This window comes from Symphodus melops (genome assembly GCF_947650265.1).
Source record: "Symphodus melops genome assembly, chromosome: 12".
Lineage (NCBI taxonomy): Eukaryota > Metazoa > Chordata > Actinopteri > Labriformes > Labridae > Symphodus > Symphodus melops.
In genome coordinates, this window is record NC_136702.1 from 15129853 (window position 1) to 15183938 (window position 54086).

At 39.7% G+C, this 54086-nt stretch overlaps 2 protein-coding genes across 2 annotated transcripts; one reads left to right on the forward strand and one right to left on the reverse strand.

Moving 5' to 3' along the window:
• Positions 1 to 317: 317 nt before the first annotated feature.
• On the reverse strand, positions 318 to 47426 carry LOC306833046 (general transcription factor IIF subunit 2-like). Its single transcript, XM_079358101.1, has 8 exons — positions 47293 to 47426; positions 46765 to 46838; positions 46629 to 46647; positions 46166 to 46310; positions 10141 to 10222; positions 3833 to 3932; positions 2961 to 3104; positions 318 to 752 (listed from the first exon to the last, which is right to left on the reverse strand). The coding sequence occupies exons 1-8, from the start codon at positions 47356 to 47358 to the stop codon at positions 618 to 620; spliced, it is 765 nt and encodes a 254-aa protein (XP_079214227.1). The 5' UTR covers positions 47359 to 47426; the 3' UTR covers positions 318 to 617.
• kctd4 (potassium channel tetramerization domain containing 4) lies at positions 23462 to 25109 on the forward strand. Its single transcript, XM_079358099.1, has one exon. It carries the CDS (start codon positions 23788 to 23790, stop codon positions 24562 to 24564), a length of 777 nt encoding a protein of 258 aa, XP_079214225.1. The 5' UTR covers positions 23462 to 23787; the 3' UTR covers positions 24565 to 25109.
• Positions 47427 to 54086: the final 6660 nt, after the last annotated feature.

The window sequence follows — 54086 nt, forward strand, 5'->3', positions numbered from 1 at the left end:
TGACAGTCGACACACTTTTCATCTTAAAACTTTGTTAATCTTAATTGTCCGTAGAAGATGCTCAATGCTTTATTTCAACTTTCACATCACACAAGAATTTCAAAACTAGATGTGCAAATAAATAAATACAAGCTGTGAAAACAAGTGGCCAATTCAAAGTCTGACCATCATAGATTGATACAAGAGAAGTAGGTGCTTTTAAATGCTTGTTACATTACTATCTTCCATACAAACTATGCATAACAACTGAGTGTACAGTCAACACAGCTGCTCTTCAGATGGTTAAGAGAGATAAACAAAAAAAACCATTTGAACCATTTAGCTCGTCAATCTTTGACTGTTTTTATTTAACCTGGTTATTCCTCCTCTTAATGAAAGAAAAAAAAACAATGAAAAACAAATATCACATACTACCAGGGATTAGTAATAAACACTTTTTCTTTTTGTCAACAACATTTACAAAATCACTGAAGAAAACAAGACATAGGCCTTTTTTTAAATATATATTTTTTAACCTAATTTGAATCTGCGGGAATCTCATATTTCATCATGAAAATCACAGGAAAGAACTTCAGTATGATGAGATGAGACCCGGACTTGAAAGGAACTTGTTGGAACTAGGCGGTCTGCATCTCCTCCTCTTCCTCTGCAGACTGGTAGTGTCGGTACTCTGCCTTCAGCTCCCAGGTGCTTTTGTGAGCGCCCTTGCTGTTGTAGGAACCAATTTCCCTCATGATCTCTTTCAGGTAGGTCTGGGAAAAACGGGAGGGGATTATAAAAAAACTCTGACGTAACACTTGACCATATTAAGACATCAACTTCTCTCATGTCGTCATTGTCTTGTCTCAACAGAGGGACAGATGAAGCTTCCTTTTGGAAGTATACATGTCGGCTCTTCTGGATGTTTCAAAGAGAAGATGGATGTTTTTTTCACTTCTGCCTGTAATAACAGGACTGACCTTATAACAGGGCCAGAAAAGCTTTTACCCCATTACTGCCTGTTAACCAGCTTCTCCGCTCTATGCTAAGCCAACCCTCTCCTGGCTTCACCAGTGCTGGCTGTAACATGAAAGTCAGGACATAGGAGCACTATTGTGAATGCTTCTTCCACCACTTCTGTCTAAATACATCTAAAAACATACGTACGTTTTTCACTCTATATATCTTTTTGCAATTTTTGCAATTTCATCTGTGCTGTATGTTTAACATGGAGCATATTTGACAATAAACAACCTTGAATCCTTTTTATAGATTTGGTTTAAAGTGTACATTAAAAAGTTTGAAAACAACTAAGAACGAGGGGGATACGCGAGCTAACACTTGACTTGAACATGAGTGTGCTGGTAAAAAATAGTGTCACGTACAGACGTGAAAAGACAAATTCATTTCTCACAATCATCAGGAGCTGGTGAGGTGGAGTCAGACTTTGTGTGAGACTATACTGTCCAACCACCACTTGGTGTCTCCGTTGAGCTGGTACAGTCATACATGCTGTGCCTGATGAATAACTGATGTGCTGCGAGACTTTTCATAATGGGCATTTCGGTTACTTCAGTTCAGTAGAATTGAGTGTTAGCCAAGTGCTTTAGGAGAGAAATGATGGCGTGGAGTGTATTGCGGCGTTTGACTCCTACTCAGCCAATGGTTATGCAATCAGATGCAATCAGAGGGAGAGGAGGACCTCAAGGTCTAATCAGCACCTACACAATGCTGTTCTCTGCGAACTGGAACGGATCCACAGCACTGTATCGATTTAACCAATGTTTGTGTGTGTGTGTTAGAGTGTATGTGTTCATGTGTGATGTTGGCCCAAATTTCTGGCACAAAAGATAGTGTGAACAGGCATGAACGTCAGTCTGTGGGCGATCTTTTCAAATTTAACAAAGGAAGGTGGATAGTGGGCAGGTGTATTGTTTTTTGGTCTTCCAGCTATATTGTGTGTGTGTGTGTGTGTGTGTGTGTGTGTGTGTGTGTGTGTGTGTGTGTGTGTGTGTGTGTGCTCATGTATGTGTGCTCCTGTGTCTGTGTGTGTGTGTGTGTGTGTGTGCGCGTGCTCATGTATGTGTGCTCCTGTGTGTGTGTGTGTGTGTGTGTGTGTGTGTATACAGGGTATATACAGCAATCCTTAAGTTAAATTGTACCTTTTTATGTCTTTTTTATAACCTTTGGATTTTTTTTTTTTTTAAACCATCACAAAACTGAGTTGTAAATCTTAATCAGTGACCTTTCTGACGTTTACGCAGTTCTATACATAAATAACATGATACACAACAGAACAGATTTATGTTTAGTGTATTGCCGATGTGACCAAAGTGCGTTAGCTCCCATCCAGGGTCCGAATTTCACTTTTTGACTCACCGGTCAAGAATGAAAAAATTCACCTGCCAAACATATTTTTTTACGGCAGAAATAACTAATTAGGTTTTTGTGTCACAAACACATCTGTTACAGTTCATTTGAATAAGAAAGCATTATGTTCTGTTGAATCAATCACAGATTAAAGTCACAGATTGGATCATTTTTTCAGATCAGGAAATTAAAAAATATATTTGCTGGCCCCCCACCCCCCCTCTGACTTGAACTACAATCCATTAGATCCACTGTCTTCTGAAATGAGCACCAAACAGAAAATCTACCTGCATTTGGTGCTTTGTGGGTGTTCATTTTGGACCCTGCTCCCATCCAGTTGACACAGATGGGTTTTTTAAACCGAACAATAAGCCTGCCGGTTATTCCCTACTACAGGCACGAGCCGGTCCTCAAACTGTCAGAAAATGAGCATGTAGTAAATAAAAAAAAAAAATAATAATAATTATTAAGTAGATACCCTTTTTTTTTTTTATTAATACCTCTATAACCACAAACGTGTGTGTGTGTGTGTGTGTGTGTGTGTGTGTGTGTGTGTGTGTGTGTGTGTGTGTGTGTGTGTGTGTGTGTGTGTGTGTGTGTGTAATGCTCACCACAGGCTGTCTGGTTATGTCCACTAAGTCCTTTATGTTGTAGTACTGGTGCTTCTCAAAGGCAGAGAAGAGCATGTCCAACACAACCTGCCGCTCAGCGCGCACCATCTTCCCCTCTGACTTCTTCTTCTTGTCATGCTCCAACTGAGAATTACACAGAATATGACACATTCTGAAAATATTAACAATATATCGAAACTTGAACTATATATATATATATATATGTTCTTTTTTTAAAGCCGCTGACTGATACATTTTTCACAAAGTGCACTTATTGTGCAGAGTATATTGGTATAAGGTGCTACTGCTGTACAGATTAGACTTTGATGTTGCTATCACAGAGAAATGTACAGAGATTTCCTGACTCTTAATCTGAACTAAATGTCGTATTCTTTAAGGTTTTCAACCTCTTTGTGACACAATATTTTAACTTTAAAGGGATACTTCACCCATTTACATGAGGCTGTGTATCATTAGAAACATGGTAGTAGTGCTGAATGGTCATGAGTAATGCAATATGACGCTTTTTGCATCACATGAAGAAAACTTTCAAGCAAAGAAAAACACATTTTTCTCGTCTCAGGGCAAAATGAGGGCTGGATTCATGACCATTCAACACTACTACCATGTTTCTAATGATACACAGCTTCATGCAAATGGGTGAAGTATCCCTTTAAATGAGTAGACATTAAGCCCTGATCCGGAACAATCCTGATGACATGACTGAAGGTCACCAGCCTTACACCAAGCAGTTACATTCATTTTAATTTATTTGATATTTCTTTTCAGAAATGTTGAACCTCTGGCCTGTAAAGACAGAACAGTGACATCACAGATCAGGAAATGACAGGAAACATTGAAGACATGCTCACATTGAAGTCGTGGTTGGCTACGGGCTTAAAGATGGTCGTGACTGCTCTCTCGAGCTGCTGTGAGACACGCTGAGGCTTGGTGGACTCTCTGATCTGCAACCTGAAACACACATTAAAAAGAGACAACGTGTGTTTAAGGTTTTCTTTCAGTCCAACTTTATCTCTCCAAGATATGTGCTCGTCTGCATGGAGGTAAGGAGAAACTTTATTGATCCCCCAACGGGGGAAAATTCATTGATAACCTCGGCCATATTCATCATAACACCGGTTGATTGCCCACACATAGGCTGACATTTTATTTGCACAATGGAATATTTTCGTACCGACACTAACAAGTTAAAAATGTTCAATACCAGGACAGCGAGTGCAGCACACAAGATCTCTATGATTGTTTACTTTCATTTTGCGCTTTACCATGCCCCAGACCTTTTTGTCCTATGATTGAACGATCTTTGCACACGTGGTTTTGTTGATGAATTCTGGGCCTCTTGCGAAAAGTGCAATGTGAAAATGAACTGCAAGGAGCTCGGTCACCAGGGAGGAGCTCGGAGTAGAGCCGCTACTCCCTCACATCGAGAGGAGTCAGTTGAGGTGGTTCAGGCATCTGGTCCGGATGCCTCCTTCCGGGCCATGTCACTCCGGGAGGAGGCCTCAGGGTCGACCCAGGACACGCTGGAGAGACTATGGGTGCATCCCAAGTGTCTTATTTGCACCGAGTGTCCTCCGAGTTGTCTCCTCCACTTGCGTCTTAGTCCCGCCCACCAGAGATGCACGGAGGAAACGAAGCCGAGGAGAGAGGACCGAGGAAATCAGCTTTAAGACACATGAGACGTCGTTGCCTCGACAGTGTCACATGACGCAACATCAGCTGATCACGTTCTATTAAACAGTTTGGACTGAACCTAGCCTGTATTTAGACAGTGAACTCTGTATTTTATAAACAGATATTTATGTGTCAGGATACTGAAAATGATTGATTAGAATCTAAATGATGAAACTTTGAGAAGATAAATAAGTGTGAATGTAAAACGGACTCCCTCTTCATCAAACTGTCATCCTCATCATCATCAGACATTCAAACAGTCTGAGGGATGATGAACAGAACATGAAGGATGTATTGATTTTATAGAAGTTATAGAGCTTCATATTTGGTTGTTAATCTTCATGTCTTTTTAATCGCAGCTCATCACAGAGCGACTCTTTACAAACTCACTGATGTTCATCAGATGTTTAAATGTCAGACGCTCCGTTTAGCGTCTTTTTAATGTCCGTCTCTTCTCCGATATTAAACTCTGCTCATGTTGAGAAGTTTCACTGAAGTCTGATCTTGTGCAGCGTCCAGTCAATGAGTGATATAAGAGAAGGGGGCGTGTCTGTCAGTGAAAAGACTTCCGTGAAGTCGGCTCTCGTGTCTCCTCGGTCATCGCTCCTCGGATCAGCCTCCTCTCTCCTCGATCCTCTCTCCTCCGTTCGCTATGAGAGCTTTGGGACGATCCTCAACATGGCGGCTTTGGAACTACTTCCGGTTCGGCCGAGGACCGAGGACCGAGGAGACTGCAAATAAGACACTTGGGATCCACCCTATGTCTCTCGGCTGGCTTGGGAACGCCTATGGTTTCCCGCTGGAAGAGCTGGAGTGAGGGAAGTCTGGGTATCTCTGCTTCAACTGCTGCCCCCGCGACCCGGCCCCGGATAAGCGGTAGAAAATGGATGGATGGATGTATTTGGTCTGGACCAAAGAAAGCGAACTAAACTGGTACTTTCATGGTTTGAGTGCACCCCAAAAATGCATTAAAAAAGAAAAACGGAAACATCACATGGTCATAAGTATTCAGACCCTTTGCTCAGTATTGAGTAGAAGCACCCTTTGAGCTAGTACAGCCATGAGTCTTCTTGGGAATGATGCAACAAGTTTTTTAAACCTGGGTTTGGGGATCCTCTCCAGTTCTGTCAGGTTGGATGGTGAACGTTGGTGGACAGCCATTTTCAGGTCTCTCCAGACATGCTCAATAGGGTTTAGGTCAGGGCTCTGGCTGGGCCAGCCAAGAATGGTCACAGAGTTGTTCCGAAGCCACTCATTTGTTATTTTAGCTGTGTGCTTAGGGTCATTGTCTTGTTGGAAGGTGAACCTTCGGCCCAGTCTGAGGACCTGAGCACTCTGGAAGAGGTTTTCTTCCAGGATATCTCTGTACATTAATCTTTCCTTCAATTGCAACCAGTCGTCCTGTCCCTGCAGCTGATAAGCCCCCCCATAGCATGATGCTGCCACCACGTTTCACTGTTGGGATTGTATTGGGCAGGTGATGAGCAGTGCCTGGTTTTCTACACGCTCACACGCGCGCGTGAAATTAACACCAAAAGTTCAATCTTGGTCTCATCAGACCAGAAAATCTTCTTTGCCATAGTCTGGGAGTTCTTCATGTGTTTTTGGCAAACTCTATGCAGGCTTTCATACGTCTTGCGTTGAGGGGAAGCAATGACTGGTGGAGGGCTGCAGTGATAGTTGACTTTGTGGAACTGTCTCCCATCTCCCAACTGCATCTCTAGAGCTCAGCCACAAGGTGATCTTTGGGTTCTTCTTTACCTCTCTCACCAAGCCTCTTCTCCCACGATTGCTCAGTTTGGCTGGACAGCCATGTTTAGGAAGAGTTCTGGTCGTCCCTAACTTCTTCCATTTAAGGATTATAGAGGCCACTGTGCTCTTAGGAACCTTGAGTGCTGCAGAAATTCTTTAGTAACCTTGGTGTGATCTGTGCCTTGCCACAATTCTGTCTCTGAGCTCCTTGGGCAGTTCTTTCGACCTCATGATTCTCATTTGCTCTGACATGCACTGTGAGCTGTAAGGTCTTATATAGACAGGTGTGTGCCTTTCCTAATCAAGTCCAATCAGTTTAATTAAACACAGCTGGACTCTAATGAAGGAGCAGAACCATCTCAAGGAGGATCAGAAGAAATGGATAGCATGTTAGTTAAATATGAGCGTCACAGCAAAGGGTCTGAATACTTATGACCATGTGATATTTCAGTTTTTCTTTTTTAATACATTAGCAAAAAATTCTACATTTCTGTTGTTTTTTCTGTCAAGATGGGGTGCTGAGTGTACATTAATGAGAAAATAAACTTTTTCGATTTTGACAAATGGCTGCAATGAAACAAAGAGGGAAAATTTTAAAGGGGTCTGAATCCTTTTCTGTAGATAACCTCAATTTGTCAAGAAACATTACTGTCCCTTTTGACATGAGTGATGGACAACTGCCGTCTGAATCTTCTAGACAATCTTCCTTTGAGCAACATGCTGTTGCTAGAACAAAAAAGGTTCAACAGCGGTTGTATTTTTTAAGTGAAATGCACTCTTTTAATGTTTCCTCTGAGATGATGATGACCCTGTTTTATTGACTCTGTTTTGCATTATCACTTGGTATGGTAATCTGGTGTGAGTCAATAAAAAACGATAAGGTAGCCTTATTAAAGTGAGAAGCAAGATTGCTGGGAGGAGTCAAGTTCAGCTGAGGGACGTCTACAGCAGGCAGGTGGTGAGAAAGGCGACTTCTCTACTGCAGAGGCCAGATCACCCTCTGTGTGCAGAGTTCAGTCTTCTTCCCTCAGACAGACGGTACAGGCTGTCTGTGGCGAGGACTAAAAGGCATCGGCTCTCATTTGTACCTGCGGCTCTTTGTCTGTTAAATTTTAAATTCGTGTTCATTGCACTTTGCACTTTCCCTTTTATCAGGATGCTGGATTATCTCTGCTGGGCTTTCAGGTTTTATTTAAATTGAATGTACATGGTGTTAGTGTCAGTTGGATTGTTTTTGGTTTCCTGCTGCAAAATAATTTCCCTGCGGAGACAATAAAGATACCTTTGACCCTTTCACCTTTAGAACCGAGTACACACACACACACACACACACACACACACACACACACACACACACACACACACACACACACACACACACACACACACACACACACACACACACACACACACACACACACACACACACACACACACACACACACACACACACACACACACACACACACACACACACACACACACACACACACACACACACAGAGGCACTGCCATGACGACATAATGTCCTCCACATCCTGCCTTGATGGAGGGACATTTGTCAGCTGCCTTCCCGATGGGAGCAGAGAGCCGAGTAAACGATTTCAAGTCAGACATAAAATACAGCAAGACAAATCTGAGTTCAGTATCTAAAACACGTCACTGTGCCACTCTGATAACTCCAAGGACCTCTCCCCCCAGACTATCAGCAACCTCCTGTCAAAGAACTAATCTCACTAAATTGTCTTTATGCAGACAAGCTGGAACATTTTTTCCAGTTATTTCCCTATTACGTGTTGTCCTCATTTGATGGCTGACACTCTCATACACTAGAGAACACTGTGTTGTGCATTTGCCTTGGGTTATATTGTTGCAGTGCATCTGCCATAGTGAGGCTGTTGCTATAGCAATGCCATCCACTAACTATCTGAACTAACGGATTCCAATAAAAAGGAGACAAAGGCAGAGTGGACTCGAGAGGTTTCTGTTTACACATTAACAGATGCAGTTTTTTCCCCCCTCTGTAAACTAACACACTTCTCTGCTCCAGCTGGAGTATATCCACAAAATGTGAATTTATGCAAGTTTATTCCGAATCTGTCCAAAACAGACGAGACGACGTCCTGTCTGTCTTTTACATGACTTTGTATAGTTCAGATATTTTACTCCATTAATTAAAAGAATTATCTTAATCGTTAAAGGTGCTATATGTAACTTTCAAATATGTTTTTTTTATTTGTATTTATTTGTAAAGGGACCATGTACAATATCAAACATAAATGTTGCCATTTGATGTATTGCACCAGAGTTAGCTTAGAGCTAGTTTACATCTGCAGTCCCTCGGTCACAATTAAAACATCACACACTAATACTAAATATAAAATATGTCTGCAACAAACAGAGCAGATTATCTAAACACACACATATGCAAACACACACTTAAATGTATCGATCAAGATCAGTGGTTACAGAATTAAGGGTCTTTGAGCAGATTTTTCAGTTTGTGTTTAAAGCTGCTGATTGAGTGACAGTTCTTTGTATCGTCTGGCAGGGCGTTCCACTGAGTCGATGCTTTCACACAGAAATCTGATCGCCCCAAAAGCAGAGCGACGAAAGGCTACACGACCAGCTCTTGTCGAAGATATTCTTGGAGATTTGATCGACTCCACTGAGCGAAAGTTAATAAATTGACGCGATGGCGGTGACGCCAAATCATTTACAAATTTTATACAAAAATTTGAAAAAAGCTTTAAGATTCTCAAAATTCTAAAGATTATTCTTCTCCAAAATCCTGCAACGATGATGTTGCATGGGACTTTTGAGGTTTGTTTGTACAGGGACTGCAGGGGTTTGGTACTGTGTTTGTCAAACAGCCTCATGATTGATATACAGCTACAAGTTACATGATTTTTTAAAATTATTATTATTAAATTATTCCGCGCTTGCACTCTCCCATTACTAAGTTATCACTCACCAATAAGCGAACATTTAACTGATGTGAAAAAGGAAATGTTCATTTTGCTCCGGTCCGATTTTCTACGAAAGCTCAAGCCTGTCATTTTATTTTTTACTCTGCTCCACTTACAGAAATCAACAGTACAAACTCATCACACTCCCCTGGTCTTCACCTGCACAGACAGAGGCCGCCTTCCACACACTTTTATCAATCCTAGGAGCTCTCACAGGCGGACAAACTTGTCACACAGTCCTGCGAGACTGTTGTTTGTAGGACGGAGAATGAGACGCACAGACTCCTTCACAGAGTATAACAGGTGTATGACAACTAACGTCCTCTGTAAACATTATGACAGTGTTTCAGGGGCAATGTTGATGCCGTATGAGCACGTATGACATATGATGAGCACATGCAGGAGAGCGAGCAACAGGGTTACTGGTGCAGTTCACCTGACTGCCATGCATCGCTACAAACTCAGTGCTTTTGAAAGTTACATTTAACACCTTTGAGGTTTTTTTTTTAACTTTAACGTGCAACAATTGTTGACCTTTTTATCAGTACGGACACTGAAAGTGTGATCACTATTTGATTTACTCTCTTTCAGCCGCCTTAGTGTTCCTTTTTTTCTTCTGTTTACAACATTCATTCCCTGTATTTAAAATACAAACAATCTTATTTTGCTATATCCCTTTTTTTTTTGCCAAAGAGAAATCTCCTATTTGAAGTTATTGCGTTTTTAAACGGAAGTTGGGACAGAACGGAACAAAGTTGACTCACTTCTTCAGCTTCATATAGTTGTCATTGACGACTGGTCTGCATTCAGCTCGGTGCACCACCATCCCCTCCAGACTGATTCCATCTAGAACAAAGACAGTGACTCAGCTGCTTAGTCATGATTCAGAAACATGACATGCATTCAATTTGATACAATTCAATCCTTTATTCAGTTCAACTCCACATTTTGTTTGAAAAACCCTTTTCTCATTGAACTGAAGGCCTCCAACAGAAACAGTAAACATGATTAGAAGCATGCTGTTTGTATTCCCAGTGTGATAAACAGTTCAAAATCCAAAATATGATTATGACTACACTAAGATGTTCCACATGTATAAAACTTACAGTCATAAGTAACTGAAAAACCACACATCATAAAAGTCCATTGTTTAATGTGATGATTAAAAGCCTGGATGTGAGTGTTGCAGTCACCCATATTCATGCACACTGCATTAGTCAGGCGTGCACATGTTCACAAAAGCCCAGAGAAGGTTCTACAAAGCCTGCTGAAGAGTCAAAGTTCAGCATAACTCTCTGGGTTCTGGGTGTGGAGCCAACATTAGTCACATGAAGCCATCAGTCGCTCCAAGTGAGGGTAGCAAGGATTGGACAAAGTGCCAGGATGACAGCCTCTCTGCAGCACTTCATGGCTGTTTACCAAACTGTCAAAGTTAAGTGTCACTCTACATGAAGTCACACTCACTACACCATACTTGTCTGTAAAAAAAAAAAAAAAAATGAAGAAGAAGCTAAGCACTCCTGAGGACCAACATGCAAAAAAAGGTGACACATTGCTGTTAAAATTAACATAAGTTTGATTTGTTTTTTTTATTTGAATCTTTACCATTGATAAAAAAAAGCCCTTTTTCCAGCCTTCAAACTAATAAACCTTTATATGTGACCAAAATATCTTTAAATATAAATTCAAGTTCGTCCAATATCATCTGCCAATTTAACCATTTCATGTGGCTATTGGTGTCTGTTAACTTTATCGCCAACATCATGATAGTATAAGTTGTATTCACCAGTCGGATCGCATTTCATTGTATCATACTGGCAGTTTTCTTGCTGGCTGTCACCAGCAGAGTGTGTTCAATGGATTACCAAAAGCCTGATCACTCTCCAGAGTGTCAAGCGGTCAAGCACATAAATGTATTCACAGTTACTTTTTCCAGTTGAGTAACTATCCAAATCTGTCTTAAATATCTTTTTCACAAGTCTTTGATAACTGTCTGTATTTTGAGGGATCAATAATAGATAATAGAAAGATATTGGGATCAGATTCCACTCCGTACCCCAGCCCTAATATCAGCCGCTAAATTCCAATATCAGTCAGGCCCTTATATGAAGGAATAATCTTGTTTCATGAGTAACACCCAGCTTAAGATCCACTTTTTCTACTCAGAGGACGCTGGATCTCATCAATGCCAGTCTACAACGCCAAGGATTCAGAGAACCTTTGAGTCGCGCCTCACCCTGCGCCCAAAGACACTCCGGGCCTGACACTCAACGTTGTGCAAACTTGATACCACCTTAAAAAAATATGCGGTCTGATCTACAAACAGCGTTCAGTGATGACTGCGCCTTTCATATGAGCAAAACAACACATTGTCCATTTAGTACCTTTGCCTTAATTATGCAATATTAAATATGCAATATGAGGTGTTTCTGTCCCAGCGTGCAAAATACTGGGAGGGGAAAAATGCAAAGAAGTTCAGTTAGTACACGTAATGTGATTTACACCAGATAAAAATTTACACAACAAAAATTGCGGTGATTGTGACGGTGTCTGAATTTAACACCTTCGAAAGGAGCGTGCTGATCCAGGAGCCCAGTGTTACACACAACAGGCTGCAGTTAGCAGAAGACATAGGCAAAATAAAAAAAGGCACTATTATTAAAAGAACTCCCCCAATACGTGTTAACAAGTTTCCAATGATAGAAAATGAATGGCATGCATTTATTTTTTATTTGCTTCATAATAGTAAACAAAGAGAAACACCTTGATTAAATTCATATAATTCAACATTCACAGCCTCTGCATCTAAAGAATTTCAACATCGACATTTTTGTCATCCCATTTCACTTTTTTCACCAACGTTATTTCAAACTGGGGATTTCCTTTTTCTCGTGCTGGACGTCTCTCCCCCAGCTCGTCCCGCCCGGTGCACTCTTCTCCCTATCACACTCGTCTCCTCCCTCTATAGCTGCTTGCTGTTACGCTGTTTGACGCTTCGATTGGGGGACCTCACCGCTGCTCCCCGTCTTGGATACTTCTTGTGAGGGCAACACAGCGCTGGGCCAGCTGTCTGGTGTGAAATAATGGCCTGAGTGCTGCGCCTGAGGACACAGCTTACACCTTATTGCGCAATGTACAGTATGACAATTCATTCAAAAGATGGACTTTTCTTGTAAGCCATGTTTCTTGTTATATTCAGATTTATCTGCTATAACTTAAAAATAACGTGCGTTTATTTGCCTCTTCCACTAACGCTCTGTATTTTGTGCTTGCAGTCATCCTGTTTTCCGTTCATCATCTCCGTGACTTAAACCAGTAGAACACCCAAAAGCCTGACCTTCCACAAAGTTTGCACCTGTTATCATTCACGTACATTTTCTTAGTAGATCACCCGCAAACTGCTCACCAACCAAACACACACTGAGCACACAATTTAGTACTCTGTAAATCAGGCCACACACACACACACAGCTCTTTAGCAATGCATCATCATTCAATTAGACAGAGTAGGCGACTCCCCGTGTGCACAACAAGCCTTATGAGTACTGCTTCCAATGATGCATTTTAAACTGCTGATTTAAAAAGAAGATGCTCAAAATGTTTTCAGCTTGAGCGTCTCATTTTTAACCTATAATCTATAATTAGCTAGGGGGCAATACAATGAAGGTACATATTACATGGAAGTCATTTACTCACGTCATGTCCTTGACATCATGCTTACATGTATGTTGCAGTACATTTAAAAATGTGCTTTATCTAAGTCGACGCTTATTCAACAGATACAGTTTCAGAAAAGGATATCAACTAAAAACATTCAGAGACGGAAACAGATTCTCAACAATAAAGACTACTTTAATAAACCATTACTTCTGACCCAACTATCATATTTGACATTTCAGAGCAGTTGTTGTGTACTACCAGAGACGTTTCTAAATACATGGTCCAAAGTTTAAAAGAAAAAAAAATTGTTAGAAAGAGATCAGAAAGCAACATTTCAGAAAAGAGCAAAATGATGAATATTCTGAGTATGACTAACAGTTTGTGAAGTGTCACTGTCCTTTACCAAAACTGATGAGGGGTAACTCCGTTGTTTGTCATTTAGTTGAATATTTGGTTATTATTTGGAACGCATTAGGCAGCTAATGCTCGGATCCACATAAGTTGATTAATATGAGGGCTTATTAACTTTTCTATCATTTACTTTTTTTTTCTCTCTCGAGTTAGGTTCCTGGTTGAGGATTATCCTCATGCTTCACTAGGTGTTGACAATCTGGAATATTCCTTGTCGGACCTTGGAATGAAAAAAAAAAACCCTCCACATTTTTCCATTTTCTTAATTACCAGCGAAAGAAAGATCGGAGGGGTAGTTGTTGAGAGTGGTCATATGAGGTACTTGAAAATATTCACTGTATTACTCATAGGTGACATCGGTCAGCTGGGCCTCTTTATTGAGAAACTGGTAGGCGTGCAGGCACAGAAGCTTGATATTATCTATGTATATCAAAATTCATAGATCTATTTGGCTAAATTCAAGACACTTGTTAACTATTGGCTCAGTATGCTGCAGGCAGAGGAACATACATTTGACAGTGCTGAAACAAAGTGGCTTGCTGATGGCAAAGTAAAAGCCTGAAAAAGTTCTAAACATAGCATATATTTGTACTATCTGGAGTGATTTCAGTTTTTCTCGAAGCTTAATTACATGGTAAAATTAACTGTCTGCAGCGATGTCTCGCTTCTGTGCTGGCACTCTCCCAGTTTCTTAGTAAAAGGGCCAAGCTGACAGCCATCACCTGTGAGTAACACGGTTACTATTTCATACCCGATCACAGCTGTCCTTTGATGTCAGCTGCTTCTGTGTTCTTTTTTTCAGTAACGACGTGATGCCTCTCCTGCTCCTCTCCAATCAGCATGAAGAGCCACTCTCATCAATTTCTTCTCCTGAATCAACTGAGGGAGAAATGGTGGAGTCCAGTTGGTGAGCGTTGGTGTTAAATTGGCGACAGCTTGGCCCTATTGTGCATTGTTGCATGGTTTGGCATTGGTTCTGTTAGGACACATGAAAGGTCCAAAGAGGTGATATATTTCACACTCATGAGTGAAGAAAAGCAGCAGAAAGAGATGCTCAAAGGGCAAACCGAGTTAAAAACTCTACAAGGAGCTGTGGGGGGCCACTAAAGGTGCCAAGGCTCTGTGAATCATCAGATTGATAGGACTAGGTGACAGGCGGAGGAGGCAGACAGGCTGTTGAATTCATATTAATATTTTCACAATTCTTATCGTCAGATGAGGAACCTCAGGTGCGAAAATGTGTAAAATTAGTGACTCCTCACGGACACTTGCCAGATCCCTCCCACATATCGACACTTCCCTCACTAACGTCTTTCCTTTGTGTCGTAGTCGGTCCCACTCAACACGTAGGGGACAAACGCAAAGGAAATATACGAGAAGTCATCGCTACCTCTCGATCGTCACCCAAAACAGCGTCAGTTTCTAAAACGCCTCTCCATCAGGTTTTTTTTTGATATGCCGAGGTTTTTCTCAATTAAAAAATAGAATGCATCTCTGCGGTGTTTGCCCAACTGAGCAAAAAAAAAAAAAAACACTTTCTATTCATTCATGATTTTTGTCTCCATTTATTTAAGTTGTGCTCGTTCTCTCACAAATTATTAATTCCATTTAGATTTTTCATCAAATCACAGGAAATAGTAGGTTGTGTTCCATTTCGGTCAGTACTAGTACGAAGCTGCAGAGTGGAGCTGATGTGAACTCCCCACAGTAAAGTCAACTACAGCTCCCACTCACTTTTAATAGAGTGTTGTGGGACCGTGCAGTTAGTTCAAGTTGTTCGTTGATCTCAGGGCAGGATGCTGGAGGTAGCCAGTAGCGTAGCGGTTACTGTGCACGGCCCATGTACGGAGGCTTTTGTCCCCCGACAGGCAGTCAGGGTTCGGATCTAAACTGTGCCTCCTTTCCTGCATCTCATCAACTGATCTCTTTCCCCGATTTCCAACTCTATCCAGCGTCCTATCTCGTCAATAAAAGGCTCAAAAATAAAATAAAAAAAGGACAGGGTGCTGCTGGAACATATCACCAAAAAACTTCCCCAAATATAAATTTACAGAAATGTCTACCAATTCAATGAATCCAAAATTGATTTATTAAATATCTTACTGACAATAAAAACCTTACACACCAAAAATGACTCAATGTTGGTACATTGCTGAACTTTTTTTTTTTTTTTTTTTTTTTAGTTTGACAAGTCTCTCTGTGGAATCTAAACAAACCTTAAAATGTTGCTCATGAGTTTAATACGAGAAAAAAAAAAAGTTAATTATGCTTGAATGCTAGGGGGCGCTACTCTGCCAGAGCGACTCCTGACACCTATTCTCCTATTTTCTTTCTTGCTAAACGATAACATGAGTGGTGGGTTTTTTTTAAACTACAGTTTAACAGAGCTACTTGTTGAAGGGCTATAAACGTCAGCATGGTGGATTTTGGCCAAAGCGGCTTTCAGATCTGTGTCGATCTCGGTGCCTTCAAGGTCTTGTACTGTAGATGCATGTACAAAACATCTCATCCTGCTCTCTTTGAACAGTCAAAAGAATCAGCATGGCAGCTTAGAGTCAGATGTAAATTAAATATAGAAATAATCTATTTTGTCTCGGATGGCGTCAAGGCTTTTGTAGATGATGAAGTGCCCCCCCCCACACACACCCCAATGTGTTTGCACCAATAAATCAAGACAAATTCATTGTATGCCGCAATAAAACTCAATTCTGATTGTGATTTGACATCTTTAAAAACCCTCTAAACTAGCTCGCTGGCTTAATTCAGTAAATGAAGAGTAATGGTTTTAATTAGCTCTGTCCATTAGGGAATTAACTGAACAGTTAAGACCTTTATCAAATCCTGCTGTTTACCACATTCTGAAGAACAGGAAAAAGTGGTTTGCAATAAATGGATTCACTTGAATGGCCTTCTGTACTTACAACAGATAATGAAATCTGATTGTGGAATAAGACAATCCAATGTGGACAACAATGGAGCTGGAACAAAAGCTTTCTAGCTTTAAAGCTTTTACTCTGTGCCCATAGGATCTTTTCAGGCTTTGTTCCATTTTTCAACAAGCTAGGACGGAGACATGGATATAATACACATTATCACCTGCATTTTTTTTTTTTTTTTAAAGAAGCCTTGATGTATTCAGTGTTAATCACAGCTGAAAAAAAAATGCAGGTGCAAACTGCCACGGTCACCATAGTAACCATCACATGCCACCTGACATCACGTGTCACGCAACATTCCATCGAGAGTGCATCTATCTTGAGGAAACAAACGCTTTCGCAGTGTACGCGTCACAGATCTCGCTAATGTTCATCTTTGCCACAAATGGATGCAATTATGTGCAATTATTTGCTGGAAAGTGCCGGAGCACTTGCCAACAACATGTCCAAAAAACACCCACACACAAGGAACATGTGCACACATGCACTCTTTGGCTATATAACGGCAACATCCAGACTGTGTTGTCACAGTCGAGTAAAAAGCTATTATTGGTCCGAAAGAAAAGGAGTTTTTTTCCCCTCATGCAACACGAGTCTTTATTTTACTCTGGCCAGCTTCAGCGGGAAGGGATGCTGAAGAAAGGAGAAACAACAAAGACACACATACAGTAAATTTGACAGATAACACCAGCATGGGGATGTGGATTGACCACAGCATGTGTATCTCAAGGCTTTCCATGTGTGGGAGGAACACTTAACAGAAATGGTCTTCTCTTCCATGTTGGCTTCTCTTTAAGACTCCTGAGTGCTAGATGGATGTTTTGGTCCACACCTAAAGCATAATATTCAGCATCCTACTTCTCCTACGCGCCCCATCCTGGACTCTACTACTGAATACAAACAACGCTTCTTACAAACACACTCTTTCTTGAGCAGCACATACAGCTGATCAGGTTCACTGTCTACGGCAGTTATTGCACCCATTATCCATCCAAAACAGTAGTTTCATCAAAAGATCCCTTGATAAATCTGTGAACCTTGTTAACCCTTTTAAAACAAACTTCAAAAGAAATCTTCAATCTGTCTCTGAACTCTAATCTGTGGACTGGAAACATAAATTAACTATTACGTGAAGCGGAGGCTATTTCTCGTTACATTCATCTTATTTCTTGTAGGAGGAGTGAAAGCGGTCGAGTAAAGAAAGGAGAGAAGGCGAGAGACAGATGCGAGGGTGAGGTGGTAACTTGTCCACCCCCTCACACTCATCTTCTCCGAGGCCCTTTTCCACAAAGCTCTGACCTTCCTAATGTTTAACACAACAAACAACCCGCCACCCACCAGTTCTCCATCCACCATCACTGTCTCTGGATAAACTCTCCCCTCCTCAAACTCTGCTTCCTCCGTATAGATGCCACGAGCACGTCGACCCTTCGGGTACAAGAGTTGGAGCAATAAATAGAAATGTCAAGTCGCCTCCTCCATCCGCATGCAACATTGGTGCTGCTCTTCTGTGTATGTTACACAAATGCAGCTCCACAGAGCAGAGATGTACCAACCTCACGCTCCATTCAGTACCCACAGAATAAAAGATCAAAGAATTGTTCACAAACACTAGATCTGATGAGATTCAGAAGCTGCTACTGTTACTGTGCCTCAGGCTACTAATGTGACCCGCTTCTCTTCAGAGATCAGTCACCAATAAGACTGGTTTGGGTGATTCATTGCTTCTCTGAAATAACACTGTCTTTGATTTTTGAGTCATGTGATAGAAGCAGGTTGACCCTTTTTGTTAGAATGCCAATAGTCATTTTGAAGGTTTGCAGCCGTTATACATGTTACAAAATGTTCAAAAAGACAGGTGGCCTTTTTCTTTTTTTTTTTGCTGTCAAGAAAATAAATATGTGTGGGGATGTGTAACGACAAGCACCAACGCTTCTGTCATTTTAAAAGCAACATGAACGACTCTTAAAACAAAAAACAACCAAAAAAAAATTGATGTTTTTTCCCCCCACTTCAACAACATCCTGGCACAGATGATGTGAGGAAAAACAGCCAATTTCTTTCATTGGTTGACGTACAGTATACAATGATGTCTTGTTTCCAAGAATATGATGTGAAACTAGTAACGCTGTCGGACAGGCACACTGGATGACCAAGCACAGGAGGAGAACGGTGATATTATAAAAATCTGTTTTTATTTCATGCCTCTGAAAAAAGGAATCAATCTGTGACAAAATTCTTTGATCCGTCTCCTCATTATTATAACATGGTCCTTATATCAGTCCCTCCGGAAAGGTTACATTCATATCTAATGAGAATGGCTGCCTTAAACTATCGGTCAAAAAGGCAAAAGAACAACTCTTCTATTTCTCCTTCACACACTCACACGTGGAAGATACAGATTTTTGTCAGTATATGATGGCTGCACTGAGGCATTAAGAGAGGGGGAGTAAAGTCCGTGATTAGATCTCAAAATATAATTTTCCATTAGCGCTCATCGGTAGCGAGCCCAGAGGCTTCCTCATTAAGGAAATGTAATGATTCCATTCATTAACTTTGAAGTGATTTCATGTCTGTAACTGCATACAGCCCACTCACTTAGATTTGCCTTCATTCATATGCAACAGATAGGCTTCAACCTGGCGCGCACACACACACACACACACACACACACACACACACACACACACACACACACACACACACACACACACACACACACACACACACACACACACACACACACACACACACACACACACACACACACACACACACACACACACACACACACACACACACACACACACACACACACACACACACACACACACACACACACACACACACTTTAGAAGTGGACTGGAAGCTGAAGGACAATTTTGGCAGCTTTTCAGGGGTTTTCCTGCAAATATTTAGAAAATGTTGCATAAAAAAAAAAATCCTTTTACATTTGTAACAGTTGCGTGTTAACAGGCTGGGGTTTTTGTGAAAAAGTCACAATATTAGAATTTTAAACTTTGATGTCATACAGTTAAAAAAATAAAATTAAAAAATCCTCTTTCGATATCAACAAACAAAAACATTTACTTCTTGGCAGCTACTTTTTTTTTTTTTTTTTTTAAACCTGTACACAATGCTTTTAGAGACCAAGTCGTTAAACACATACACATAGTTGACATCCTGTAACGGAAATGAAGGTATAATAAATTAAATTCCCCATAAACGATCGTTCATGTTTCACAAGAAGGTGGTGGTGGTGTCTTGGCAGAGAAGTTGCTCTCTAAATATTTTCTATTTTTTTTTTTTTAGAGTCTTTTGAACATTTCATGGCTGTTATTGTGCTGCGGTGTGAAGCTTCCTGACAAAGGGACTAGATGACATCTCTGTCTCTCTCCTCAGCTCTGCAAAAGACACAAACAGAATGTGTTCATCCTTATGAAGGACTTTACAAACATGATGTTTTGCGGCTGTATTCGGCCTTCAGATGACACAGAGGGCAGGATGCTGCCCTAGTTCGGATGCATTAGAAGCCTTTTGAGAGCAGTGTTTTTTAGAGCGTAACCACAGTTCATCAAAAGATCACCTTTGTGTCGGTTTAATAGCTTTGTTTTCTCCACTTCCTCTGCAGGTCACTACACTTCCCCTGCTCTCTGACATGGCGGCGCTGGCTTTGAAACTTAACTGTAGATCTGCTGCCCTTCAAAATCTCAAACATAAAAACAACAGATGTTAATTGATCAACCAATCAACATGTCGTTTTCCTGACTTTTTAGGATGCATCTATGATCCATGAATCTATTGAACCAACGAGCATGTTAAACGTTGTTTTCTCCTCATGGAGGATAGACCTGAGAGAGAACTTCCTTACAGCTGATAGTTGCATGTGTGCTACATCATGAGAACAACACTTTCTCAAGTTCATACAATAGAAGGAAGCCAATTTTATTGGAAATTTATCAAAATAAAGTCGCAAGAGAAGAAACTTAAACATGAGAGAGATTAAAATCAGTTTTTTGTCTCCAGTTTTTTTATAACTTTTTTTTTTAATAGATTTAACAAATAAGGAAATAGTTCCTCTTTTGGCACATCAGCATCACGTTGTCATAAGTCTCAGGAGCCTTGAAAGAAACCGAGGCTGAAGGAAGGATGAACCACACTGACTGGGAGGAAAAGGGGTTTTTTGGGGGGGTTTTTCTGCATTTTTGTGCAGGCGTACAGTTGCCTTTCTGATACAACCTTTCAGAATAAAACTCTTTACTATGGCGTAAATTCAATCAATTTAAAAATGTAATATCGTAAATTTACAATATAAATTTTTTTAAGACTTTATCCTTGTAAATCATACCTTAAATATTAGATATTATTTTTCAACGTTGCCCAAATACTCCATCTTAGATTTCTTTACACCTTCTAAATAAGTTGTTATTTTGAGGAAATTCTGAATTGCATTTTTTCGTGCCATAACACACCATGTTGACAAAATGAATAAAAGCATACATTACATATATTGTGAGGTCTGATCAGTTTTTTCAGATTAACTTGAGCCCCATCAAAGTCAAACTCTACAGTAAAAACACCTCTGTGATGAATAAAGCAAGAGACTGACAGCTCTGAGCTCATACAAGACCCTATTTTAAGTAGTTGCCATGCCAGCTTCACAGCAGTCAGTGACTACGTTACACACAAGCTCTCAGAACAGCTCGATGAATAATTCAACTCCGTTAAGGGAGATGGAGACTCCGTCTTCCAAGCAGCATTTTTTGGAAATTTCATTCAAAAGTCAATTTGACAAAGAGAGACAGCAGCTGTGGCGAACAGATTCTCACTGACTTTGACGATAACGATTGTCCTCCATGTGCCAGTTTTAATGAACAGGAGGCAGAAAGCAGGTCAAACCTCCCACAATCCTCTCTGCTGCATCTTGGCCTCGTTTGCAATTCCAATCGAGTGTTGTTGATGATGATATCACTAATCAGTTATGATTAGAAAATTGCCGTGGAGACAGAGAGAGAGAGCTCCTGGATCTTCTCCCAGATAAACACGCAGCAGACACATAAAGACGTTCAGTATTTCACAGCAGTTATCCGACTACTCCGCGCGTTAAAATTCCGTATTTTATCTCAAATTAACCTTCACTTAGTCTCAATGCAGGGCATCCTTCAGCTCAAAGCTCTGAGCAACAACTTGTTGCACAAATGTAACACGAAGATGTCGTTTTTCTTAAAGAGTTTTACAAAAGCGACCCCCACTTCACTTTCATTCAGTTTGTTGGGGAAATAAAGACGGAGATGACGTCCATTGTGTCGCACTATAATGACATCCTGAAAGAAGGATTTTCATCATCTCAGACAAGAAGAGCTCTTGAGAATAGAGCTGATCAAGAGGGGTTTGCTGCGGTCCTGGCTGAGTACGAAACATCCGTACATCTTACTGATCGTGAAAGGATAATAGATTGATGAAGCAATACAGTTAAAAATGAGTAAATGTAATTTAGAAAAGCAGACAAGTAATGAAAAGCAGTAAATGTAGCAGTAAACATTTAACTGTATAAAAACATGTCAAATATTTTAAATCCTCCTCCGCAGGTAAGAACTGGTGGGGAAAAAAATGAGAGGGAAGTAGCGGACACTACAGACTAAGTTATAGGATGCTGTGATGACAGTATTACCTTTTCTACCAATACTACGTGCAGCTGAAACTATAAACTAAAGAGTGGAGAAGAACTTAGTGACGAACAGAAAAGGTAACGCAGCTGTTTAACGTGCACAGACATCGTAAGTGGTCTACACACCGTGCAGCAGTCCCAGTATATAAACGTCACTACCTCCTCCCGTTGGTTCGAGGGGAATTCTTCGGATAATATCCCGCTGCTTTCTCACATACTGTAAGTCTTAGATCACTTGGACTTGCTGCGGAAAAATACTGGGGGGGGGGGGGGGGGGGCTAAAAATGTGTGTGTTTGCGTTTCACACATATACAGCTCCTATGCAAGTGTGAAAGCCTCATTATACAGCCTGACTTTTCCACTGGAAGACTTGGCAAGCAATCAAAGGTGCACATGGACTTTTTATTTCTGCAACCAACCAGTGGACAACATTTTTGTTAATCAAAGCATACTTCATTTTCACTTTAGCTTTTTAAACCGTTGTACCAGGAAAGTCAAGGCCACATGAAATGCACTTAGACTGGTGGTAGTTGGACTTGATCTTATATAGGGCTTTATAAGTCTTCTGACTACTTAAAGTGCTTCTACACCACGTCACACCTACCCATTCACAAACTGATGCCAGTGGTTGTTATGTAAACTGACCATCGGAAGTAACTAACCCCATTCATACACATCCACACGCCCCTGACGCAGCAGAAACCTCAACATTCCGGTCGAGAGATGACGACTCTACCGACGGAGCCACAGCTGCCCCATGCTGTTCAGTTCTCCAAAAGGTAGGGGTGGGGCCTACAGGCTAACTCTGCCATGCCCTTCATGACCAGACCACTGTGACTGTAATTGGTCCATTTCCTCCACAGGACCCTGAAAGCCAGCACGAATAAACACACGAGCAAATCACTGCACAAGGAACATTTGTTAGAACTAAGGGCTGCTTGTTACCTTCAATAAATGCACAACCTGTGGCTTTCATTTACACAATGTATGTATGATCGTCTGCCTACTTTTCCCCGTCATATACAGAAAAGGCATGACAGTAAACCCTTCAATTAAATGGGATTCCTTTTTGAAATGTAGGTCTAAACAGATGGATTCGGCTGCAAAAGGAGTTTCACATTCAGACTCAGGATTAGACAGTTTCACACTTCAGCAATTAGAAAGCAACCCCCCTTCCATCTGGTTACAGCAGGGTGTATATGTGTATGTGTCTGTTTGCCTATTGCTGGTTTCAGCTCTGCATTGTTTTAACAAAGACAATTAGAGAAGAGAGAGAGAGAAAAAAAAAAAGCTCGAGTCCAGATTCTTCTGTTGTTTGCTCACATATTCCCTCTCTCTCCCTGCATGTGACGCTGTCTGCCCACCCACTCCAACAGAGAGAGAGAGAGAAAGATAGAGTGAGACATTGAGAGAGCTAAAGCGTAAAGGGAGGGAGGAGACAGCTCGCAGAACAGAGAGCCAGTCTGTTTTCAGCTCCCAGTTCACTGCTGCTGCTCTGCCAGACAGCATTCAAGCCGTCCACCGTCACGCGCTCTCCAACACGTTCACTCTCACTTTACGACGGCTGACAACACACCTTTTTTTTTTTTTTTTCCATTTCCTCTGCAGCGCCGCCGACCCCGAGCCAAGATCAACTGGTGAAGAAAAAAAAAAAAAAAAAAGACAGACTCGGGTTGAAGCGTTTATCACGCCAGCTCAGGAGAGGCTGGGTCGAGGCTGGAGAGAGTGACTGGAGCATGGAATGGAACCTCAGAAGAATGGAAAGTGAATTGAGGCACATCAACCCCGACCTGCTGCAGCCCAGCAAGAGCTTCAAGAAACCCTCCTCAGGCACCATCACCTTAAACGTTGGGGGGTTCCTTTACACAGCCCACCGGACCACCCTTGCCAAGCACCAAGGTTCTTTTCTAGAAGAACTGGCCAATGGTAAGAAGCCTGTCCAGCACACTGATTCAATGGGCAACCCGTTTATTGACAGAGATGGTCCAGTTTTTCGCCATGTGCTCAACTACCTACGAACGGGAGAGCTCCAGCTGCCTGATGACTTCCGGGAGGCAGGGCTCCTGCGCAGAGAGGCTGATTTCTACCGCCTGAGTGAACTCGTGGAAGCTGTGGTTGATTGGGAAAGCCAGAGGGCGGCCCAGCGTGAGGCTGCCTTTTTAGAGGTGACGGATAGCCACGAAAGGTCGCAAGGTCTCAAGGTGTACTGCAGTGACGCCGCTTTCCTCGATAAGATCAAAGGGCGCCTCGTGCAAATCTCCAAAAGCCGCTTGGATGGCTTTCCCGAAGAATTCGTGGTGTCGTCCAACGTGATCCAGTTTCGACACTTCATCAAGTCGGAGCCGGGCTCGCGTCTCGTACTGAAGGAGGACAGCACATTCTTGTGCACACTTGACTGTCTTAAACTAGAGACAGTGATGTTGGCACTTAGGTCAGGCTTCAAGCTGGTCACCAGCCTCGACAGCAGCAAAGGTTCTGTGGTGGCAGCCGAGGCTCTGCACTTTGTCAAGTAGAATTCGACAAAAACCAAGCGAACAGAGAAGATGAGAGAAAAAAAGTTTACCCTGGTTCTGTATCCAAGAGAGATATTGGCTAGAAGGTGTGCTGGGTGTATTGTGTCATTGGGTGAAAGAAGGAAAACCGATGGGCTGGACTTTCTTAGAGCATAGTATTTAGATCTTTACAGCAACATGTTGGCTTACAAACACAGGACTGGATAAGATGTGGGTATCAGAGTTTCTATAGCCCCTTGCAAAATAAGCAGAATGGCATTTTGGCATCACCCTTTACTGCTACTGCTTTGTAAGCTGGTATAAATGGAATTAATATTCATGCAGATTAAATAACTGTATATGAAAGATTTGTTGGATCTGATCAGATATCACACAAGGCAAGCCAAGATTGAGTCCTTCCATAGAGAAGACAAAAAGGTGAAACTAAGATTCTGAACGTTGAAAGCTTCATTAGTGGATTAGTCTTTGCACAAGATCTGCTTCTGCTGCTTTGTCCACGAAATGAAAAAAAAAAAAAAAAAAAAAAAAAAAAGAAGCCTGCTAAAGCAGCTGTGGTGTGCACTGTTGTGCCATTCAGCTTTCACTACAGTCAGTGCCTGTATGTGTGCGTCAGTGAGAGTGTGTGTGTGCGTGGGTGTGTGTGTGTCAGTGAGAGTGTGTTAAACTATATACTTTGTGTGCCGTTCTTAGCTGATCTAATTGCTTGTGTAGTTTAGAAGCCTCTCTGGAGCCTTAATGGAAACTTGTAACTTGTTATGAATGAACTAACAAACTGACAGAGCGAAGCATCAAAACTGTATCTCTGTTCGTGTCAACCAAGTTTAAATCGAAATGCAAAGACTTGTGATTATTGTAAGGGCTTGACTCTAGCATGATGCATGTGCACTTAAAAAAACAACCCTGTGTGTTGGTTAGTGATGTGAGCCTCTCTGAAGTCAGCGCCACAACAATGCCTATTACTTCATATGTAAATATTTTACTAATAAAAGTGACACGGATTGTACTGGTTTTATGTGTGGTGTGTAATTGCATGGCAAAGTGTATATGTAAAGTGGTACAAGCCAAAGTCGTTGCTTTGACCATTAGCAAAACCGATATGATTTAAGCGTGATCCTTATAAACATAAAACTTATCATGGGTTGTTTCCCTCAAAACTCAAAAGTAAAAAAGTACAGTCTGGATCTGCTCTAATTCCCAACTGTCGGACATGACACTTTGTTATTTATGAAAGAAAGAAAATGGTGAATTCATGTAGTATTTGTAATTATTAACACAATCTTGCTTTACACTGATTACATCATCATTATTATTATTATTTGTTGGGCTGGTACACTGAAATATGAAAAAAAGTAACTCTTTTTCCCTCAGAGGTCGGGTGCAGAGTGGAGATCTTTCTACGGGCTTTAATACAATAAACAGGTTTCAAAACAGGATAGTCATTTATAAAGATGTCTGTATGTATTCCTGTTGAGTGCATTATTAAATATTTTGGAAGATGGACACACTTTCTCTGTATATCGTTTATAAAATGAATAGCTGGATCAACCTTAAACATTAACAATACATGGCAGTTGTAAAATTAAAGAGTAATAATGCCGTAGGGACAATATGTTCTTCTTTAAATGACAGGCTTGATTAGTAGATGACATTTGAGTGAGGATATGACAATAATACATTCCTTTCACTCTTATTTTAGCTTAGCCAGTCCGGAAATTAACATTTGTACTTGTGATCAGAGTTTAAAGATTAAAATGTATGATCAATTTTATTTCCTTTACTGAGATTAGAGTCATTTCATAATATTTTTTATTTACTTTTAAAATGTGTTTTGTCTTCTCCCTGCATTGTGTTGAAAACGGTTTCTGATAGAGCTGCACGTCAGCTCTGAGGCCCTGTAAATCAGGAGACATTTTTTTTTTAATATACTGTATATAAAAAAAAAAAAGAGAAACATAGTCTAATGTTTTCACATACCAATATGGGGGAAGCAACCAACATGATAACAGCCAGTTGATCCACATAAAAACGTTAAAGTGTAAACACACTAACAGTTAATAGCTACTACACAACCAGCAGCCTGCATCACTTTACATACCAGCCCCACTGAATCACATGTCAGTCTGACACCCTGCAGCGTCTTGAACCAAACGTTGCTCTGCCCTGAGCCACTGATAACATGCACAGATGATAGAGATGTTGGGTGCTGGCATTTCACTTGCATGTCAATGTTGAGACAAGATGTACGAGAGATGACTATATCAAACCATCATCAGGGACTGAACTCCTAGAAGAACACCGTTTCTAATGCAGGTTTAAGGTCCGTCTTTAGAAATGGCATCGTGCTGTCTGGCTTACATTAGTGTTAAAAGCCTCTTTTTTTCTGGTAAAAATCATTTGAACCGTCATCCTACAGTAAGCTTAGTACTGCAGTAACTCCACCTGCAGAGGCCTCCGGGGAGTCCCTTCAACCCCTCCCAGTTCCAGCAAAGATATTTGGCATTTTAAAAACTGGGCCAGTCTGTGAGATAAATCCTGCCCTTCTCCCTCAAGTGAGATCTCTTTTCATCTCCGTGTATTCCAATTTTCCGAATGTGTGTCATCCTCATCGCTTATAATAAATTCTTTTCTGTCTAGTAATGAGGAGTTAAAGGATGTTTCATATCAACTTCACTCAAATCATCATTGGAAATAAAAGTTAAAGCTTTAGTCGCTGCAGGTCACAATCAGCCTTCTCATCGAAAGTGATGCAGGAATGCTCTGAGCTCATGTCTCATGCTTCACAATCCAGTTGAGACAATTAAAAACGGTGCTGAGTAAAGTCTGCTGTGGGTTGTATTTAGGGATGTTTCAAGCAACTCATTTCCCTATTGATGAAAGGGAAATTTAAATTCAGACGAAGCTACTAGTCAAAGGGTAACTGGGATAAAAGGGCAGCCTTAGAGCTTGGCCAAGCCTTCCTCTCTGACAGGGATAGTCTCCCGCTGTGAGGAGCATGCATGTGAAGAGCCGGGTCAGGTGAATATCTAGAGCAGTCCTCCTACAATGATCGAGATATTTTCGGGAGTGCATACGCGAAAATGCCTTCACTTACAACAAGTCTCATGGCAACACTATGTTCAGAATGGAAGCACAGTCAAGGTTTTAAAGCTTTTCTAAAAAGATGATATGTAACACCTTATCCAGTTAGAAGCAGTTTATAGAAACAAAAAGAAATCAGAGAGAGAGAGAGAGAGAGAGAGAGAGAGAGAGAGAGAGAGAGAGAGAGAGAGAGAGAGAGAGAGAGAGAGAGAGAGAGAGAGAGAGAGAGAGAGAGAGAGAGAGAGAGAGAGAGAGAGAGAGAGAGAGAGAGAGAGAGAGAGAGAGAGAGAGAGAGAGAGAGAGCGAGAGAGCGAGAGAGAGAGAGAGCGAGGTATGATTTCAGTACTCCTGCTGTGTACACATTTTGTGGGTTTTCAAGCACTAACAGTCCCTCTACTGCTGGGAGATTCTGTGTTTCAATGTCATTTAACTGTTTTGTTGAAACAAAATAATTTTTTCAGAGTGCCACAACAGGATGCCGATTCACAACTGGCCGGGGACTACAGCTGGAAATTAGCCGCAAATGCTAAAGCTGCTCCTTTTAAATGTATTATTTTGTCCACGAAATAATAAACCAATAAACTAAAACTAAGCAGTGTTGTGCTAGTTTTGTTTTTTTCGGTTATTCCTTTACAGTGCTGGTTCCCAACAAGGGAACCAGGCTCCCTACGGGGGGGCGCTAAAGATGTGACGTGAAGCTTTATCAGCCTAGGTTTGTAAAATTAGATTAACACGTATTAACTTAATGAATGTTCATTTTTTAAAGTAATGCATCTCTTCGATGCAAATGGAAAAAGGATTGGGAATCACTTATTTAAAGTACCGCATGTGCTCCGACCCTCCCACCAAACTGGCTTTGAGCCGTGACATATACTCCATTTGACACTGAAAAAAAAACAGCAGAGAGGCAGCCATTGGTTAATAGGTAAAATGACCGAGGTCATACTGAACAGATGTTGTAAAATCAATAAAGAATCATGATCTCATTATCGTGTAGATGCTGAAGCATGTACTCATTCACAAATTGACTTTGAATCCAAGTATCCAGAATCGTTTTGAATCGAAAATAGATTCTCAATCGAATCGAGACCGCATTAATCGAAACCGAATCGTGAGACACCCAAAGATTTACAGCCCTAAAAATGACCACTAGATGCATTTTATGGTTACAATATTCTTGAAGAAGAATACAATGTGAAAGTACAGGGCGCTCTGATGTGCACATCTGTGCCTGAGCTGAATTTACTCAAGTAATAAACTAAACTGTGCTGTAATTTAATCGAGTTCTAAGGAATTTTTCTCCAAGGATGTCGGATGAGGTACTAAATAATTATTACACTTTAAAAACCAAATATAAAATGAAATAAAATACTACGAGTTTCATAGTTCTGTCTTGTTTAGTTATATTTCTGAGTTTAGATTTCTAGTTCTTGTTTTAGTTGTCCTTTCCCTCAGTGTTGTTTCTTTAAATGTTTCCCAGTTCACTCTTTAGTGTTTTGTTCTTTGTTATCCTTGTTTCTCTGTTCCAGCGTGCATTGTGTTCATTCTTCTGTTCTGGTGTCTTCAGTGTTGCCTGATTTATATAACAGTTCTGGTCTTCAGTGTTGTCTTGATTTCTCTCTTGATTGCCCTGATTGTCACGTTAGTCTCACCTGTGTTGATTTCCTCTGTATGTATTTAGTCTCTGGGCCTTTTTCAAACAGGGCTCTGTTAGAAGTCACACTAGGAGCTGAATGAAGTCCGGTTGATCAAGGTGGAGGGTAAAAATACAGCGGACGGCTTTGGTAAAAACTTCACTCTCTCAGGCGGAAACAGGAACTGAGTGTTACCATGGTTCCTCAGTGGCATCTTGCGGGACACCTTTTAATTTTTGTAGCTTATTCATTCGGTAAAAATGTTCCTGTAGCTTGGATTATTCCTATTCTTCTCTAGTAAATGATATAAGTGAAGGGTTATAGCGAAACGATCAGATGGAGCCTAAATTCTTTATTGTAATTTATAATGTAATGTTCAGTTAATTTATTTGAATTTCATAGAACAGGTTGTCTTAAATGAATGCACAGATAAGGATACTATTGATGAACATCAGAGCAGCAATTAAATTTTTATTGAGATTTTACAAAAAAAAAAATCAAAAGTAGAATATAAAACAGATAAATATAAAGCACTTCATAAATAAACACCTCAACTGAAGGAAGAAAGACGAGTCAGCCTATATCTGATTCTCAATACTATACATGTGAAGTTGTTAACATCTGTATGATGGTGTTAAATGTCGATTTTAGTTGGAAGCGTACTCACATTTGTATAAGAAGCTTCTCCCTTGATGACCGGATGCAATAAGCTTTGCACGTGATCTGAAAGTCGGCATCTGGTGCAGACTTGCTGGTGGAGGGTTTTGATAACAAATCACCACTCAACGCTGATTGGTTTGGGACGGACATAATGTCAGAGCCTCAAATGCAAACGGATGGGTGGTGGGTAGGGAGAGGGTTTAGTGGCTTGTTTGAAAAAGACCCTCTGTGTTTCTTCCCTGAGTCAGTTCATTGTTGTTTGTGCTTGTTAAATTTCAGTTGCCAGTAACAGTGTTTCCAGTGTCTTCCACGTTTTCTGTGTTTCCCTGTCTGGATTATTATTTAGTACGTTTTAAATCTTTTAAGTTGTTTTCTGCAATTGGGTCCTCCTCTCCTTTGTTTTCCAACCGGTTATGACAATGGGTGGACAGGGAACTCAAATGTGCATAAAAGGAACAACAACCACAGTATCTTTCCATGATTTGCTCAGTGCATACTGGGCACAGCAAACTACCAAGGCGCTCAAAAGGACAATGTACGCATTATTGAGATCTGTTTGTAACAAAGGGCACAGATCTACTGATGCAAAACCATTTGAATCAGTTCTATCTTGTTTAACGGTACGATCTGTGCGGAGGGCAGGCTGTCACAGCGTCACGTCAGGCTACACCGGATTCTCATTGGCTCTTATATCATCTTATCATCAACACAGCCTGTGAGCAGTTGAGATAGAATGTGAGTGAGTAGACTACTACGTTATTCTTCTTTAGTCCTTGATTAAAACACAAGGCCGCCCCGTCCACGTGAACATGACGTAAAGACGGCTCCTTCTAGACATCTCGCTCATTGTAGTCAGTCATGACTCAGAGAGACATTGAGACAGGATATACTTGATTTTTGCTGATTTTTACGTGTACAATGTTACACAGTCTGCCTTTAAAATGTGACAACAAAATAATCAATCTCAGGATTTTCTGAATCAGTACTTAATTTGGTAAAACAAAAAAAATATAATACTGCAGTGCATTAATGAATAAATATTTAGTAACGCTTTACACTTCCGCAAATTTCACATTTATTTAATTACAATTAAATTTGGGCTTTTGAATAAGTTACTTGCTAATTTTCACCCAGTTGTCATAAAATTCAGGGGTAATTTCAAAGAAATAAAAGACAAGTTTGTCTAATTGTCACCTAATTACGACGAAATTTGCGGGCCAGTAAAGTGTTACCAAATATGTTTTACTAATGGGATTGTCCTGTCATGACTTAATCACCCACAAAGACCAATGATCTTCAGATCCTCACAAAATCCTACACACTACACCTGGTCATGTGAACCCCATGAAGCATATTCTTACTTTGCACAATGTGCTGATATTTTAAGGACAACATCAAGTCTGAGGTCTTTTTTAATTACAGATGAGCTCCATGAATTTTTTATGACTTTGACTTTCTACTGATTAGTTGCGGGGTCAACATGGTCCCTGCCTCATCAAACGGCCGCTTAGGAGGATGAGGGATGCCAAAGGTGAAAGCAGTTAAAGAAGGTCTTGATTTCAGGAGAGAGAGAGAAAAAAAAGCTTAAAACCATCTTCGACTGTCTCATGCCACCCGTTTCACCTGTTGCCAGGCAAAGTCAACTCCTACATCATAGGCTCACAAGCTGCTCTCTGTCTCTCGAGCCAAGACACACATATACACACACACACCTTGTTGTGCGAGGTTGCTCGGCCAGAAAATGACTAACATGCCTGAGATTTTTATCTTTCAAGCAGCAGATTAGGAGGTAAAGCAGAAGAGGAGGGGGAGCGCAAGAAGATGGGTGATGAAGAGAAGGCGGTGCGAAGGTCAGACTCCTTCCACCTCCTCTCTCAGTTCAGACAAAAGAGGCAGACTGCAACCATCCTTCAGTTACAAAAAAAACATGAGGAACGGATAAAGAGGCTCGATGAGTGGATACTGTGAAATCCTGAATAAAAAGGTGCACACGTATCTCTCTATGTCGCAGTCAGTTTTAAAGCAGTCTCTAAGAGAGCAAAATCGTAATCATCTGCGTGACGATCTCCATTGTGTTCAGATAAGTCCTCAATGTTTCATTAACATTCAAACATAAAGCAGCCATTTAATTACGTGCAAACAGATCATAGTGCACCAGTGAGAAGATATAAATGTTACCAAGCTCTCCCATTGGCTGGAGGTGAAGTCTATGGATAATATCCTGCTTTGTTCTCACAGAGAATCAGAAAGGAACATGTGTCTGTTTGCATTTACACAAACAACTGCTCCAGAAAATACCAGGAGTTTTTCCAGGAGTTCTTCATGAGTTTTCTGCAAGTGAAGTAGCCCTACAGGAAGCTAGTTAGCAAACTAACATAACAATACAATGAGTTGTAGTTTGACTTAGAGCAGCAAGGAGATAAATGTGTAAATGGATTTGAGCTTATATACTGTAGCACTTTACTAGTCTTCTGACTCCGTAAAGCCCGTTTACACTACATGTCACACCATTCACATCCATTCATAGCAGAGGTAGCTATGTAGTAAGACCATCAGAAGGAAAAGGCAGACAAAGCAGTGGGAGTAATTCACAGTTAAGTGTCTTGCCCAATGACACATCGGGCATGTTGCTGCAGCAACTGGGGATGGAGCCCCCAACCTTCCAGTTGACTGATGATGACTCTACCGCTGAGCCACAGCCAGCCTTTTTAACTGTGATCATGTTGACAGCAGCTGGTGACGACAAAAGTCTGAGAGAGCGCGTCTTTGTTTTGTTTACATGTTGTACATGTCTGATGACTTTATTTTTATTGATGATGAAAAGCAAGCTGAAGGTCGCCAGCTAACACGCTCACTCTTTAAACTGTAACACTTGTTCAGAGTGTCGACCGAAAAAACTTTGACTGCAACATGAAGAAGTAGAAGTGTGAGACCAGCTTGGAAAGAAAGTGGAGGTTCTAGTGATGAGGACAACATTTCCCTGGTTCAACAAAAGGACTAAACTCTCTGAACTAAATGAGTCATGGAACCAGAAGTTGTCGAGTCCTGAGATGATCTGTGTAGATGGAGTAGATGGAGCAGGTGAGTAAACATGAGCCTATATCGCTTATGTTTATGCTGATTATCGGATGTAATCCAAAGTTCCTATTACTGCCTTATTCCCACTCCAACTGCTGCTGCTTATAATATTACTACTGAAGTGTGGTGAGTCAGACAGGTATTTGTTTCTGGTGCTGGCTTGATAGTGTTCTAATTGCAAATTAACTGCTCCAGGGTTATATCAGAAAAAAAGCCAAGGCCACCTCTTTTGTTTAGCTTCAGACTGCTTTCACGGACGTCCACAATGAACCAGGGCTCTGCTGTTTTCAAAGAACTTCTTCAAAAACACCCTTAATCTGATATTCTTCACCCTTGTGTTCAAAACTTCAACAATACTAATAACAAACCCATTTTCTGAACAAATGTTGATGCAAAATAGTCATGCAGGAAATCTTACACCAGTTAAATCGTAGCACTTATGCTTACAAATATGACTTAAGCAATCGACTCTCTGTACCTAAAATGTTAACTTAACAACCAATTCAATAATAAAAAGGAAATATTCCAGAGTAGGATAATGAAAAAGATAAGACAATAGAATGAACTCCTGGTTGTTCAGGTGGTGTCGGTCTAATCCCAGTGAAATGATCACTAATTTGTAATCCACTTTTTCTACCAAGGATCAGGTAATCTCACTTTTATTCCTGTCGTTCAAAGAAAAAACTGGATAAGAACACCTTAACCCAGGAAAAGACTTTGAAGGATAACCAGAGCTCTAAATAGAAAGACATTATGATGTACTTTGTCCACATGGGAGTGCCAAAATCTACACAAACAGAAACTGAGAGACCCAGTTCAAGACGGGGCCTCTACAGGGCTCATTGTCTTAGCATGTATATAAATGCTTATACATTTACTGCAAGCTACCTGAACATATTGCATTTCTTGTCATGGAAAAAAGAGATTTTAGCACGCTACACAAGCTAACACCCAATGTTGCACCTGCTTGTTGGTGAAAGATTTCCCAAGGTTCACCCTCTTTTCAGACCGAGCTTTATCTGCTTGGTGTTTGGCCTCAATTTATGGAAGTTTAACAGTAAACTAGTGTAAAATACAAGAGAAAAAAAACATTGAACAGATGTCTTGTAAAATATCATTGTCACTGTACAAATACTTTAAAAAACGTATTGTTTGTGCAGAGTATTGATTGGGCACTCTCAGGACAAACCAGATTTCTTTTGGATCAATGTAACCGTAATCCTACTCAACACAAACGTGAGGTTTTATTCAGATTAAATCCTGGATTAGATTATCTAATTTTATCCCATTACCTCCTCCCCCAACCACATTTATATACAAATATATAAATAAATAAATAAACCAATTTCAAGAGATGATGGTATCTGATCGTGTTCATATCTGTTAGCTAATCCTGTTGGATCACTTTTAAACAACCGGGCCCAGCAGAGACAGAGCAGGTAGGAGGTGGAAAAGGACATCAGAATCATTCTGCCTGCACCTTCCTGTTTTGTGAGACTGCTATTTGGTGATTCTGTTCATGAAGATTTGTGTTCATTTGTGAGTTTCTATGTTTTTCAGTGTATGACTTTAAACTGGACATCAGCCTTCTTGCTACATATTAATCCAATGTTTAACTTTGGAGTAGATACAACATGTTTTAAAACTCTAACAACAGTAGAAAAAAAAAACGGATAAATTATTAGTCCTCATATTTGGTTAAATTTACACACATACCTCATTCTTTGTTAAATTCTGTATATTCAGAATGATTTACAGGAGATTTAGAGGAGAAGTTGATTTCTTGAGCCAACTGTAGAAATGAGGTACAATACATCTGTGTAATATTTGTAAGAACATGATTTCACTTGGAGGCTGTTTCTGGCTGTCTCATTGATCAGGAAAATCCCACGCTTAAATGGTACTGCAAAGCTGTGTTACCACGGTTACTAAATAATTTACATATATGTATAAGGTGCCATTAAAGATTGGTTCAAAGATGTCTTTTTTTTTTTTTAACAGTTCAACAGTTCTCTTTGTTCTTTTCATACCATTTACGAACCACTCCAGATATAAGAACCAGCTCGTGCTTCAAACCCTTCACAGATTTGATCATTTTTCACTCTGCCAAAAAAGAATTATTTCAAAGCTTTACGGATCACAGATCAATTGTGATCTGTAGCACCACTATCAGATGACATCATGAATATTAAGCCTACTCTCTCCTTTATAAGGAAAACATTGTCCCCTTGTGAAATTAGCACAAATATGGCTGTCAAACAGAAAACCTGGGGCAATGATGACGTATTTTCCAGAACACACGTAGGAGTAGCGTACTTGGTTAATTTCCGTGTCTCTTGGCAAACACTAAAGCTAAATCCGTTAAAGCCTTCCTTCAAGGCTGCCATGAAGTCTACTCTGTGCACTGGCCACAGTGTACACACACACTGCAAGGTGTAAGGTGGAGTGGGAGGTCAATATATTCAGCACTTACTTTGAAGAACCACAAACATTGATTTTGCATAGACAGAACATACTAAGAATTAAGTGGATGATTAAGAATATGAGGCTGCATTTGGTTTATTTTATAAAGACCCAATTTATTAAGGACCAGGATTTTTCCTGATACACATGACAACACAAAGTTACTCAAAAGACAAAAATACATTTGTGAAAAAAAAGGCTGAACTTTTCCCCTCTTAAACCAGGCATCTGTCAGTCAAATCGGAGTTATGACTTAGTGGAATCTGCAGCTAGTCTCAAACTTAAGCCCTGCGCAGAGGCCAACATACAGTACAGGCCCTGAACTGAACAATGCAAAGAAGCAACGTTCTACTGAAGGCCAGACTGATGGTGGGTGAGCACTGAACAGCTTTTTTAGTTGGGCTGAGAGAGGCAAGTTTTGTAACTGTTGAGTGAAATACTCCCACACGACACGAAAAAGATTGTTTTATTTTTTGCTCAGAAATCTCACACTAAAGTAAAACAAGCATATGGATCATGTGGCCTGTGTGGAGAAACAGCCATCATATCACAACACTGACGAGCTATTATTACAATTTTAATAGAGAGCCAACATCCAGCTGGCTATGGACTTACAAAAATATGAAACTTTTTATTCACGTGTCAGTGAACATGACTCCCTGCAGAGATTAAAGCAGAGAGTAATCTACCCACTGGTGCAGGTCAGCCGAGCTGCTGGATGTTTCATGCAGAAATGGCCTGCTCGACTCAATTTTTCTGATTTTGAAATAGAGCCGTAATGGGAGGGAAATAAAATACAGAACAACCTTTTATACTCTCTCAGATACATAATGATGGATTGCTGAAATGTGAGCTGTAATGCCACAGTTTTATTAAATTACAAGAGAAGGTGTATAGCAGAGTATATTATCACAGTGTCTGACTGTGCTCTGCAGACACTGCATTGACTTTATCCAAGTTAGACCCAAAGGACGCCTAAAAAAAACATTTGAAATCAACCTCCCAAAACCTGAGAATAAAAACTGCACCGAATTTTAATGTTAACTTCAATCTTTGTCTCAGCCTCTGTATGACATAGAGACCTTACAATAAAACAATTGAAGCTTATGCTAATGGATTTGACTGTAAACTGAGATTTCCTTTACATGTTCATGTTGAATGTGTCATCAGGTCTACATGGCCTCACTTTAAGTTGAAAGGACTCTGAGGAGTCAGAACTGGTACCATCTGAAGTATTTCCAGTAAGGAGACATTTTCATTGATATTAGCTTATTGGTCTCCGTCGACTCAGTGGCAAGGGTCATGACAGATGAATACCTCGCCATTTCTCATCTTCAACTCTAAAGAAAACATCACCATCATTTCCTCACACTTACCTACAATGTGGTTCACTGGAACACCTTTCTGTCTTCAACCTGCTGACAGAGAATACCATTAAACCTGATTCTTGCGTCGGTGCAGGCGAGGCGATATTATGCAATCGCGAAGCAATGATTGTTTGCAGGGCCTGGAAGTACTCTGGGCCGTTCACATTTTTCGGCGCTTTAAGAATGGAGAGCATCACGTTGAATCTCTTCCTTATTTCTGGTGTCAAGTGTTTCTGCCGGGGGTGAACAGCAGGCTATGGTTTGGGCAAACCTTGTTTTCAACAAGCAGAACAGAAATGGGAAGGCAGGTAATGTTTCTCTAGCCAAACAACTCCAGGCTCTCTTCACTGTCTTCACCTTGGGCAATAAATAAAAAAAAAACATTCATGTCTGAGAAGAACAGCGGGCCTTGAATTACAAGTCCTCTGCTACTCTGTGACTGCTGGGAACAACAAATGTGAGGTGCAAACATTATTTCTTTATCCACAAATTTAGACTCCTGTGATTTGGAAAAATTGGTAATTTATTGAACTGTATGTTTGTGTATTGTTGCTGCTCTCTGGGTTTATGTCCTTGAGCAACAAATAAGGTGCGATTTCTTTAAGATTCTGTAATTTATCAACGGTAAATGTGTGCTGGACCGTACAGACAATGTTTTGCACAATAGATAACAGAGCCGTTAAAATGGAGAAAAAGTGTATATTCTTACAGCCTAAACGTGTTGTTGCCAGTGTGAATGTGTGGAACAGTGAAAAGAAGAGAACATGGTTTGTTAAAAAGAGCACAAAGCTCAAGTGAATTTCCAAGGATACAGAAACACTTCATATCAAATGTCACTGTGTCTAAAAACTCAATCAAAAAGTACCTTTTATTATTTGGGATTTCAACTCTGGTATTTCATTTTCTGATTGTGCAGGTAAGAGTAGAAGAGCAGAGCAATAGGAGCTGCCAGCTTCAGCCTGATCTGACAGTGAGTTTGCCCAGGAGGGTTAAGCTTTCCAACAGGAAGAACTTTGAAGCAGGAGGGGTGAGAAACTTCTTTCATCTCTCCTGTCAAAACACCAGACAACGTCAGGCAAACAGCCCAAGCACACAATGAGTGCTACACAACCTACACAAAGTCAGAAGACTTAGTGAAAGCAGGAGGGGAATGGCCTTGTGGATGACGTCAGAGAAACTCCTGAAAACGTGTTGAACGCGTCGCCTGACATGAAGCTTTACGAGAGGTAATCAGATTAGACAACACTGTTGCCTAATCAAAGGTTTCCAATATTTTTAAATTTCAATCACACAGAAGCTGAAGTCATCCGAGCGTTGTCAGTCAATAAGATCATACTCCACAGAGATAATGTGAACTGTAGTTTTTTAATGGTTTGTTCCGTTTGATCTATGAAGTTGGAAATTCTGAATTTGCAGTCTGACACGTCAACGCCCTCCTGAAGTCAGAATATTGTCTCGGAAACTCGAAGCAGCTCCATTAGTCCGAGTTTAAGCCAACATGGCTGCTACATGCATCGACAGTAGGGTTTAAGCTGTAACTAATGTGTTTAGTAGCGGCCCTCTTTTTGGGTAATTTAATCACATTAAAAGTATTATTATTTAAGTTTCATCGTAGACGCGTCATCTGTTCTTGTGTGATGCCTGGTGTGATGTTATAGTCAGGTGTTAGCTAACCAAACAAAAGAACTTCTGGAGGCGTCCATGTTGTTTGTTCGACTTGCAGCTGGTTAACTCGGGTGTGACGTCATTACCCGCTCCGAGAGTCGGGGGTCAACAAAACGCAACATAAGCCCTGATAGTAGAGTGTGTGTGTGTGTGTGTGTGTGTGTGTCTGTCCATAGCCTTTTTAATCATGACATCATTAAAAATAATGTAATCATTTTTAAACATAACAGCAAAGAAAAGCATGTTCATGTTTTTTTAAAAATATAAAATGCTCTGTACACAATTGTGTTCATTTGCCATTTGATTAAAACTACCAGACACTTTCTTAATGTATGAGACAGAAGAGTCAATTGTCTTTTCATAGATGAGAATAAATGGAAAAACTTGGAACTGATACAGATTATATTTAGCTTTGAAGAAATTAAAATGTGTCTCTTTACTTAAAAACATACTTTATAGCCACCGAGGCTCAAACTTTGTATTTAGGACTTCTCCACTGAAGAAGCGGAGGCACAAATTGTGGAAAAAGCTCGGCAGACGCAGCTGAAGTAAAATCTTACTGTAACAGAGCAGTACATTGCATCTGGCTTTCTGTTCTCCCCTGCACACTTCTGTGGCAATGGCAACTGGGCCTGTTGCTTAGCAACCTCTTAATCAATACCTGGTCCTCGTCGGAACAAAGCAGAACAACGAGGGGGGAAATAATGGAGGAACATTTAGCTAGCAGCCTTACTGTACAAAAGCCATGTCAGATACCATTCATGTAGGTATCAATCACTGACGGTCACCATTAGCAACCTCCTGCTATTGTTGGCACAATGAGCACTGAAAGCAGTAGAATGTTTTATACAGACGTTGAAATGTCTGGAGCATAAAGATAGACACTGCATAGCTGCCTGAATTACATAATTCTGAAGAAATGGAACTTGACAAAAAAAAATTTAAGCTACTAGGTTTGAGCAAAAAAAACAACACTTACTGTAAACAGTAACACTTGTTTGTGCTTCTGATGCTACTGAACAGTTAAGACAATGTTAACTGTCAGGTGGAATCGTAGCTTTTTTTATTGAATACTAAAGCTGTCAGAGATTTGTTAAAGTCAAACGCTATTAAACACCAAAAAGCATTAAACAAACCCTAACCTCTCAAAGCAGCTTGCTCCACTGTGGGAGTGATTTTAGAGGTAACTTCATACAAACTGAAATCATGTGATTTTTTTTATTTTTTTTAGACCTTTCAATGGTTCATAATGAAACGTTCAATTGTATCTGATAGAAGAAAAGTCTTCAAATCTAACTGGACCAAGAAGCCGACCCTGCCATTCCTTGAGTCAACCTGGTGATACTGAGACCAGAACATCACTGGTATAACTTACTAAGAATATGGTTTAAAGATAAAAAGTGTAACTTGAATAATTCAGACTTTAAGTTCGTCCCTTCAGGTAAGTTTCTGATTTCAATGACCTCCACCTCAGATTTACAAAACCACAAATTTATAACAGCAATACAACAAAAGGAAGTTTTTTTCTTACGTATGTAACTTTGACTAGTTTGTAAAAGGCTCTTTGTAACACAGCAATAAGTAAGGTCTTTAAGCTGCTGTTTGTAAAGCGTTATGAGATTACCGTACATTGTTATGAAATGGCAATATACAAATAGAAGTTGATTGACTTTGAAAATTAAAAACGTTATCCACTCAACTAACCCAACCCGTTTGTTGACTCTGGAATCACGTTTGATCTCGAGAGGTTTTGTGAGATTTCCCGTCTGATCGGGGGAAGTTCGTGAGTGAAATCAGTTTGTGTGTGGTGTGTTGATGTTGCCGTGTGGCTGCACACCACACACTGTGCGACCGAAACTGTAAAACATCCGATTATTTATCGCCATGTGTGTGGTCTCTAAAGTTTTGGAAATCGGCCGACAATTTTAAAATCCTGCCGTGTGAACCAGCCTTAAGTTTGCTAGTTTGAGAACTTTTAAAGTACTTCATCCAGATAACGTTCCATCAGTTTGAACATGAACATGTCGTCATGGTATTTGAGTTCATCCTGATTTAACTGCTTGGGATGTGTTCCTTCTAGTTAAAATAATATTCTAAAACATGCGTTACTTAAAGGTTTGTATAAATTATTGACATAGATGTTACAGATTGACATTTGAGGAAGGGGCAAAGAGAAGGATAAAGCTCATTTCAAGATGTGTAATATTTGCTTAGCTTCAATAGGTGGTATTGTATGTATTAGGTATTTAAAATTATAATTCTATTTTTCAATATGTCTTACATTTTTTCTTACATTCTTTAGAAGACCTGCTGTGTCGGAAGTTTAAGTCTAATCTGAATCGTTGTGAGGCTGAGTGCGAGTCTGAAAGAGCAAGACTGTTGGAAAGTGAGTGGGAAACAAGTCATACAATACAGCTTCCTGTAGGCGAATGGGGGCGGAGCTGAGCACTGGTCAGGTAAATAGACTCCACACCTCCACATCCCTAAGGACATTATCCTCGGTTTTGTTTCCAGTGCACTTTCGCACGCAAGCAAGCCATCTGAAGGTTATCTTAAGCCTCCTAAGTGTCATTTTCCCTGAATCTCACCCCCATACAGATTCTGTTCTCACAAACAATACTTGGTTTCTATACATCGTTTCAGCTGGGGAATTTTAGCACAGAGAATTTAAAGTGTTGCTATTTTTTGATGCTGATAAAAGACTGAGAGCAGTGAATAAAATAAAATAAAAAAATAAGAGAAAGAGAATAATCCATTATCATATGTGGGAGGTATTAATGCACATGTAAGTGTGGGTGAATCTAAGTGCACAAGGGTGGTGATAAAATAAACCTTGTGGCTGTGGGATATAACCTGATGACAAGAGAGCTTTATTTCAATTAACATGAGATTTTTGAGGCCTAGTTTACATGATGTTACATGATGCAGCTATTCATGATGAGCTACAGCAGGCTCAAACTAAAGCTCCTTAACACAGCAGCAATGAAATCCTTTCCAGGTTTTTCTTGGGTGGATTTAGGCGGACGATCTTTTCTGAGGTTGAAGATCTTGGGACTGATGAGTTGTACAGCTTCGACCTGTGTGTGAAGCTGTGCAATGTTCTGTTGACCCATTTTATGTCTGTTTGAGGCTTTACATTAGCTGTCAGGATGATTTTATGAGCGTAGCACAAGCGTTATCATGACCGTACTAGTGCAGGTATGCAGGGCTTTGCTGATCTGTTGTCACAGCTATGTTAAACTGACTAAACATGACTAGCTTTGGCTCGTTTTAATCCGACTTGAAAAATAAAATCCCCCCAAAAAATGGTTTTCAAAGGAAAACATTGTCGACAAAAATCAGTGATTGCATCAGTTTCAGTCTTCCCGCACATAGACGACATACAGGTACAGTATGTAGGTACATTCATTGGCCCTAAAATATCAACAACATAAAATCTGTATATCACACAAAATCCAAGCTACATAATAATGCAGGGTGTTACAACACGCAGCTCGGGATGCAGGTGTGTGTATATAAATATACACACATGCTATGGTGTTCTGTAATGGACTGTGATGCTCAGCAAAGTGCTTTCTCTTCTAATTTACTTTTATGGACTTTTATTATCATGACCGAAATGATATTTGTGCTTGTATGAGGATAATAATAACAGTAAGAAATTAAATATATTGCACTATACATCATGATTTTTTGAACTTAATAAACTACAAACTCTTCTCGCTATTCTGCCGACTGTTTTTGAGGAAGAAAGGGACAAGTTCGATTTTTTACCTTACCCTTATTGGATAAGGTAAGGTACCACTCCTCTACAGCAGGGTCGCTCCAATGCTGCTATGTCCCTGCTGGTGTAAAATCCAATTTGGCCTTGATTGTTTTGTAAGTGTTGTGATGTTATGAAAAACTGTCAAATTTCAAGTTTGAGTGTTACCTGAAGCAAAAAAAAATACAGAACAATAAAAGAAGAGAAAGAAAAGCATCACCATCTAGACTAAGGTTCCTGACCTGTGGTATTAAAACCAAGAGAAGAAGACAGCTTCGCTCGTTGGCACTGAGGTGCAGCAGCCGCTTCATCTAAATTTCGTTGAGAATCTGTACTGCTCATTGAGAATACTGTCAGAGAACTTGAAGAGCGGCACATTTCTGGTTCAGCAAACACCTCCAGAGAAGGTGATCTGTGCAGCATAAGTTACCATAGCAATCAACCAACGCCTGTCAAGGCCAAAACTTAGCATACGCTTGATAACAACAAGGGGACTGTAGATGAGTTTTTTTGTTTTCACTGCCAACAGCAGCGCAGAACAGAAAAGGATAGGAGAGTGGAGAATTCAGCCTGTGCGCCTTCCAGTGCTGAACAGAGATCTGCTGACATGTCAGAAACATCTGAAATGTTTCTCATTTCAGAGAAAAAAAAAAAAAAAAAAAAAAAGGTAAACGGGCTGCTCTGATAGCACTTTGTCTTGCACCTGCTCAATACTGTACACACTACATGTAACGTTCACACCTCCACAGGTGGCAGAGGCTGCCATTAGAAATCTAATCCTTACAAACACATTTACAATTTAGGGCTCTTGTCCAAGGACGCTTCAACCTGTCGAGTGCAAGAGCCAGAGATTTGAACGTAAAATCTTCTGATTGGGAGAGACTGTTCAAGTCATTCTTTGAAAGAATATCTTTCGCTCGTCTATCTTCTGGAAGCTGCAGTCGTCCCATCAAACCTATTTCAACACTGAATTCTATTTTAGGATTTCATTTGGGGTTTTCTGCCTTTATTATGACAGGACAGTGGATAGAGCAGAAGATTGAGGAGAGGAAGGGGAGGGGGGGTGACTTGCAGAAAAGGAGCAAGCAGGTCAGACTTGAACCGAGGCCAAGCTGCCTGGAGGACTATAGCCTCTAAAACAAGGGGCGCGACAACTGCCGCCCACCCTCCACACTGAACAATGCCAGCACCTGAGGACGGTCTGGCTGAACCCATCATACCTGCACACCAAAGGAAAAGAAAGCTCTGTGGGTGGTTTGAAATCAATCCAAACAGTCTTTGGCAGCCCCGGGACAAGAAGGCAGTGCAGGTCCCGTCACAAACTACAAAAGCAAAGAGAGTTCACTTGGAGGCTGCTGAGGCCAGAGCTGACATTAGAGATGCATCACCTGCAATTTCTTTCGCCAATTTCTCCAGGTTTAACCCTCTGATTGTGGATGATTCCCCGGCTCCTCCAGCCACAAGTCACAGAGTCCTTGGCCGAATTGCTCCTGAGTGGAATAAAACTACACAAGGTTTTATAACCTGCTCTCACTCTCACTCAAACAAATCTCCCCAGACCATTTGGAGTGTCAAACCCTTTATGTCCACTACTCTCAGCTGTTTTTTAAGCCATAACAATATGTTGGAAGTGTTTTCTTCTTAAATTTGTAAAGTCAAACCTATAAAGAAAAAACATCCCCAGTGGTCACCCCAAAAAACTATGATTGGCTCTTTTCTCTGTCAGAGATGGGACTGACGTAACAACGCGACATTTATAAAAGAGAAAATGAGCTTCAGTGTTTTTATTCTACTTCTAAGTGTGCTGTGATGTTTGTCCCGCTGAGATATGTGTTGCGAAATAGTGCGCTCTAAAGTTTAGAATTTAACCTTAATCTCTCCTGTTAAATACAAATCTTCTGTTGTTTAAAGAGCTCAGGATCATTCTGAACATCCTTGGTGTTGTTCCTTTAGATACGCCCACGTCCTTGACAACAGGCGACCTGTACACATCGCTAACGTGCTGTTGGGAAAACTGGATCACAGCTACTTAAAAAAAACAACAACAAAAAAACTGGTTTTCTGCACAGCTGTTTCAAATCAGGGACAACTTCAAACAAAACTGAAAGTTCAGACTAGACACTTGTAAAGATCAAAGTTATTCACAAAGCTTCAGAGAGCTCCTCCGGTGTACAACTGTTCGAAGAAGTGAGGAGGAGTTTCAACAGAGTTTCTCAAACGGAGGAGAAAATAAAGAAATGTAACTTCTGCAAACACTACATGAAGAATAAGTGGATAGAATCATCTATTTGTGCATCTCAGACTTTTTTTCAGTCCGAAGTGAGACGTGTGTGTTGAGTTGCTCTGCGGTGTCATGACCTCCACAGGTGTATCCAATCAACTCTTCACCTGCTGAAGAGCTTGAACGCACAAGTGGGCATTTTGTAGGCTATTGAAAGTCAATCTTACAAATGATTACACAGATGCTGATGTCGTAGTGCAACATGTCTGACTCGATTCTATGATTGACCTTTTTTTTCTCACAATTTTTTGGGATTAACCAATCACAGCTTCTGAAAAAAGTGTCATACCTATCCAACCATGCCTCCTCCTCACTAAGATAAAAGTCTCTTCCTCGCTCAGAGTTGCTCAGATCACTCCTCAGCTAAACAAACAAACTCTCTATGATTTCTTTAATCTCAGTTAGGAGCCCTCTGAGAGGATTGTCAGATTTTTTTGTGAATACGGGCCCGGGCTTTACAGAATCCTCCCCATACACAACAGAAAGGTTTAAAACGGCGTGATTCAGTCCTGCCTTGAAGAGGCTGTGTTATATCTTCAAAACCTAAAAACAAACGCCTCCGCTCGATGTAGACATGAGAAAGAAGGTGCTTAGAAGATCCAAATCTGCAGCCTGTTGCTATTCCGAGTGTACTTGATGACTCAGAGGTTTTTTCTGCCCTATATGAAGTCTTGTTAGTCTTAGCTCAATAGTTGTTGTTGTTTTGTTTTTTTACACACTGAGAGTAACATCAGAAAATAAACACTGCTCTTTTCTGGTTTCACGCTGTCTACTTGTTTAGTTTCTACAACTATGTCAAACAGACATACTGTAGTAGACATTACCAAGGAATGCTCAAAAATTGCTTTTCTTTTTGTCAGCCAAAAATACACACTAACATGCACCCTTAGGAGTGCTTGAAAAACAGAGCTGTTATTTCAATGGGAACAAACAGAGGCACTGCAGGAGATTCAAGATCACCTCTGATATTAACTACAACTAAAGTGTATGGTTTTTTTTAACCACCTGAATTAATTGTTTCCCATTAAATTCCAGGATTGTTGTCTTTATTACATTTCAAAAATCCAAAATTTAAATGTCCTTTTAATTGCTCTTTTTTTTTATTATTTTGAGAGATTGATTGATACTTCTACTGGGAGTCTGTGGTTTCTGTGTTAGCTGTCAACGCAGCAGCTGAAAGATTTGTAACTTCAGAAAATCTCACCAATGCATTTTATCGACAGTCAATCGTGCACATCAGTGAGGTTTTTCCTGATTTTAGCTTCATTGAACAGCAAATACATTTATACAATACTCTGCTTTTTAGGTCACAGCATATAGATATTAAACACAATGCAAAGAAAGTTTAGATAATTCAATCTAAAACACTTTCACACCCCCCCCCCCTAAAAATTAACTAAAAGAAAACATATTTGTACTTGTTTTACACATTCATGTCATTGTTTTTGTGTGGGAGACGATGAAATGTACTCCTGCTCCGCTTCCAAACAACACTCCCCTGTGTTTGTACAGTCACAGTAATGACACACTGTCAAATCCATTATATGTTTCAGATTGAATCATACAGCAGCAGCACAGAAGAAAAGAGGGATTCTGTAACAGCAGATCTGACCTGTGTCACTCTGGCTGAAGACTGCCATGGTCTGTCCACCCACTGCATGCATTGTGAATGGATGATCTCTTGGGACCTGCAGTGATGCATCCTTCTCCCCCACATCGCCCAGGGCCGTCAGCTCCTCATTAAGGCTGAAACGTACCTGGGAAAAACATCTGAGTCAGGCCCACAGACTGTAAATACTGCTCAGGCCCTGCTGACTAATCATACCTACAAACATCAGATGGGGTCATCTCATATCATGAAATGTGGAAACTTGAGAGGAGGTTTGATCAACATGAAAATTAGTGATAGGATAACCAAAGGAGAAGAAGAGAAAAAGGCAGATATACTGTGAATTATTCTATTTCTTTAAAATACCAAAGTGTTAAAGGCAAGACAATCATTTAAAGACAACAGTTGTGAAGGTTCATTGTAGGCCTAAAAGCTGAAAGCGCAGTTTTACATGCAGCTTTCTTACCTCTGTTTTGCCATGCTTTCTGTCAGGTCAATGAGAAGATGGAAGAAAAAAAATACAAGACAACAGTACATGAATTAAGAACATGACAACAAAAAATGTTTTAAATGCACTAAAATAAACTTTTTCAGAGACATACTTTCCGATGGTGATCTTTCCAACTTCTCCTTTTTCTTTGGCCTTGTCCCATTGCTGAGATAGGTACTTAGGAACCTGTATTAATATACATACATAGAGGTCACGTGGATGTATTAGACAATCAAAAATAATTTACATTATACATACGTTAAAATAACGAGTTCCTTAGCAGAAACTTTAAAGGGAAATTCAGACCGACTTGGTCTATGTCAAAAGTGTCCGTAAGCTAACATTAGATAAACTTATTCAATGTAAACGTGTAAAAATGTCAACTCAATGACGTAAAAACACAACGTTGGTCATTTAAAAAAACGTTTTCCACAGTAACCCACATAAGATTGATGATAACAGTCATTTATGTAGGCCTAGTCCCAGTCCAAGTACTCAATAAAATAAAAATAAAACCGAGGGGACAGCTGTGAAGTGTGACGTTTACCATTTAACAAGAAAACATTTAACAGTGTTTAAAGAAATCTCTTTGAATTCATCGATAGTCAATATTTGTTAAAGAAACTGTTGGTGCACAAACCTTTACAAGCCATACACCATGACTTTGTTTCACTCCAGTTAGATCAACTTCTGTTTTTACTGACATGCTCAAAACCTTGTCACAGATTTATATGAACCAACAGGTTGCAGGTTGTGTGTTAGCCAGCAGCAGTCTGCTAACGTCCTGTTGTACCTTTCAAAATAAAACAACAGCAAATACGTATGTAGTAATATAATATAGTGAAAATCTTTTGTGATTTTAGACAAGGCAAGCGAATCGAAATAATTTCTATATTCTATTTCTATATTTCTATATATAATAATCTATTTTGGTTGCCTGTATGGAGTATTATATTATCTAACTTTTTATCTGTGAAAGCTGCTTTTATTATTTCACTTAAACAAAACAAAATAAGTGAAGTGTCGTCCCAGAATTATTTGGTCTTTGGAGCTGCAGGCTTCTTATTGAATTACATACCATCTAACTAGTAGGGTAAATAAATTAATATTTGGCATGCAGTTTGTAGATTGACTGTTATACCTTGGAATCAGGGTTATTGTCACACATCATAGCCTACAATAGTAATAATAATAATAATAATAATAATAATGATGAAAAATGCCCAAAATTGTTGTCACAGTGACAAGTCCTCATCATCAGCCTCATGTCCAGACCATCTGAATAATACCCACAGTTTGGGGCTAATTAAAAATAAAGTATAATTCGGTCTGATTATCTGGCGGCTCAGGTCCACTGCCATGCAATGCAATATGTGTCCAAATGAAGGTGGCTTTCAATATGGGCTATAGCCCACAAAGTTTCTTTTGTCATAATTACAATACAATTACAATGAAAACTACTAGCTTTAAGAGGCAACTAAAAGCAACATCTGACTTTGAGGAAGTACTATAACTTTTTTTATGTGCTTCCACGTTGACATTTCCCTCGCCTATTTAGATATTTGATGCAAAGGCTAAAATCAAGATTCGAATTATTTTTTAAAAAGAGTTTGTAATTACTGTTAAAGCCATTTACAGATCTTTAAGAATGAATCAATGAATGCAGTGCAAATGGAAGAGGCACCATTAAACAAAGTGCTTACACACACTTTTCATATTGACTGATTGCTCAAAGGAAATGGACTGAGGTAGCAAACTAAAAAATCAATTAAGATATACTGAACTGTAATATCAACAGTAACATTTATTTTAAAAAAGTGTAGGCCACATAAGTATCCAATGAATATCTTGCCTATAAACTTGGACTTTGAACGTCATCTGAAAAGATATGAACATTTGTCTGATGGAAACGCTCCTTTTAGCTTGATGTTGTCACAAATAAACTTAAAATCACATTCCAAGTTTTTAAACACTTGAAGTTTGATTTTGTAAAAACTTTCATAAATGATGCCACTGGTTATCTTACACAACTTGGCAATTGTTGACAAATGCTACACTAATATTGTTTGTTTTATATTTAAACAAGTATATACCGCTGTAGAAATTCAGCCCAACTGTTAGACTAACATATTGTGCTTGTTCAAACATAAAAGAAAACTTTTTTACATTTTCATTGCTTAAATAAAGATTAATTTCTTCCTCCGATACTTAACAACACAAATCCTTTAAATGAAATATGATATTAATTTGACAACAGGGGTACCAACATAATATTTTAAGAGCCTTTTGTGAATTCATGTCCCTGCTGTTATTGATTTAGTTAATTTAATGTTTGTTAGAATTATTTTTTTTATCTGGCCATGACATACAAAAAATATTTTTTTGGTAAAGTATAAAAAGATTAAATGAGTTGGTGTCGGACTAAAACAAAATCATTTTGTTGTTGCTACACTTGTTTTGTCTAGTGTTCATATTTAAGAGATTATGTCATCTACAATTTTGGGAGTTGAAAGCTGATTTCATCATACTGCAATAATTTCATTTATGAAATAATTGAGTGATTCAGAATAACTATAATGAATACTTTTCCTTCTTTCTTTTTTTTTTTTTCAAACTGTTTGGCGTGAATCTAACCCAAGATGTGCAGAGATGTGGATGAACATTTTCCTATTTATAAGGTCTATGCTGCTGTTTGTTGTTTGATGGTAAAGAATATAGCATAGAACAGATTTTAAAACACTTAAGTCAGTGGTGGAAAGTATCTTGGGTAACTACAACACGGCACCTCCCTTTACAACTACATATGACTTGTATGTACTGCCACCTTGTGGACTACTAGTATAACGGAAAATGTTAAGACTGCATGAATGAATAAATGAATGACTGAAAATGACTTTAACGAATATAACATTTACTATAAAGCCTGTAGAATGTGTTCTCTGTATACATTGTGTTTCTTAGATAAAAACGTAAAACAGTCTTAACATTATGTTTGTTTGAAGAGGTTGGGAAATTATTCCAATAAAATGAATTCAAACCATTGATAAAACTATTCTTAAATGATTTGTCAACCTGCTGTTCTCTATTATTTAATGAACATTAACCCCAACTGATTTTTCATTTATTATTGATCCAGAGCCAACATATCCAGTTGTGGCACAGTTCAGGTTATATTCATGGCTACTGAAAGATCTGACACATTTATATTGACTCTAGTTCAAGTGTAAGATAAAAATGTCAGATTTCACCAAATAAGTGATATAATATTAGCTATATAAATCCATGCGCCCAAGAAAGGGACACTTTTCCTTTTCAATGACTGATAGGCTTGTCTTCATAGGCCTCCATAACATTTGTTTTACTCTACAATCAGTATAGCGATAGAAAACAGCTACAAGAGCCCATAGAGGCTGATTTTGAAACCTCTTGTCTTTGTGGACAGTTTTGAGATTTACAAAACAGTGTTGAAGTACAGCCAGTGTTCAGCTTGTACAGTTTCTGCCTGGTTTGTAACTTTCACTATAAGCACATCTGAGTTACAGTTAAACACATTAGCCAATAGCAAACACTTTTTGACCAGCATGTAAAAATGCTTGCCTTATGTTGTCCTTGGTGGATGTGGTAATTCTGATGAATATTGTAATGACAATAGTCAGCCAGAACTTATGGCAGTTGGCAACAATCTGTTGTTTGGATCAATATAACTTCCTGTGCCCCAAATGGATCGCTCAGCAGTGTAACACAGAACTAAACAAGAATTTCAAATAGAGAAAGCTTAGATTGTCCTGTATCTGCTGACCAGCCGTCAGCACATTCACATAAAGCTTAATACGCACAGAGCTCTCCTTTACATCAAGACACAGTCTCCAAAGTGTCCCAAGTGCTGGCAACAGCTTATCAGCATCATTGGAATGTGTTGAAAAGTGTTGTGTGTGTTATGGTGTGTATGTGACACACTGAAGCCAAACTTCCTCTATTACCAAAGTCTGAAACCGTGTAACACTCCTCCTCTGGTTGAAAGATTCAGAAGCCTCTTTTCATCAGGGATAATATGAACTTGGCACCAGTGGTCTGAGGGTTTTGGCTCTCCTTTCAAGGTCATCCCCTGCTTTGAAGTAGGCATTTTTTGCCCACAGTCTGGTTATATTACAGAGGCTGGACAGGGAGATAAAAGCTGTCATGACACGTAGTTACACTAAACTTTGTCCACTGACAAACCTAGAGTACTAATGCTTAAAAACACTCTTATTGAATGGCATTACATCATTTGCATATCCTTATCAAGCAGTTGGCTCGCTGATTGAAGGATGAATTTAATTTTAGTTTTTAATTAAATGGTATACTTTATTAATCCCATGAGGGGAAATTCTATTTACACTCTGTCTAATGAACATGAACACACACATAGGCCGAGATACACACTCATGCACAAACAGGATCCTAGTGACATGCATTAATGAAGAGGTCTCAGAGTGAGGGGGCTGCCCAGAGCGAGCGCTCCAGAGCAGTTTTGGGATTCAGTGCCTTGCTCAAGGGCACCTCGGCAGTGCTCAGGAAGTGGACTGGCACCTCTCCAGCTACCAAACCAATTTCCGGACTTGGTCGGTGCCAGGACTTGAACCAATTCCCAACCTAACTCAATCCCAACAGACTGAGCTACTGCCGCTCCAATAAAAATCTTCTCAGCATCAATGTAGGCCTAACAAATTCCTTTGTTTACATTTTTCTGTCAGTTCCCATGTTTTTTCCAAGGATGCTGTTGTCATGGTAGTTCTAACCTTGTTGATGCAGTCTTTGAAATCTCAAAAACACATTTTCTCTGGTAAACTTGGAGATACTTAAAGGGAAACTTCACCCATTTACATGAAGCTGTGTATCATTAGAAACATGGTAGTAGTGTTGAATGGTCGTCTATCCAACCCTCATTTTGCCCTGAGACGAGAAAAATGTGTTTTTCTTTGCTTGAAAGTTTTCTTCATGTGATGCAAAAAGCGTCATATTACATGAAGAAAACTTCCAGGCAAAGAAAAACATATTTTTCTCGTCTCAGGGCAAAATGAGGGTTGGATTCATGACCATGAAGTATCCCTTTAAAATATGTTAAAAAATATGTATTTTCTACTGGGAATGCTGTCAAATAAAAATAAAGCCAGCAACTATTAGGGCTTCCATCCAGAGCAGGGAGGCTCAGAGGACACAAGCCCCAGACCGAAACACAGACACCCTGCCCCACATCACTGCACAGACCCCTGTTCTCTTAATGGCAAAGGTCTGTGTTGTTTCAAGAATTTTAGATTGCTTTACTGCTGTCATCACCTTGCTGCTCTGACAAGTCTGTCTTTTTACAAAAAGAGTGATTGGCTCACTATAGTAATCAGCATTTGCAGTATGCTAAACTAGGATACATTGCTGGTCATCTGAGGGAGATGACCTCTAAATTCACAGCACAATGTAAATATGCATACTTTATCATGAGATAAAGAAACGCAAAAAAACCAAATAATGCGGCCCTATGGGGCAAACAACAAACCACAAATAGACCAAGTATAACACACTAAACACCTTTACAAAGTAAAGGGGCTTATTACTGTTAGACAAACTAAATGATAACATCAAGTGAGAAACTAATATGACTACACAAGTTTCTAATTTTTATGTTTTATATTGTTTGCTTTTAACTCTGCTCGTGGCTACTTTGTAATTCTATTTTATATTGTTATCTTTTTAACTCTGCTTGTACAGTGTCCTTGGGTTTTTTGAAAGGAGCCCATAAATAAAATGATTATTATTACAACGCTTGACTGAAAGTCTCTCCTCTCCTGATACCAGCACTAGCCTTTTAAGCTCTGATGCCAAGTGTACCTTGTGAGGTAATCAGTAGCTTCACTTGGGCAGAGCTGAGAGAAACAGGAAGGGGAGACATGACAAACAGCAGAAACACACAGCTGTAACACACTTCAGTGCATCAAATGCTACAAGACAAAAACAATGTTACTTTACAATCTCATCTTTGAAAAACAAAACACTCTATGTAAGATTTGTATCTTGCGGCCAATACGTTATCGGTTTTTAGGCAACCAGTTATTCCACTGTTTATCTGAACTGAACATAACAACTGCATATCAGTTCTTTTTGTCTGATTTTTGTGTTTGTACATGTAAGTATTTTGAGAGCTACTGCTGGCAGTCATATTGCTTGCACATGTGTTTCCAAAACAAATTCTCATAAAGTATCTCTGGTAGATTAAACTAACTTGTTCTTAAATCATTTCTGAATAGTTAATAAAAATGCATCAATCCACCTTGATTAAGTAAAGGAATTAATTACTAGAGACAGGAATGACTGATTTTTGCACTGTTGCAAATGTGACAAATGATTACTTCCAGACTCATTCTAATGGTGTTTGATAATGGATGATGTCAACTGGCGAAGGTAACACCTTTAAGATGTTTAGAACCAAGAGTAATAACTTTGGTCTTGTCTGAGTTAAGTACCAAAAATGTCTGGCAATCAAGGCCTATATATTCTTAAGGCATGCTTCAAGTTTTGTTGACTGATTGGTTCATCTGTCTTCATTGATAAGTATTATTGAGAATCCTCTGCATAACAATGAACATGTACTGAGTGTTTCTTCATTATATCACTGAGGAAGTAGAAATGAAATAAGTTGAATATCATTTTTGATCCATCAATTTGTTTAAACCTTAAGGCCTTGCTCGAGCCAGGGAAGAACTGTATATGTTCAATAATTAAGCACCCTACGCGCAAAAGCCAACACACACTACCCAGTTGTTCTTGTATTGATGTGAAAATAAATATTATATGGCTCAGCTGGATTGTTGTTAATCATTATTTTGAATTGAAGTCTGAATCATGGATTATTACTTTATCTCAAAGTAGAAATTAAGTGTTTTTAAAATAAAAACAGAGTCCAGAGTTTAATTGTTCATCAGGCAAGCAGTACAATAGTGCCTTTTTTTTGTGGAGTGCCAGTGTGATTTAAAGCTGCTGACAGCACTAGACGCTTACACTGCACTAGGCTGCTGCTGCTGCTGTCTCTCGTCCTCTATCATTTGTATCGATGGATATAGCCTGACAGTCTGTTAGCCTGACACTCAATCATTACTTCTATCCTCTTGCTCCTTTGCCCCTTCACAAACTTAACCCCTGTCCTAACTCTGTATTTGTAACCTTAAATCCTCCTCTCTTGATTCCTTGCACTCCCCTCCCTACTTGGCTTCTTAAGGCATTTATAATAATTCCTAGAAATCACACTGATTTCAAGTAGTGAACATTGGCCATCTTTAGCCAACTCTTGCCATTTGTTGAAAATGAAGCAGATCAACCAAATGATCTATTTGTTAATATAGTCTAATCATCCAGGTTTAGTTTAATTTATATACCGAATACTGCCAAGTCATAAGAAATGCTTAC

Bases quoted from the DNA above. Each gene is read 5' to 3' on its own strand.
- kctd4 (XM_079358099.1), top strand. From the start codon at position 23,788: ATGGAATGGAACCTCAGAAGAATGGAAAGTGAATTGAGGCACATCAAC.
- LOC306833046 (XM_079358101.1), bottom strand. From the start codon at position 47,358: ATGTCAGTAAAAACAGAAGTTGATCTAACTGGAGTGAAACAAAGTCAT. The intron at 3,105-3,832 runs GTGAGCATGTCT...TGTAATTCTCAG, and splicing joins TAGCCAACCACGACTTCAAT to TTGGAGCATGACAAGAAGAA. The intron at 753-2,960 runs GTGAGCATTACA...CGTTTTTCCCAG, and splicing joins ACATAACCAGACAGCCTGTG to ACCTACCTGAAAGAGATCAT.